Here is a 70,833-nt window from a genome sequence, read left to right as displayed (position 1 = left end):
TGAGCACCTGAATTGCAGCTAGGCCCATGCTTAGAGCAAATGTAAATAAAAATGAAAATTGAAAACAAAAGAGTCTTTACATTTATAAAACGAACTAAGGTGCATAATACTGGAGTTGAGTTTAACTTTTTCTAGTACTGTAGTTGTACTGTTATAAAAAACTGAATAGTACACTCACATAACACCAGAACCTAGATTTCCTCTCTGATGAAGGAAGAGCCCTTAGCCTTAAGAATATATAGCCCGGCATTTTCCTTCCTCAGAGGGACATTGGGGTCTATTGGCTGACTGTCTTTCCACCATGTGAAGAAGGGGGGGGGGTTCCTTCAACAGGACACTGACTCTTCAAAGTTTCCCCTTCCAGTGATTCAATGACATTTGTACATTGTACATCTGGTAACTAAACAGAAGCAACAAACAGCAACCATTTATTTATTTATCTATTTTACTTTTGTTTAAAAGATGAAAAGCAGCTAAGACAAAAATGTGGCATGAGAGCTTTCAGAAATGTGTGGTCTTATTAGGCTGAAAAACTAGTACTTATAATAGTCAAATGAAAATTAAGGTTAGCAGTTAACAAATATTTTCACCACTGATTAATCTGATAGTTGGTTTTTTAAATTATTCGATTACGCTTTGGGTCAATAAAACATCATAAAACAGTGAAAAATAACTACATTACATACTTACAGTTAACTGTGATGTTAAAATCTTGTGAGACTGCATGAAATTGTGACCCTTCTGGCCCCAGGTCCAGATGTGCCTCGCATCTGAATGTGACTCCGTTGTCTTGTTTAGTAGGTGTAAATCTGTAGACAGATACCCTATCCAATGGTTTTTTACTGGTAGTATTAAAGATGTTTGTAGAAATTAAATTATTTCCTTTGTACCATCTGACATTGAGATGTTGCACAGGTGCTATACGGTGGATGTGACACCTGAAGTCATATATCTCCTTTTCTATCATCACACCGTCTGAGCCAGTGCTGGAGCTGATGCTGATGTTTTCCGGGAACGCTGGAGAAAAAGTAAAAGTTATCAAACACAGTCATGGTATCAGTCTGTTCTGTGCTGAATAAGCAATGACTTACTATAAAGTACAACTTTTGCAGTCTTGGAGCACTGGTCAAATGTCCCATTTGGTGACCCGTTTATGAAGCATGAGGGAGAGATGGTCCAGTCTGTTAAGTTCTCCACAGCCCAGGTCAAATGGTTGACCGGCTCTAGACTTCTGCCGCCTTGTGTAGCCTCCCAGCCAATTCCTTCAAACAGGATCTCTGATGTGCTGCAGTTGACTGAGACTGGGTCTCCATATTTCACCACAACACTGGGGGGGCTCAACTCAATGGGACAGGAGGCATGCACACCTACAGCATGGGAGTGCAGGTATATGTGTTATATTTTGCATACTGGCCACGAGAGAAACATTGCAGAATTGGACTTTTCTTTGCTGTCAGTAAGGTCATTAAAAGGGGGGGGGGGTTGAGACAACAACTGCATCTCAAGGGTTTTGAAAGCATGTTTAATGGTAGCTGTAGTTATTTAATAAAAAGGGTGAGAAATTCTGTCTTAGTCAAAAATCTGGACAAACAATTTTATCCGTCTTTATTTTCACAGTTAACTATAACTGTACATTGTAACCCCCCCCACTACAATACTGGTTTTTCCTAATGTGCTGATGAATTGAGAGTATTTTGTTTATCATAGTATACATATAATATACAATATTTTCAATTCCTAGCAAATATTTATAGCATTAAAGAGGGGAACTTTTATCCCCGTGTCAGAGATAACGCAACAACGAAACCTAACGTTCCAATTATAATTCAGTCAAAAACCATCAGTATAAATGAAAGCGGGCCATAGTCACACACAGTTAGCAACCTGACAACTTTCACTTTTTATTATGTGCCACTCGGGTGCACAGGGAGCCAAAGCTGGCCGGCTGTGACCGAGCAATGACTGCTGAGAAAACATCGCCGGCGCCAAAACAAATCCCCTCACTTTTACTTTGAGGGGACGAAGTCAGTGGTATTGAGTTATACTGTAAAAAATTGTAAAGGTGGCTTGACTCATATTCAAACACGTTATTTTTAGCCATGGTTATGGGAAACTTCTTCTTCTTTTTTTTTTAATGTGACCACTTTGGATACGAATGATCTGGGTCTCTCTCTTATCATATGATACCGCTCCCTCTTGGTTATACCGGAGTTCTGCGCCTATGGCATGGGACAGTTTTACCTATCCCGAAGTTGATGCCGATGGCCATACTCAAGAGGAGGCTAATACAGCGATGTTATTTCCCCGTGCGTTTCAGAGAGCCCAGTTTATCATTAGCACATGTCCTCGGCGGAAAAAAAAACCACACACGGAAAGAGAAAAAAATGATACATTAGGGGAATGTGCGTTACGGCGCCCGTAGACCATCATCTCAACAAAGTGAAGAGAGAACATGCAGCCTACCCGTCGCAGTGAGAATGAGCCCCACGAAAAGTCGAACAAATGATGCACTTTTACTCATTTGATCGGAACAATGTCCCCTCTGTCGTTTGTTCCAGCTCGGCTCAGCTTCTCCTCTCGGGCAGCGCTCTCCTGGACCTTAGTAAACCAATGAGATGCATTTAGAGGAGGGGGACGGAGAGAGAAATGACACACACACAACTGGTGACCATGCCCTGTCTCGGTTTCTCTTTCTCTCTCTCTCTCTCTCTCTCTCTCACACACACACACACACACACACACACACACTCCGTACAATGCCTGTGTGTGTGGGACAATACCTATTCATGAACCAGGCGACGTTGCACAGCCCGGCCGTTCTACAGTTATGAGGTTTGTTTTTTTTTAAGCACGTTTGAACAGATTCTTGTTCATATTCAATATAATATATCTTGTCAAAGTGTAAGACTAACATACAGTAGTAAGAGTATGTTTGTTATGGGGGATTACCCATAGATTACAACATACACTCTAGACGGCAGAAGTTGCTTTTATACAGTACATACTTCATGTTGGGCTACTTCATATTTCCTCAATAATAGCTCAGCAAATCAGTTTTTTTAAACGGGTCTTTTTGTAATGAACACATAAATATGACCCAGATTTGCATAGTGGTAAGTTTGCCTCTCAGTCATTTTTATTGTTTTCAGCTGATTGTATAGGGAAATGTCTTTTTTTTTTTTTAATTCCAATGTTTAAACATATTACTGTGGAATTGTTGCTCATTAACAAACCCAGTATTCAAAGTATCGTTTTTTTCTGTTTTGTTTTTTTTCTACAGAGAAAAAAAAATGATAATACAGAAATCACATTGGCAAATTGGACCAATATATCTGAAACATATTTCACCATATGGAAAGGTTCTGAAATATGAGAAAACAGCACAAATGAAAAAATATGAAAAAAGACAAGAAAATAGAGTACTTATCACACTCCAATGCATTTTTTTTCATTATTATACTATACTTTCTTTTTAAATTGCAGAATGGGGTTTTCACTGCAAAATACATCTCGAGTTCATAAAGTTTAATGCACTGCTACAGTTTAAACTTGTCAGTAGTAGATAAGGCAGCTACAACATTAAAATGCCTCCTCTACGTAGGCTTTGAAGCAGTCTTCTCTTGCTTAAATGCAAGTGTTTGTGTGACATAGGTCAGCTGATGCAGAAAGTGTAACTTAACCATCAGTAACTTCATTCTAACTATTATTTAATACTACGTACATTTACCGCAAATACACATAAGGTAAAATATACACGTACACATCTTTATTCCATCATGTACCAGCACTGTGTTTGTATATTTTAGACAGATTGTTGTTAAAACAAAAATAGACAACATTTTAATCACTTCTGGATCATTTTTGATTCAGAAATGAGATGTGGCTCATATGTTCTTATTAGGATACATTATAATCACAGTATTGACAAATAGGGCTTTGTTAAGTATTGTAGGCATGGTGGGATGGGGAGGGTGTAGTCTTATTTATTGTAAAACAACATGTTGGTCCATTTCCCAAGAATGTTCCCGTGTCTACTAAGTAGCTTTGATTTTTCAGGAAAGAGGTTTGAACCCTGGAAATTTCCACACTACGCAGCATGCAGTCACATCCTGCTTTTAGTTTTTCAGATTTCCTTATTATTGGGATAAATTTACCCTCACAGGCTGAGACACTGCCTTAAGGCATAGTGTAATCACATTCTCCCTGTTATATCGTGACCCACATAAATGCTTAATAGAAAGCAGAACAAGGTTTGTGTAGTTGAAATAGGGAAAGGGAAACTGCTGAGAGTAAACGGCTGCACGCAGCAAGTTGTCTTTAATCCAGCCAGGGTCAAAGGTTATTTGAACAGTCCAACAGATGGGAGCAGAAGGGGAAGATAGAAGAAGATATGCAACACGGGAGGCCCTGAAAGACAAACAGGGGGCTTTGGTTAAGAAAACAAGCATTGAGATTCCAGTCATGTTGCTGAAACACTCCCTATTTACAAAAAATAAAAACGGGCATTACATGCACTATTCTCCACTCTCCACTCTCAAGCCAGGAGGTGTTTACAGAATGGCATATCAGTGAGGTCAGCATTTCACAGCAACATATTAAATTTGATCCAAGTGCTGTTCAACAGAACTGAACTGTCTCACTCTCCTCAATGTCGTAATAACATTCCACAAGTACTTCTTGTTCATGTCGAAAGACATCCAGGGAACGACCTCACAGACCCCGGTCGGCCGCCTCTGAAGCATTTCCCGATGGTTTGGGCTAAGTGCTTGGATGTCTACACAAGCGAGTTGCCAAATAATTAACAGTGTGAAAAGTGGTAGCTTTGGTGCAGGGGTTTGTTCCTCACACATGAAGGGTTTCTTGTACTTTGTGATAATGTGACGATGTCGACCCTTTTCTAGCATTATGGTAATTCTGAGTTTGAGTTACCAACAAAGAGAAATCTCTGTTCACTTTTTATAAACATTTCTCCATCTTCTAGAGCAATGACTCATTCGTTTTGCCACAGCAGGTAGTTATCATTGTTTGTGCATTGTCTGAAGTCTGTCCTCCTACTATAAAACTAAGCAGAGAAGTTGCATAAGAATGGAACTCCCCTGCCAAAGTAATAACATGTTTGAAATTGCTGGACAAGCAAGAGATAAGTTAGAGACAGGAAATAAACCACACAATTCTCAGGAAAACCACCAGATTTTAGTTGTACTCATTCTTGGTTAACAGTCCAAGTTGCTCTGAGGAATTGTGTTGCTACAAGAACACTGAGTAGGGGGGTGAGAGAAGGGTATGAGCCGTCTGGACAAATAAACTAGAAAGAGAAAGGAAGAGGAAGAAACAGAAAGAACCTCAGGGACTCCAGTGGGACACATTGCCTCTTTAGAAATTTTCCTGTCACAAAGAGGAGATGGCTGTGAAAATATAATAACCTAAAACAACAGAAAAAAACACTTGGCTACAAGCAAACGAATGAATGCAGACCCAGTAACATCCAGTGACTAATGACTTGTTGGGACACTGATAGGGTGACCTTGAACTTTTCGTGAAAAACGCACATCAGCTTCAGTGACCAGATGCTATTTCTCACCCTGTCTGTATCCGTGTTATGAAACAGAGTGGGCGTTTAATGTTCAACCAATAGATCTGTGAAAACAGTGAATAACATGACAGACATTCACTTTGAAACAATATGAGTGTTATTCATTTACTTTAATGTGATCATGGAAAATGCACGAGTCTAACAGAGATCCTTCTGTGTCCACAGATTCCTTGAGTCTCTGCTGGCATTTTCTTTATTTTCTGCGAGAGAAACAATCCCAATGTCATGGTGGCTGGACAGACTCTGTAACCAGGGTTTCCTGAGGTGGCTTTTTACACATGATAAATCCGAGATATTGCTCTGTCCTGATTTTATGCTCTCTGCTTGGAAAGCTGCGCGATAAGTCAAACAGCTCAGGTTTAGCATATGCTGAAGCGTTACACTCGGAATAAACAGCTAGAGCGCTTGTTACAAGGAACAAAAGACAAACTGGTACAGAAGGAAGGGAGCACGGAGACTAAATACACTGGGAGAGGGGAGACAATGAGACAGGTTCGACACATTAGGATGGGGCAGACAATCACAGCAGAGGGAGAACATGAGAATAGGAAGTAGAACATTGGAAATACAAAATATGACAAACAAGGAAAACATGACCTAGGTGACAGGATGAGATGTGACATATAGTTTCCCTTTTGAAACTCTCTTACTCATCAGCTTGAAATAATTCACCCCCCAACTTTGGCAGAAGCTCATATGAATTTCAGAGTAAAGCTACAACTTTTGTTCCAGACCCGCCATGCTGTTACGCAAAAGAGTCCAATTTTTCTTTATGTTCAAATATAGTTGGAATTCCGTCATTTCTATGCGGACCTCACACTGCGCAAACGCCCGACTGAGAGTTAACACTCTGCATACCACAGTGTTGTGAAAGAGGAATTCCCTTTCCAAGGACTACATTATTCCCTTGAAGAGCTGAGCAAAAACTTGACCTGATGGTAGTGGTACGTAGAAAGTCGGGGGATCAGAAAAGTCATTGCAATTCATCCCAAAATGTCTGTATCAAGATTTATGGCAATCCCTCCAGTAGTTATCGAGACATTTGAATGTCATAGTCGTAGATGTTGATGTTTTTCACAGGATAAGAAGTGAAGTGAGACCTGCTGGTGGTGCTACAGGAAAAGTCAGGGCATGTCATGAAGGATTTGGTCCCCTGGGCACCATGAGTGTCTGTGCCAGATTTTGTGGTAATCCATCCAATGACTGTTGAAATATTTCAGTCTGAACCAAAGGGTTGGACCGACAGACTGATAATGCCTTCCTTAAAAATAAGTAGTTTCTCAGGGGCCTTTGTTATCAATAGTATTGACTATATTTTGCTGAGTGTTTAGGCATGTCCTCACTAAGTTGATGATTTAACAGTTAGGGATATCCTGTGGCACGCTCAGTTTTAGCAGGGCAAGTGTAACATATGCAGGAACCAGATAAAAAACAGGAAGTGTCCAATTTAATTCGGACAATTGCAAGGAGCTGATAACTGACAGGAAGAGCATTTGAATTTGGTGTGAGAGATGGAGTAATGCCAAAGATAGCCACAGATCGGAGGACTCCTTTCCATGATCTTACCAGAGGCCCTCCTGTTATGCTTACGGGAAGTCACATGCAGTGGATCGCCCTCCTCATTAAAATCCCTCTGTCTGTCAGTTTCTGATATCACGGTACTTGAAATTATCACACGGGGAACCTCTCCCACTAATTTAAACTCTCATTCACCTCTAATAACTAAGCACAATACATCGTGTGCTTTGATTGTGCAGTGAGTAGATTTCAATCTCTGCTTGCGATTGTGAAGTTAGCAGACATTTGCTGGCCTAAATCCTTCTGTTGTCTTAAGTTTTTATATCATTCCACACCACGTTTTTTCCTTTCCACTGTTACACTCCGGCTCCGCTTTACTTTCCAACTTCTTTCAAATGCAGCTTAAAAACAGCTCTCTTCGGATGGGCATGGTGGTTATTGAGAGTCTCAGCTGGGACTAAAGGCTTCCTTTCACAGTAATCACATTGTTTAGTCATATTGCTTTGCTAAGGGAGGCTCACTCCTGTAGAGCTGAGTCATTGGAGAAAGCCTCTCCAAGAACAATCTGCCCCGTCCAGGCTGCCCCTTTGCTCGCCAGTCTACAGACAACAATTAGATTCAGCAAGAAACTCCCAGTTGGCGGGGGAGGGTGAGTCGGTGGATCTTCCAAATAGGCCCCTGATTAAAAAGTCTGACTCATTTTACACTCAAGAGAAAATGATGAATCACTTGACTTTTATTTTTTTGTCAGGAAGTCTGAATTTTCTTCCCTTTCCATTGCAGCAATTTCAGAGTAGCTAAAAAAGCGGCCCCAGCAGGACAGATACTTTCTGACTGTTGGATTCAGGTCCTCTAGTGAAGGAGTGTCTAACTTGCATTCCCGAGCCCTGATGGTTCCAAGAGACGATCATTGCACTGCAACGTAAAGCTTGACATCATAGCCATATGGGAATGTTTAGGGGCTACATGATGGGGGAGCTCAGACAGCAGCTCGTAAAGTTTCTTTTAACCAGTCATCTCATTTTCAAAGAATACTACAACAGAAAATATATGTATAACCAATAAGTGATCGTTTGAATTTGCAATAGCCTCAATTATATTTGTTTTGTCTAAAGAGAAAACTGGGATTAGGAGGTGCATGTGCCGATTGAAGAGGAAAGTGAAAGAGGATGTCGTGCATTTTGGGAGTCATAAACTAAATATTTTTCCAGTGAATGCGGACACCCCTCTACATCACATGGGTCGAGATTGCTGTGAGCAGAAGTCCCCCCAAAAAACTCCCCTGGCGTGAAATCTTTCAAACCTACCGACGACATCTGGCCATGAAGTTAAATGCATCTGCAGGGAGATGGAGACACATATGCGAACCGTTTATCTTTTGGATCTCTGTCGAGGGTATGTCCGGGGACTTAGATCAGTGCCTTCAGCTGCAGGAGCCACGGCATGGAAGTCTCTGACCTCTGGCTCCCCCACATGGTCATCTCAACAAAGTGATCCTGAGTAAATCACGGTCCACCATTTTAAGTGTGTTCTCTCTGAAATACACGTTTAAGATTTAACGCCGGCATCACAAAATTATTCCCAGAATCATTTCATATAACAACATTTGTCTTTTCTTCTGCGGTATTTTTTTTCAACGAATCGACACCAAAGATGCACCTGATTACTGCCAGCCACCACTAGATGGCAGAACCAAATCACACACCACAACTCTAACACACACACACACACACGCTCTTCCAACCACCTCGCAAAATTCGATCTCCTCGGGCTGCGCAGAGATTTGTGGGGCAGACAAGGCATTTGGTAAAGGTGGAGGAGGGGACAGCAAAACAGTTGGATATCGTATGAATTATGGGAAACCTCAGCAGTGGCAACCACAGTGACCACATACACTCAATATGAAGCCATAACAAAGCTTCTGGGAAAACCCAATTAGCAAGGTCAAAGTCAGCTGGTTAGGAACGTGGGATTCCTGCTACTCAGATTTAAATTGAATTATTTGTGGTGGGTAAGAGAGAACCTCACATGGGGCTCACGGGCCTCATCGTTCTTTTTACGTTAATCATACGGAGAAGGTACATTATTCTTAGTCGTTACAAAGCGACTGAAATATAAACTGAAAATCTTGGCAAAGGAAACCTCTAACGTACATTTGGCAGGAAATGTGATTCAAAGGCTTATTTCCTGACACATTACATACTGTAGCCCTGCAAACGGGGGTTACAGATTAAACATCTGGCAAACTTTGGTTTAACTTATTATGGTCTTGTTTTATGTCCGAGAAGAAGACATACGGTTTGTTTACAGCATCTCAAAGTGTGTCATTCCAATTTGAACACATCACCTTTTAAAATACAGTAGAGGGTGAATGTCACATTTAAAATGGACATCATATCTGCGTGTTTCAAAAGTGGTTGTATAATTTCACTGAAAATGTTATGCATATCATTACATTTTCTAAAGTCTGGGCAAAAGTAATGTTACTGTTTTTAGAAAAATGAATGCGACAGATGAGAGTTCTTTAACACCCTACACATGACCCGCACAACTCTCCTGATGACGCACCTGCAAGAATTGCAGAACATTTTCTTTCAACCTTTTACGTACTATCTTCAGTATGTGGCAGCCAGCTGTGCCTCAGCCAGCTGTGTAGCTGTTACAGAGATTATTGGTTGTATTGTTGAGGGATAAACCACAAAACTGACAGTTTCTCAGACCTTTGAAATGGTAACGCGGCAATCCTCTGTTTTTAAGAACTTTAAACACGGAGATTGGCTGTCTTTCTGTGGTTTAATTTTAACTTGTTTGTTTTGGGCTGTCTCCAGTATATGCTGCAGATGGACACTTTCTCACAGTGCTCCTCAGCTCTCTCTCTTCTTTGGGTTTGAGTCTGGGGCTCACTCGAGGCCTCAGATCCACTGGCCAGCCAAAATGATGTTGTTGTATCGTCTCGCTTCATGTCCCTTTGCCCCAGCAATGCTAGTGTATGTCAGATGGTCTGTCCATGCTATGCTGCAAGTTGCCAAAATAAGAGAAACACCCCAAAACCAACTTTGGAAGCAGTCCTGTGTCACTGATGGTTGCATTTCATCATCTAACCAACACAAAACTCCGTAGTAAATAAGTGTAAATAACTAAAGAACAGCTTCTACAGCAGCCAGATGAGCTCCAGCACTGTTTTTAAAGGGGAGATTAGCATTTTAAAAAACAAGGCCCAAGGGACTGTGGCTGTCTACGATGTCCCAGGGCGTTTTAGTGTCCACACTGAGAAACAGATAGGGCCCTAATGATTGACCTTTTTACAGATTAATATAGCACAGCTTGGAACACTGTATGGAGCATAAATCTAAGACTGTGACACAAGATCATTTAGTGAGGGTCACGGGGAGGGAAAGGAGGAGAGATGGTAACACTAGCGAGCTCTTGAGAGTAGCCATTGATTTTCTTTTATGATAGAAAGTCACAGAACTAGAAGGAAAGAAAGAGAAATACTGGCAGGATCGTAACAAGTAGATGAGGAGCAACTGACACAAGATACCCAAAGGCCCAACCCTAGGATGCAGACAAATGAAACCCAATAGTACTTACCACCATTGCCCATCTGGATAGAGAACAGCTGCAGGACTTTGTTATCCTGTTTGAAAGCACACCTACTTTTCTCAAATGTTACCAGGATGTCTTTTTAAACCACACCCATGTTTCTCATGCAGTTTTTCATTTGAAACCCCGCTGATTAGTGCAAAGAGAGGACAGATCAGCGATTACCCTGTGAAAGGGAAAGGATGCAAAGACACTTTTTGTAGGCTCAGTACGAGCTTGAAAGGTCTTGTGACCCCCTCAGCCCCCACCCCAACCCAGAGGCCTCCTGATCACCATTAACACCATGAGAGAGGGGCACTGACTTCCAAGGTTTGTTGGAGCTGGAGAGTACAGCATCTCAGCATCTGGAAGGAATTATGCTGTTGCTGCCTGAGGGACAAACACGGGGAGACGATGATGGGGGAGTGAGTGAGTGAGTGAGTGTGTGTGTGTGTGTGTGTGTGTGTGTGTGTGTGTGTGTGTGTGTGTGTGTGTGTGTGTGTGTGTGTGTGTGTGTGTGTGTGTGTGTGTGTGTGTGTGTGTGTGTGTGTGTGTGTGTGTGTGTGTTTTGACCAAGCTGTGTGTGTTTTACAGAGAATGACTTAATTGCATTGTTGTGTGAGAGTTAGGGTATGAAAGCATGACCTCTTCAGAAATACTTTGAGTTGAATGAGGGTGGCATTGGGAAGTCAAATCTGAGATGAAGGGAGATATTGAAAAACAGTGTACTCTTTCTATGTGTGTTGGAGTGGTTGTTTCTGGGTGCTCATGCACACAGCTGTATAGCTCTTTGTTCATGCAACTCGTTTGAAGACTGGGTCTTTGACCGGGCGGCAGGATGTAAAGCTCTGGACCCCTTGGCAACAGAGCAGCTCCATCTGAGCCTGGCCTAAAACAAGATGGCTTTGTATGTGCCATCCCCATCCTGCCCCTCCCTTCCTTCCCCTAACCCCTACCTACAATATGGGGCGGCAGCCTCAGGCACTGTGCACCAGGTGCTCCCCCTCGCTGGCCTCACAGCCGCTCAGGTCCTGCTGCTTATAGGGACCAGAAGTTACCTCAGAGCAACCTGACCTTCACTGGGACCAAAGGCAGCCTGCTCTTTAATCAAGAGTGCTCAGACATCAGCCAGGAGCCAGAGAGAGGCAGGCCAGCTGACAGGGAGCAGCATGTGATACCAAAAGTTAGACGTTTCTGATACCATATATGAGACTCTTCCCTTTTGTGCAAAAGTACTTTATTGTGACAGCATGACAGTTGTAAAAGTTCAACAGACAATGATCTGGCTTGTTGTAGGCCTCATTTTGTTGGCCATAAATGAGGCTAGCCTCAAGGCAAAGCAGAGCGTTTTGAAATATGGAGTCCTGATCCTTATCTGAGCCCACACATTAATAGATAAAAGTGAGATTTTAGCTCTATGCACTGGCTTGGATAGCGTTTACGAACGGACACATATGTCATTAATGAAAAACAGAAAGTTTTGCCAGACAGGAACATTCTCAGCCATTTTGCGAGGTTTTCCTGGCTGTGTAGCTTTCGCACCCCCACCCCCCATGAAATTTTTTTTTAAGAGAGAGCTGACTCCTCTCCATAACATGAACACATGCTATGCTCCGCCAACTGCCTCAGGCTCACAAGAGACAGGCACTGGACCCCCCCCCCCCCCCCCCATTACACCTCCTCCACCCCCACACAACCAGTCATGTCCACTCTTCCTCTCTGTCCCTCTTGCCTCTCCTGGCGTGCTCGGCTGTCAGTCGACTGTTATTGAGCAGGGATTTCACAGACACTCCCACTGAGACTAGTGACCTCATCAGTGGGCAGGAAGTCAGAGGGTTCAAGTTCCTCCTCTGAGAGTAATCCCACACATCTCTGCGTATTTGATTCAGGAGAGGGGAGAGCGTTGAGGGGCCACGGGGGTGTGGAGTCCCCACGCTCACTAGTTTCTCACTAATCAGCCAATGCCACATCATCATTGTCATCACAGGACCATAGACTTTGGCCCAAGCTGCCCTGGAAGGAGAACAATCTCTGGAAAACTAGCTAGATCCAGGTGTCTCTACTTCCCCAGCTCTAACGGTTGCAACATCGCAATGGAACAATGTGGAGGAAGAGATCACGCTAGAAAAGAAGGAAAGAAGAGGAAGGAGCTTTTAACAAATGACGAAAGACATTATATATATTTAACCATTAATGGACAAAGATGTGGTGTGAATATGACTGATAATAGACAAAGACACTCTGTTCCCCTGCCTGTAGTCCTACATCAGGGAATAATCATTAATTTGAAACATGCAGGGACGCACAAAGTGATTGGTGGCTTTATCCCTGAAGTGGGTCAATGACCTTGACTGTTTGTCAGTCCCTTCCTGCCAAAGTTCTGTTGCCTCAACAGATGACATCAGTGGGAATATAAACCAACGCTGATTCAACTCCTGGCTGGACACACCCACCTGGTGTGGATAGCGTACTATGTGCTATTTCTTTGTGGTTATGTCAAAGACAGGCAAAGTCATCTCTCTCATCAAACTATGGAATGTTTTTTGTGCGGGAGTATTGATCCATTTCCATCTAGTCCATCAAACTGTGGCATGTGAGTAGATGTTTACAGTTGATCAATGGAGCACCAATTACATGTGTCCTGGAGCTACATCATGCAAACACAAATGCACGCTACCAAACACACATGCAGATTATATTAACATTAAGCCAAACTCTCAAACCAAGAACTAAAAGTTGTAAGGAACCTTTCAAACGAATTTATTTTACATCCCACTCCAAACCTCTTTCAGGGAGCCAAAAGTGAGTAAGTTGCAACACGTTTGTTACTGGCAGGTCTTGCCTTGCGCTGACTCTGCAAAAAAATGGTTCAGTTCCAGAGAGTTGCATTTGGGCTTGGCCACTCCTGGCTTGCACGGCACAAAGACAGAGACAGAAATACAGAGAGCCCTAGAGGAGCTCACAAGATCAGGCAATAAGCAAATGGAGGGTGTGTGTTTATGTGTGTGTGTGGGGGGTGTTGAATATAAAATGACTATGAGCTGGGCAGCTCATCACAGCTCAGCTCATCACATGTCTAGGCCTACGGGAACACTGACGGGCTTGTGCCCAGATGTGTGGGAGGGAGGCAGAGCTGAACAGTCATATCGAGTGTTTGGGAGTTTGTTCCGACTCTTCAGACATGGTCCAATTCTCCTGAATTAATCTGCTGTACTTCCAGGCACTTGGCGTCAGTGACGCTGTCACTGACTCTAGCACGAAAAAAATAATGAGCTTCTCTGGCCTTGAAAACAGTATTGCGAAGTACATGCACAAGGCTTTGCAGTAAAAAGGAAAGTAAAATAAGGAAGCGCTTGCATGTATTTCTTATCTCAGACTTATTGTTCAGGAAAAACAAAATACAGTGGTGAAGTGATGCAATTTAAACAGCAGCACAGTCCTTGAGGCGCCCCTGTCACCAGGCCATATCACAATCAGCCCTCTCTGCATTGGACGTGCAGTCAATGTGGAGGCCCAGTGTGTTTTAAAAGCCTTTTTCTCCCCTCCGTCTGACTCTGAGCCAATATTCATACTTTAGTGAAACAGAACATTCAGATAGAGATGGCAGTGAGACTGGGAGGACATTCACTGATAAACTCTGAACTCTCACAATGAGAACATTCAGACTTTGTAGCCAGGGATGAACTGCTCTCACTCAGCACCCAGCAGGTCACCATGGTGCCTTGAATCACAGATAAGGGATGGTTTCGTCATTGGGTGGGGATCTAATTACGCAGTTACATGTACAGAAAATGTACTTTACTGTCATATTAAACTGGGTTAAAAATAATACTTCTAAGCTGAGCATTTCGAAGAGATCGAGGAATATGGTTCAGAGTGGAGAAGAGAAGGTCGTCACCATTGACATGAGTCATTGGAAGGCTTTGTGTGTAGATGTGTGATAAACGTATAGAAGGAAAAAGAGTGCGAGAGAGGAGGAGTGACAGAGGAAGCATGTGAAAGTGAGAGAAAGTGTGTCTGTGGAGATAAGGGCGGGTCACTGGAGTCTGGCTGCTTGTGGGTTGAAAAGGTCAGCGCTGATGCCGAAACATGGGACGTCATGAACCGTTGCTGTGTGGGAAAACTGGAGAAGGGAACAGGGAATATTTTCAGGTCTGTTTGGGATAATTGAAGTGCGTCCTTCAGCTGGAGTGTGCGTCGGCAGAGCGTTGGTCATACAGAGACGGGGGGAGAGAGAAGAAGTGGAGGGAAGGAGAAAGAAGGGATTTGGTCCTTGAGCAGGTCTGGTTCCCATTAGACCAGAGGTTCGGCGACGGTTTGTTTGTACAGGCAGAACGTCCCAAAGGAGAACAGAGGCAGCCTGATGTTGCTCCTCCCAAATGGGTCGCCATAGAGGGAATATCAGCTGCAGTGCTTCACTCTCTCACCCCTCCTGTCCACGTGCCCTTTCTGCATCCCTCCTTCCCACCCACCCTTCTGGAACAAAGTCCAAACGGGTCTTCTAAACTGTTTACGGATGTTCTCTGTTTATGTGTTATTCATGAGAGCTGTGCCGAGAGTTCCTGTCAGAGCCCTTGGACCTACTGTCCCAGAAACCAAGCCATGTGATGGATATGTCATTCATACTGTATGTGAACCTAACCCTGCGTATTAATCAGCTCGCCCGTGTCTAATGGGCGTGCAGAGACAGGTCTATCACTCACATGGGTTGGGCTACAGCACTGCAGTCACACACTCCTTTCAGGCCTAAACACAGGCCAATCAATAAAAACCTTTCCACTTGTACTGTAAAACTATGCTTGTGTAACTTACTTTTTACCCATTAGACTGTGTTGTGTCATGGAACATTTTCCCAACATAAATTTTGCTGCTCTGTCCTTTTCAGTTATTTGTGTAAGTAAGTTTTGCAACATGAGCCCCCCCGCAAGAGTGTTTAGTCAGGTTTTTTGTCGTTTGCTGCTGTGCTCACTATAGAGACAGTGCTAGGAGATAGCAGTCAGATTTGACTAGCACAGTTGTTGTGGACTGTGGGCAATAAAGGCTTAACGACGCCACGACCACATGCAGAAACACTATAAGGTTAAAAAAAAAAAAAAAAAAGTGGGGAGACTGATTAAAGCCGCTTGACTTTGACACCACTGTGCTGTGACAGACAGGGTTGTAAAGATCTTAGTGCACAGTGAATGACGCGTAGTGGAACAGAGAGCTGTTGAGGTTGTGCTAATATGGTGAGGAAGTTCTCATTTGCTACTCAAGAGTGGTCCGAGGCCAGGAAAAAAGCAATATTTCACAGAGGGCGTTAAATCAATTCACCTCCAGAAGGAGCCAGGCCAGATAGCTCTTGAACATTGCAAGTTTCTTTGACCTAAATCCTGTCCACGTCCCCAGAGGTTAAAGGACTGTTTCTCTTAGACGGAGACCTACAGTTTAGCTGTGTTATTGGAACTGGTCGAGGTCAGCAGTGCAAATCATTAGGTGGCTAGAATTCACCTGAATTACAAAGCTGAAGAAGAAAGCTGGAATTGAAGGAGTTCATCAAAACAGTAATAAAAGTCCAAAACTTAGCGCAAGGGACCCGCCTGCTCTTTTCCAATGGGAGCAGTGTGAATTTTTTGGAGCAGAGTCAGTGAAAAATGAGACAGTCGTCATTTCAAAAGTGACACCTTGACTGGGTAAATATTATGTAGCACAAAATGTAAACATATTATAGTATTTTTAAAGGATTATAAATAACTGAAAGTCTTTGTTTACAAAATTGTAAGCTCATGGATTGAATGAATTCAAATTTAGTTAAAAAAACAACTTTGGTCCTGTTGCTTCTTAACCATGTGGAAAAATGTCTAATTCAAGCTGTTTTAGGTTAGTGAGATTACTGCCAGTCATGGAAGAATTCCTGTGAACTGTTAATTAAAGCCACATTTCTTTTTTGTTATCCAGCAGTGATATTTGTCAGTTTTATGGAGCGCTCTCTGTGGCAGCTGCAAATATGTTGCCAAATTCTGCATTTTAGGGTCGAATGCTTGAACACGTTCACCCAGTCACACACACACATGCCCATATACATGCCCACCTCTGACTTTGAATTTCCCATCATCTCCACCAACTCCCCGGAGGGGTGACTGTTTATAAGTTTTTCACAGCGGACGCTACCTCTATCAAACCTGCAGGCTGATTAGATAATGATGCAGCCGTGACTTTATTCCACCGTGCAGACTTTAAGCTCTCATGGCATGACTCAAAAAAATATCTCTGAGCAGAACCAGCCCATCTGGCAAGCAGCCGCATGAGCTAACAGTCGTCATCATGTGAAAACATCCCTCACAGATGTGTGCATCCAGGGCCGACAGATCCAATGACGTTGGGGCTCCTCGAAATTTTATTCAGTGAGAAATTGAAGAGAGGGTGGCGTGCTTTAGTCATCATGGGCAGGGGAAAAGTGAGAGCTAGGAGTCTTTAGCAAGCATAGTGAACATTCAGTGATGTGATATTGTATGTGTGATGGGTTGCCAGTTCATGAGTCTGTGGAATCTGGAGTTGCAGTTAATTATCTTTTAAAGTATTGTTTATATTGTGCTTCTAAAGTGGTGCTTTTAATATGTGTCAAAAATAATTTGCAATTTTGTCCTTCCTCTGTGGTATCTGGTAACTCTCCTTTAATTGCCAAGGTTATTGCACATTTGGCTGTGGGTGGTAAGTAATTTTGAACTTGACTTGATGTGGCCAGTGAGATCGTCATGCAATTAGATCACAGCTGTAACACTATCACCAATCGCTTTGCCTGCAATGTCGTTTTCCTCCTCCATCTTCTACCCTGAACCTGCCTACTCAATGTGGTGACACAAGCTACTGTACTTTTGAAACTAATTCATGTCTTTTCTTTGTTACTCGCTCTAAGAAGTGTTTTCACATCACCCGCATACCCAGTTTAAACAACTGTTGTTCAAAAGCAACGAGACTTATCGACACATTTAACAAATTAAAGCCAGGAAACGAAAGAAATAATAAGATAAACTTCCGTTTGGAGCTATCTATTTGAAGCTTTATAGCAATGTTCAAACCTTGACTGTATGCAGGGCTTTTAATTCGACAGCGCATTTCTGTAACAAAAAGGATGGCCAGTAGCTTAAAAGAAAAGCCCCGGAAATAAAACATGGAAGAGATGTGAGATGATTCACACAAAGTGACGAGGCAGAAGCACCTCCCTGTCAACAATTACATGCATTGGAAGATCTGTTTTGTAGCGTGATCAAAGTGACTAGTTTTGTTTCCACAAAGAACACTGAATGGTTCAAGGACTGCAGTTCCTCCTTTGTTTGGCTGTTTCTTTCTTTTTTTATTTTTGCACCAATCGATAAATGATTAACATCATGGCTATTTATAAACTAAAGTAATGTAACATGCTTGATTAGTCATTCTAACAGAGAAGTAATGCTGTTCACGTTCACACTGGAGCCTTGCCACTGTCATCTACTACACGCAGGGGTCAGAGTTCATGGAAAATGGAACAGAGTGGCTGCACCAGCAGACGCTCAAGACAACAGCTTCACGAAATGTTATTTAACAGAGGAAAAAAAAAAAGGGAAAGAAATCCCGTCCTTGTAGGGGCGAGATGGTTACGGGAAGAATGTGTGCAAAGTGCTGATCAGAGCACCACTCCTTGGGTAGCGTGTGGAGCTTGATCAGGTTTCTCTCTGGTTCAAAGGTGACTTAGAATGATACAATAAAAATAAAAAAAAACACTATAAGGCACAATTAAATATTCTTCCAAATGAGTTTTCTTCATTCTTATTTATGACTTCCACGAGTAACCTACCTTATCTACCTGCTAGTAGGAAAATAATCTCATAAAGCATTACTGTGATCATAAGCTGCCAAGGTGAGTTGTTTTGTAGGACCTGTGGAAAATAGAAGTACATTTTTTTCCACTTCCTTTTTTGCACCTTCTGTGTTATTCATCCCGGCAACAAATAACACGGCAAATCGGCAAATTTGTCATGGTCCCTGCTGAACCTTTGGTCCCCCATGTGATTGTCTGGGCCATATCCAGGCAGGGTCTGGGTCATGCTCAGTGTGTGTGTGTGTGTGTGTGATCAGCTTTGAAGACAGAAGTGCTTCAGGCTGTATCAGGAGAGTGTGAGATTCAGACGACTGCTTCCCTCCTGCCCTCCTCTCCTCGAACTCTTTGTCTTTTTTTTTTATTATTATTATACATTTTACCACTCTGACAACATAAATTGGTTCTGTGAATGGTCACCCCTAACTGAGGGCGCGGAGAGGAGTACAGGTCATGAGAGAGGCTGATACAAACTGCTGGATTAGAGTAATGGCCTGACCCTGATCGTTCTTATCTGATGACCCCCAACATTGACCCCGGCAGCCAAGTGCCAGCTTCCCCCTAGGGAAGCAGAAGATAAGTTCTGCTCGAGGAGAGAAATGTGCACCTTTTGACGCATGTGTTAGCACAAACACTCTTTTGTAAACACACTTTTACAAACAAATACTGACGCTCTGCCTCAAGCAGAAATGCACACAGAGATCAACTCACTGAGTCCGGCCTCTCTGTTTCAGCGGTGCAACATTCAAGCTCCTCCAGGCAGGATTCCAATTGGTGCACGCTTGACCTGGTTACTGAAAGCTTATTTTACCCTCTATTGACCAACTTCACTTCACTTCCTTCCCTCCTCTGCCTAAAAACATCAATCCCATTTCTATTTCCTTTTTCGACCCCTTTACCGTCATGCTACATCTGTTCTTTCTTTTGCCTTTACCCTTAAATTCTTCAAAAATTTTCGACACGAGTGGACAAAAAAGAGCAGGTCTGTTTTTTTTTCTGTTGCGCTAAGTTATTGCTGAGCAACATCTGTGCACTAATTCTCTCTCTTACCTCCAAAAGTCAACAGCATTGAGGTCAAAGACTAAGAGCAGATGCAATATAGCTATTACAGATGTGGCAGAATAGCAAACAGTATCTCATGACAATCTGAGAATAGAACTGCAACAGCTGTTCTCTGTGCATTGATCCAGGTAAACAGTAATGTAAACTGAAAAACATGACTGATTCTTTGCAATAAATTACAGTTTCACCAATACGCAGATGCACACACGCTCACACACACACACACACACACACACACACACACACACACACGCTCACACACACACAAGCTCATGCACACCTACGACTAACCTTTTGAACTTATTTTCTGGTCAATGAATTAGCAAGAAATGTCAGGGTTGGGTTTCTTTACTGATGCAAGAGGAGCCACTGATGGCTGCCATATGGTTTCAGGTCAAAACAACAGATTTTTAGCTGTGCACTTTGGGATGCCGCTGAAGATTAAATGACAGGGATCCTATCTGTGGCTCTTCTCAGCGCTAAACTGAGGCTCTTTGTGCTGTTTCTCCGCCTCAGAAAAGACACATCTCAGGCCCACAAATGAAACTCCTGACACGAGTTCCATCACTTCTCTTATTACTGCTCCTGCTATAGTGTGAATACACACACTTTGAGTCATAATGCTGGAATGGAAAAGATGGTTGGATGGATGTGTGGATTTGAAGGTGTTTTGCTAAGGGTACTTCAGCAAGGCTCTATAAACACTACCCTAATCTGCAGGAAGCCACAAAAGTCATGACTCCCCCCCAACCATGTAGGCCCCTTCACTTTACTATCCACTAACACTCTTCCCCTCAGTGCACCAGAGGACAGTGAACACAACAGACACCCAATACTAATACTCAAGCATGGTAACCAGTACACAGACTGGTACAGAAGTGGACCATGGGAATAGTCTTTTCAGCCTGACTGTAAAAATAAGGTAACTCTATACTCCTGTGAGAGACATCTCAGTAGAGGGGTGGAGCGATGAAATATTGTGAAAGCACCACAAAGACAGTTCTGTGAGTAAAAGTATATAAATAGGTATTTTTGCAAACTCCACGGGTAAAATACCAAACAGAAAGATACGAGCAATGGAAGTTAAGTCACAAATCGCAATGTTTTTTAAATTCTCAGATGATCCTACGCTTACTGGCTATCATCGGTGACACACGAGCCCCATATTTCCTTTGTGCGTGAGTAGATGAAGCGAGCTGAAAATAGATGGTGATGCAGACTTTACCCTTGCACAGAGTCCTTTTGAGCTAGGGTAAAAAAAAAAACTAAAAAAAAAAACGTGCTAGATGGTGTACAGATAAGCAGTAAGATAACACTGCAGGTCTTGGGAGAGTGATTGCAGGATGGACGGATTTCTTCTAAACCCGTGAACAGCAGAGACATGTGGCACAGCCAGCACTTAAGCCCACTGTTTTGAGTGCAGAGAGAGATAAGCTGGCCTGTCTCCAGGCAGCGCTCGTGCTGTTTGGTGTTGAGAGAGGAAACCAAATCTCTGGAACCGCAAGCACTGTCTGTACCAATTAACTGCATGTGCAGATTACCTTTTAATGATTTTAACGAAGCATCAGAGATTTTGTTTGTCAAGATTTCTCCTAGCAGGTCCTGTTTATGAACTAATTATGCTTTTCCATCGTGTGTCATCCTCCTATTAAGCAACTGAAGTGCTGATTTAAGTGGAGATGCAGCAAAGTCATTACGGCTGGTGCCAAGAGTGTTTGGTGTAAATCATTCTAAGCGTAAAGAGGATGTTGCGCGCACACATTTGGTCATGTTGCACAGAGAAATGGTGACAATATTTTCGCAAAAAAGACAACAGTTTCCACAGAGACATCTGAATGTCCTGGGGGGTTATTCGGAGGAGGAAGTGATGGGAGATATTTCCTTAAAACTTGCTGTCTATGTGTACTTTGTTTGAAATCGTAACAGTTTGTTGTCGTCAGACATGTTTTTTTCTGGATAAATTAGTGTACATAAAAGCCGCACCAACTACCCTTTACATTTTAAAACATTTAATTGCAAAGAGTGATGTCTCCCTTATTTCACGCTGACATTACTGTACATTACTGAAAGCTGCATCTGTGCTTCAACTTTATACACTATAGAAATGTGAATAAACAAGGGATGGGAAGTCCCTGTATCTCACAGAAAACAGAGCCTGAGAACAGTTAAAGTTTACTGTTAATGACTTCCCCAGTGTAATCCTGTGTCTAAAAGTAGGAACGTAGAATATTTAGCCAGTCTTCTAAGACCACTTTGCCTTTTTTGGATCTTGATATCTTTGAAGAAGGATCTTCAGAGATGAGTATCATGAAGAATGAGGGAATGACCCTCTTTGTAGGTCTGAAAACACTACCCACAGTTCTTCCTTTTGCTGCTCTCATCTCAATCTCTGACTTAAAACGTTTTCGATTTCCCACCTCTGGTACACTCAAGCCTAGGCCAGGTGACCGCAGCCTGCCTGAATGCTTCTTGTAAATGTGTCAGTTTTGCAGTCTGTCTAGTGTAAAGGTAACAATAATGTCGACATTTTGCTAAATATGCGAAATATATTCAAAGAAAATGTAACAACTTCTTTAGCAAGCTTCAGAGGTCCTGGTAGTTAGCTTCTGTTACCTTTGGACAGCTCCAGGTGGGCTGTTTCCCCCTGTTTTCAGTCTCCGTGCTAACCTAAGCTAACCGTCTCCTCTCCTATAGCTTCATACAGAACTGTGCAAAAGTTTTAGGCAATCAATGTAGAGTGAGGGTGTTGTCAAAAATAATGGCATGAATAGTATTTATTCATCTGTTAACTTAATGCAAAGTGCAGTTAACAGAAACATCTTGAGTGCGTATAACTTTTGCACAGTATTGTATTTAACAGACAGACATGAAAGTTGTATCGATCATCTCTCCACAAGAAAGCGAATAAGATTATTTCCCAAAATATCTGATTACTGCTTTAACATTGCTCCTTGTTACCATGGAGACAAATTTCTCAAATGTAATGGAAGTACTGTCCAGACGGGAAGATGAAAAGCAAACCACTGAATACAATAATACAAGCAAAATTCATTCTATTCAAGTTGTGGCAACACAGCAGTGGCTCATGAAACAATACCACCGAAGAGAGTTTATTTTGAGGTGTGTTTTGTGGCGCACATCCACCAGCACATGTAGTAATCTTCCCCGGAGTCGGGGGGGGGGGGGGGCAGGAGGTTGCTAATAACAGCTGCCAGATGTGCAGAGTCCCCTGAGTCCATACACATTCTCACAGACAATGGAATGCTTGTGAGGAGCCCCAACAGGAAGTGAGGTCAGGGCTCTTGACCCCTCCCCTAAAAGCTAAAGAGAAACAGCATAGGGGCAAGCTGATCAGAAAGTGAAAAACAGAAGCTTGGAAGATGAACCGTTAAACCGTTAAAAGTTGTCTCCATCTCCTGAGATTGCAGGTTGCAATGTTTCGGCAACTCCTATTGCAAAGTTGATGTGTTTTTTTTTCACAAGTTTTTCTTCTTTTTCTTGACAATGAGCAATTTCCACATGGCAGCAGTCGCTGCAGAGGTGCCAGAGGTGGCAGGGGTGAATACCGTGAGAGTGGATTGCACAATCTCAACCCCCCCCCCCCCAACAAACTCTCAGCAGACACTCCATGAATCAACGTTAGACCGTGTGATCAGCAGTGAGGTGCTCTGCTTGTGTAAATGCTCTGATGTCTTTCAGCCAGACAGGAGTCAGAACAAAAAAAACTTCATATGTGAGTCTGATGTAACTTCTGCTTTCTAGCCTTTAGATTGTGACCGTTTTCATTTCTCTCAACCCAGTTCTCTAATTTTCAATTTCGTTTTGCATCATTTGTCTTGATGTTTGGGACTTTTGAGATTTTGAGATAATTTTTACCCCCACAATTTCTCGATTCAACTCCAAATGTCTTTAACAGAAGCCGGGGAGGCCCCTACACGTTCGGTACGATTACTAATAGATTATCATAGAACACATGACATCACGGCCACTTGGGATGACTTTTCTTTTCGGTGGGATGACTGTGGAGAGATTATTACCTCCTCTGCGGCTGGACAGAGGCTCTTTTCACTGGAGCCGACACCTGCCCCGATGTATGTCTCGGGAAACGACGGATACAAAAAAAAATAACACATAGCATGTGGCTCGAATGAACGTCGCAAAAGCAGGGGCATGGCGACGCCAACAGTCAGTGTATTCATTTCATTACATTGCCGTGCAGCTATATGCCTTTGCAGCTGGCCGCTGCTCTCAAGGGGGAAACTGAACCGGGATGAGTTGAAAAGTGTGGACTCCGGCTCACGCTGGGATCTGTTGGGAAAGAGGAAGTCGGGAGGTGGAACATCTGGACTTCATTTGCGTGCCCCAGAGTGGGGGAAAGGTCCAGAAATAGGCTTAAGAGCTGTTTGCCATATTAATTACTGTCCACAAATCCGCCTCGTCGTTGTACGTCTACAGTGAGACTCGCGGCTCATTATTGGGCATGTGACGTTTTCATACCGTGCCTCCCGTGTGTGGGTGTGAGTTTGTGTGTCTGTGTGAGCGCGTATTGTGTGCTCGCCTCCCTAACGCTCACACAGCCCCGCGGAGCTGTTGTTCCCAGAGAGCGGGGGGACAATCCAGACGGACTGGTGGATTAGAGGCTGGTGGACAAAGGAGAAAGTGCGATCTCCACTTTCATTCATTCCTCCCCGCAGTTCGGAATCGTTTCGGGCGATCTCTGCACGGTTTTCCGAGATGGCGCACAGATCTGTATGGATTTACCACTGACGAGACGAGACACGCCGCCCAGCCTCCTCCGAAAGTTTTTCGTGTGTCATCGCTGCTTCGCGACCCCAGGGGCAGAGGAGAGCGCCGGACTTTGATGCAGCATTTGTGGACGCTGGTGACCACATGTGAGGACGTTCGGAGACGCGTATTTGCCGGAGCTCTCCACCGTATCTCTCATGGGGTAAGTAACCGTCTCAAAAATATTGTTGCTGCGGCAGCGCAACAAAAGGATCGTGCGTGTCTCCCGCACTACTGTAGGGGGCCACTAAGTTTAACAGTGTGAGATCATTTACCGGGCTTAACAAATAGCGAGACTTTACTCGTAAAAACTCCCCCGAATTTCCCAGCATTGCTTCAAAAGCCAGCCGAGCGCTCCACCAATGACTCGGAAGTCTCCACTGACGTTAGAAAAATCTCCCAAGTGAAGCGTTGACTCGCAAGCACCTTTGACAGCAGCGTGGCCCATAACAAGCAGCGCGCCACCTCTGTAAGTCTTCCTACTACAGGCAGAAAGCCCGCTGCAGCCACGGCGGACATTTGAATCCCGTGTGACATCTGCGTTTGTTAAACAGTGTGCGTGTGTGTGAGTGTGTGTGCGTTTTTAATGAATAACATCGTGTGATGTTAAATATTAACACGCGGGCCGACATCTGTCGATCACACAGGGGGATGGATGCAGTCTGCGGCGTCGTATTTAGTCTGTAGAGCTGTTGTTGGGGGCCCAGATGAGCTGGGGCCTACACACACACGCACACACACACTTTCACACACACACACACACACACACACACACACACACACACACACACACACAGTTCCTTGGAGCCGTTGCGCAGCCTGCTGTGCCCCCCCACCGCTCTGACCCCTCCGATGTTGTTGAGGCTTGTTCATCCGTCACTCTAAAGATGGCATTGTATTGAAAGGATGTATTAATAAGACAAAAGCCCCCATTATCCCCATGTACGGAGTTAATCTCATGGGGTTGGAGATGTGCTTCTCATAGGGAGGCGGCACAGAGCCCTTAACAAGCAACGATTTCCCAGAATACAGTATAATGTTATCAGAGATTTAAAATGAGTTAAAGATAAGAATATGACCTTTAAACAAACTGTCACTGTAACTTTTGTAAGCCTAGTAGCTTCATTTCCTTATCATCACTCTAAGGCCATACTAACTAAACAGCACATTGACTGTGACCGGAAGAGTAAACCCTGCCGAGGAGGATACTTAGGTGTCAGCAGCGCAGGCATGGGGCATCCTGTTGTGGGAGAATCTTCAAATCGCAGTGAGATAAGGTGATAAGGTGGAGGAACTAATGTTTATTGCCCAGATAAAAGCTTCCGTCCATCATCCTCTGTCGTGTGGTTGGTCTGGTTCAGTCTGCGCAGTGTCCTGCTCGCTAGCAGGCTGCCGGAAATGGCTATTGCTTGTGGTAAGATTACCTGTAGCGCCAGGCGAGGAGACCGCAGTGCGAGAAAAACCAAAGTCGCAAATGCACACGGACGCTACAAAAGCCTGTTGAATCAAGGCTAGCAGACATCTCACTGGGATAACATCAGGGGTGGAAGTTGCAGAGGAAGCGCGGTCAGCAGTGTTAGGTGAGGACTATCAAGTGTCGAAGGCCCTGTCAGCAGGTTCGTCGATGCTTGGTTTTGTGTGAGAGCAGCTTGGTTTGCCCGGGGCGTGCACGGCCACCTACAGACCCAGGTACCTCTCCTAGCATGCTTTGGACCGGCTGGAGACAGGGACTGACATGGCCTGCCGGCTGCCTGCGTTTGGCACATGTGACCACATGGCTCATTACAACAGAACAACACACACGCAACCTCGTCGGGCCTGAGCACTGCCTTCCTCGCACGAGCCTTCGCAAATCCAACACCCTTGGCCTTGGCAAGAGCAACCGCAGGGTTATGCGCGTCAGCTTCTTGGCCAGACACTCGACAGCTCAAGGCACACAGAGCCTTTCACAGCCATGGAGCACACATGATATAGGTCTTACCATTCTATGTAGAGGAACTTCCAAATCTTTTATGCTAGCGCGCAGGGAGTCTGGCTCGCTCCGACAGCCCATGACATCATGAGTTGAGGATCTGTGTGTTGCTGACCCAGCTCACTGTGCACAGTGGCCCTGTTTTCCTCCGCAAGATGACTGCTGTAACCGGACCCTTCTCAATGGGGACTGCCAGGGGTAGCGTGAGAAATGAAGACAAATAGATGAGTTGAATAAATAAATAAATGTATAAGTGCATGGACGGATAAATAAATTAATGGTAATTCAGCGGTGGGAACTGGATTTGTGGGGCTTTTTTTTTATTTTTATTTTTTTTTTAATGGAACAGGTCACGAGGGGGTTGAAGGCGGAGATGGGGAGGGTGGGTGGTGTCGATCCCTGAAGGATGCTCGGGTTTCAGCCCAGGCCCGGGAGCGATCTGCTAATAGGAAGCAGCGAGAAGGCTTTTCCTTGGGGAGACTGACTAATCTTTTGTTGTCTATGCTCACCACTTTATTCAGCCACAGTGGAAGGGTAACAACACAGAAAGATCAGAGGAGCGACCTGCCAGAGGCACCCTGGCTTGTACCTGGCTAAATGAAACCAGTTGGAGGTCAATGAATAACTTTCAGAACTTTGGGGCTTTTGTCTGTGATATTAATAGTGTTCTGTGGACAACCATCTGGGTTCTGCAGGCTCAGAGTTCTAGCTGGTACTCCCCCTTTGCTTGAAAAACACTCTCCTTGGGTGTGGCAGCTGGAGCAAAATAAACGCCTTCTGTTCGCAAGCTGCCAAAGCGCAAGTCACAACACACAGCTGACAGCATGTATCTTTCTGATTCATAGCCAAGAGCTGGGAGTGTCTCAGATCAGAGAAATTAATATGGTATCCTCTGCTTTTTGCCCGTTTTGCAAACCCATTTGAGAACAGGATGTCACTAGTGACTGTGTTCACTCTTTGTTGGCAGGTAGAGAAATACACACGCACACTTACTTGCACTATCTGCCCCTACTTTGCAAAACAACATCCCTGAGTTGCAAGCAGATGCTGTCAGTGCTGTTCTGATTATTATATAAACATTTACATAAGCTGGTATTTAGTGGAGAAAAAAGGGGGTTTTACTATTTAAGGAAGCTGTTTCACCCAATGAAAGAATCCATTAGCTTTAGAGTCTCCTTTTACATTCCTTTTCCACTCAAGGGACAAACTGTAAGACCCCCCATGACCAGGTGCTGTTGCTTGTAGCAGCATGCCAGGATTTCCTGATGCTTTCTAGAGTGGGGATAAGGCCTTTCTTCTGTCACATTTCAAGCTTGGACCAGCCCTTGTTCCAAAATGCTGACAGTTGGAAGTAACGCAGAAAAAAAAAAAGGTTTTTCAGAGCTCTGACTGGCATTTTTCATTATGCAGTGTTGCTCCACAGACAGGAACATTATACATTGTTCAGAGACAATGACAAGTAGATCGACTACAAGGTTTCTGGTTACTGCGTGGTTTTGGATGGGATTGGCAGCACTTTGCAACCTCTCTTTAAGTTATACAGTGTGATTTACAAACTGGATGGGGACAACCTCATACTATCTGTCCATATGGCAGCCTTAATTAGTGTGGTCATGTTGTGGTTTGCTGATTTCTGGTCCCTCTCAGCACTCACTCTGGAGCGATCTTGCAGCAGGTACACATGAAGATGCTGTGGTTTCGGAGACCTCCTCTTCCTCCTCTTTCTTCTTCCCTCTTGGAAGCCTTTGTTATCCAGTCACCTTTGTTTGTGCAGCTGGAAAACTCAGCAGGATTACTTCTACACCCCGCTATCCCCAGATCCAGAAGTAAGCTAGGGACAGATTTCTTGGATTTTGAATTGCCCCACGCAGCCAACGAGAGCCTGTTTAAGTCATTCATTTTTTTTGGAACTGCAAGTTAACTTGGTGTCTCCTCCTGATAAGCTCTTTCAGATTTTCTAATGAGTGAAAAACTTTAAAAACTGGGATGACCTCTTTTGTCAGAAAGAGCGTTTGAGATTGTTTATCCTGTAAAGGCCTCAGCTTCAGTTTTTTCCAGGCCTAAGGACATGATGGAATTAACCTCCAGCCAAACACAAGCCGGGTCACGGTGGAGGCCAGACTGCTCCATTGCAACAGACAGATTGAGTGGAAGTGGATGCTGTTTACTTTAAACTCATATGATGGCTGTTCTAACATGTCCATTTCAGACGGGCCTTGTCAAAATCAAGTAGATGTTGTCTCGTACCGTCCGAAAAGTCACACCAGAGCAATATTCACTTGCCGACCTGTTTGATATTTTTTTTGCGAAATATCCACTCTACCCAAACCTTGCATAAGGCTTGGTAAAACTGCATGAAAAAGCCAAGTTGTTTAAATTTGGGGCCTTTTCTTTTTAGAAAAAAATACTTGTAATGTAGTGTAATGTTGCCAGGAAAATAAATCTGACATAGTATCCCTCCAAAACTATGTAACTTTAAATACCCTCGAGTCTCTTTCTATCCACACATTCACTGGTCTTTAAATGCAGGTTGTAACTGTATTGGCTCTGCACAAATATTTTTATTTTACAGGTTAAGATAGAATATCCTTATGTCAGAGAGGCTAATTGATGTAGACATCACAAGAGCTTTCCAAGAAATAAATTTGCTCTTCAAAGCAAGAAATTCTTAAATTGTATGAAATACTGAGGAACCACTGAGGGCTGTGTGGACACAACAATGTCCTCTCTCCAGGCAACCGTGTTTTTCTCCAACAACAGAGCTGTGTTTAATGGATCTGTGTTTGCCAGAGGAGCCTGCCGTTGTTTTCCTATGTTGGACCATGAGGAGAGATGGAAGGCCTCCATCAGTTCATCATCTTATCAGTGGGTGCTAGCTAGAAGCAATCAGGGTGGCTTTGTGCCTCTGTGTGTTAGCCTGTGTAGATGGTATCGTTTTTCCTTGTGCAGTGCTTTGCTTTGTTGCCAGCACCTTCTCCTTCGCTTTTTCCTTGATTTTGACATGCTGTTCCCCGACTGTCTGTGGCGATGTTCAGTGCACTGAAAAAAACACTGCAGCATCAGCGGAACAAACACAAGTGTCACCGTCGTAGAATTGATATGTGTTGTCATGTCTCTCGTGTTCATCGGCACGCCACGCAACAAATAACAAACTGTCTCACGGCAACCACGGAGTTTCCCAACGAGGCAATAGAACATGAGAAGAGGTGGAGATCAAGGTCTAGCAACAGAGTAGAATAGAAGCAGGGATCCGGGACAAAAGAGACCCAAAAGAGGGTTCAAAGCCATTCATTAGGGGAGACCTTATTGTAAAGACAAGAACACGGGAAGGTGTGAGAAGGGCCACAGTAGCTGAAACTCGAATCAAGCACACCGCAGCCTTCAGACGTGAGGTTTCTAATGCAGAGCAGCCAGGCCCGACCTAACTTATTTCACTGTGTCACCACAGCCAGTGTGCAAATGTCATGCACTAAGTGCACCACGTGGTTAACACTTGCCTACCTTTGTACATCAGATAAATTCACCGCTGAGTATTTGTATGCGGTATTTACCACTGTTCCATGTCAAGCTCGAATCTGAGAATAGTTTTGACTTTTACATGTTGAAAAAATCTCAGTTTGCACATCAGATACACTTCTGGCGTGTTGTAGAAACAGAAATTTGTCTTTGGGAGTTAATGTTAAGGATGATAATGGTATTGTTTTGTGATTTGTTTATGAGTAAAGGTACATGAAACACTACACACATTTTTTCAGTGACAAGAGGATTTAGGACACATAGTTACTTTATAAGAGAGTAGTTTCTCAGTGCAGAGCTCCAGAGTTTCTTGGATTGAGAGCTGATTGCACGGTACTCACTGTAATGAAGTCTTTAATAGGGGGCTATAAGAACATGTCTGCTCCAGATGTGTGCTAAATAAATACTTCTTGATGTGCATTTAATCAGCTCTTTATGGCCTTTTGATCTCTGTGGTGAAGTTTAAATATATGAGGGGTGGGAGTGGGGGTTGGGGTGGTTTCAGAGTGAGGACGATGTGAATCTCTACATCAGGGAGCAGTATGAAAAGGATATATGCAAAATAGAGTGGTATAAAAACATGAATAATTTGGAAGTCAGTGACTTAATTTGACAGGAACGGTAAGAGGGTGAAGGTATTACAGTAATTGCCTCTCAGGCGCCACCCTTGGAGATTCCCCACCCCCCAATGAGGCAGACTGGGGGGTTGGGGGGGTCTGCTGGTCATGCGGGTTATGGCTCCTGAGGCTGTATGATGGCCTTCTTTACGCGGCTCTTTGTCTCCAGCTCGACTCACTGCTACTCTGAGAGCGCCACAGCACATGAACAACTGCCATAAATAAAGCTTTGCAAAGTCGCCGTGATGAACTGACTGAGGAGAGGAACACAGACCAGGACAAGCCACCATGAAACACACAGTAAAAAAAACACTCTTTTTGTGCCTGAATGAAGTGTGTTGACAGACTGAACCCCTCAGAAGCTGCTGTACCCAAACTGTCAAACTGTTTGACGAGTGGAAGGGTAATCCCTAATTATATGACGAAAGCCCGCGTATTGAGGACACCCCACTTCACTAATATCTAGCAGCTTATGAAGCATAACTGTTTTAGCATAATAAAGAGGGTGGAAGGTCTGCTCTTGGAGCTAAAATTAAACTTTGAACACAGAGTGAAAACACCAGAAGGAACAGTTTAATCTCTCATCTAAAGCCATGATGCAAGCTATCATGACACTGTATTTAACTTTTAATAAATGCTTCTGTATTTTTTCAGTTACAGAAAAGGGATGTGTTATGTGTATGTCTAAGACACGGTTTAGTAAGTTACAGACATTCCTCTGCATTCGTTTTCTGTCCAAAATTTGTTCCTTTCCAAGCAAGAAATGTGAGATACTGCAGGCACCCATTTCATATCTGCCTGTTCTGCCTCTCCCAACTGTGCAAGTTACGGTGCAACACTGAAACAGGCTCTCTTCTCTCTTGTTTGTGCTTCGCCTTAAAACCTCTATTCTTCAGTCGTCCGGTGATTTCATGTGTTTCAACACAACAGATCCAACCACCGTATTTGCCAATATTTCACTCCGCTATCCTCAGCCCATGCTTTAGTCCCTTAAGTGGAGAGTAAGGCTCCAGTGTGTGAAATCACTACAAGAATGTGTCAGCCTGCCTGTCTCTCTGGACCTTATAGCTTTCACTTCTGTTGTTTAAGAAATAGTAAAAAACATCTGTAGATATATAGTTAGTAGATAAGAGAGAAGGAAAAGTGACTGCATGTTTAGCACTCTTAGCTTCAATATTGACCGTCAATTGCAAAAGCAAACTTGCAGTGGCAACTAGTCTTTTTGAATGTCTAGTAGGTTGAGTCCTGAGGACATGAAGTGAATTCATTTTCTCTTTGGGTAATAGAACTATTACTTTGTACCACAGTATTAAGTTGAGGTTGCTGATGCGTTGGTGCTTAGTTTGACCTCAAACGTGTATGTTTTTGAACCTTGCCTTCATGTCAGCCCTGCTTCTTTATCGGCATTGTTTTTGCATCAGTTTTATCAGCGTGCTTGTCGGCAGTGTAGCGTGGAACAGAGATGAGAGCAGCGGCCTAAGATAAACTCAGGTTATTATGACTGAGGACGCAAGAACTGTTCTGGTTTTGTTTTCACCTTATAGAAGAGGCACTGCTAAATGAGAGAGTAAACTATGCGTGGCTGTTTAGTCTATGCCGTGACCAAGGTCATCTGAAGCACCAGGACAGAGCTTAGTTGTGTCACAGAAGCAACACGAATCATCCTCATCCCAGTTACAGTGATACCGGAAACATGAATGCTTTTCCCTGGAAATAGAGGGCAGACAATCAGTAGTGCTATTGTGGTAATGTGAAACGATTTCACACACAGAGCCCCAGGGCTCAGTGATGGATAGAGCGACAGAGAGAGACTGCAGCCACCTGCCAGCAGACACGGCCCATTCCTGTGTTTTCTGTGGTTACACGGTGCGATTGCACAGAGCTGCTCGATGCAGAAAAGGCCGGCCTTAATGGTCCCACGTCTGCAGTGGCTTGTGACAGCTTAGAGGAGCACTGAGCTATCACAGCAAATACAAGCATGTATAATATGTCACTGCTGATAAAGTTTAAGAAACAGAACACAGTAGACTGTGACGAGCATGGGTGTTCTGTGAACATGCCTCTTTCTGTTTAATAAGTTCCATAGGACTGAATCCCCTGCGGTAGCAGTGGTGAAACTTTGTGGTATTAGAAGTTGTTTCCTTCTGTGTCTTGCATGTCAACACTTGACTGGGGGAACTCTCTGAGTACATTGCTGTACTTTTCATGTTGAATTTTCCTCCCAGAGCTTCCTCTCTATGTAGTCGTATTCACACCTTTTGGTTTATTTAATTTCAAATACAAAAAAAAAGCACCTTGGTTCAGATAATATCCTGTTTGAGTGTAAAGACTCAGAGGTTTTTACCCTTAAAACATGATTTTTTTCTGTTTAGAAGGAAATCTCTGTCACTCCACTCCACAGGCACAGTAATTCCTTCCCTGAAAGGCTTGTATTTCTTTCTAAAACGAGTACTGATGATCATTATGGTTGCAGCACCCACAGACTATCGTTTGGTGGTCAGATGCTGGACACTGCGAAGACAAGAAAGGTGTAGACTGATCCCGCTAACAGTTAAGGCAAAGCACTCTCCGAGATAAGTTAAACACTGATACCACCATTAATGGCTGTGAAACTGTGCAGGAAAGAACAAATCACGGCAGCGGTTGCTTTCTGTGTATCCATGATGAATTACCTTGTGACTGTTCTTAAAGCTGAGGAGAGATTAAGTCTTTATTACAGAAGAAAAGCCTAGTGTCTTGTAGAGGGAGCAGGAAGTCATTAAATTTCCTTAAAATGGAAAATGTGCATGATTAACAACTTTATATGTGAGTCCAAACAAAGAAGGCCTTTTTGTTATAGTCTCATACTACTCCCTTTTTAGAGCACATTCGGTGAACAAACACTTGGTCATGGTGTGAAAAAAAGATGCTGGATTTTGTGTTATGTTACCATTACTGTGAGTTATGAGAAAGTACCTTGGAAGGGTAGATGAAGAGAAATGTGTTACAGGATGTTTCAGACCGCAAGCAGCTTGACAGAGAGACATGCCATGTGTGCTACGTAAACAAACAGTAAACACCTTTCAATGCAAACAAGATAAGGCACAAATGTAAACTGTCCAAACACAAGGTCAGTCACTGCTCTTATCTAGACCAAAATGTCTGTGGGACATTGTACATGTGAGTGAAAGTGTTTGTGTAGATGAAAATGCATGCATGCTTTCCCACGAGGAAAGTGTGGAGTGAGGTTTGAGCGAAGTGTGGCAGGTAGCAGGTGGTGTAATGGTGCGGCGCTGCCTTGGTTTTTGGTGAGCAGACGGTTTGCTAATTGGGGCTTATCAGGTGTTTCTGAGAAAAACACCCGAGGCTTTTGTGCGGCCATCAGTCCCTTGATGGAGAGGGAAACTCGGTCTTGTTGGGATTAGGACAAAACAAGGGTCAGCTTTCAGCAGTAACCATCAGTCCCTTTTGAATCATCTTCTGGATGTTAAAAAAATCTATGCTCTGTATGCAGCTATTTGTAACTGTGGTCCGGTGATTGATTAAGGCACATTTTCATCTGTGTAGGTGGTTGCAAAAAGTAGTTTTAGGTGTGAATATGTAAACACACTAAATACACTTCGGTAGCATGTCTGCATGTGAACATGCACTACAAGAGCATTCCAAGCATTCCTAAGAGCATTTCTCAAATGATAAGAGAGATGTACATTATAGTGATGATAAAAATCAAATAACCTTTCTTATAGGATATCCTGTCTCTTGTTTGGCTTCCTCTGTCTCTTTGGCCTTTTTTTTTCACCCTCCTGTCGACAGTTGTTTCTTTCATCATCCTGTCAAACCGTGTCTGAGTTTCGTTGGGAAATCCAGACAGGCTATTATCTTATCTGTCTTTCTGTAACGTCGCTGCAGGTTCGCCTACATCATAGTACTCTGACATTTGTGTCTGAAACCGGGGAAACTCAAAATATTCCATTATCTCTGTTTTCATGAAATTAGTTGACTATTAAAAATTATAGTATTTTTCGACATCCACATACTTACGGTTATGTACAACTACAACTACTGTTTAAGTCATAACAGAAAAACTTGAGAAAAAGTTATATATTTTGCCAGTTTAAGTCTTACGTGGTGTCCCAAAGTAACGCTTTTAAAGTATACTAGGTCTACATTCACTAACTACCAATGCAACCTAAATTTAAATACATTATTCTTGAGGTACATCTTAAATGCATACATGCATTAAATGCAAAAGTGCATATAGTTGCATTGATTGAAAGTGTATACAGGCAATTCTAAGACACAATATCTGGTGTACAAGAAATATATTAAAGATATACTTTTGAGCAGTGGTGTAACAACATTTTCAATACATCTGTTCCGTTGATATACTGAGGTGTTGGGTTTTTGGGAGTTTATGCTGCGGTTGCTTTTCCACTGTGGTAGCGAGGAAAGGAGTCATTGGTCGACATGGTGTTGCGACATTTTTGACAAGGTCTTACGTCTATTGTGGAAGTGTGACAGGGATGTTTGGGTCAATAGGGCACAACTTCGTCGATGGAGGTGTTATATAGCAGGAAGCCTTCACTCCTGTCGACCAATCACCATGGAAACATCTGAAAGGCACACAGCAGGTGGAGAGGCATGGCAGGGCTGCGACTAGACAGCGCTGTAGGCAAACCAGTCTGTCAGGTTTCGCACACAGTGAAATCCCCTGATGACAGACACCAAGGAGTCTGCCGTACCAGGAGGACCTCGAGCTGTCTACACAACGCATGGAAAGAGAACTTTCCTGACAAAACCTGGCAGAGCTGAGAGAAAGAAACAAGATGAAACAAGATGAAATTTTAGCAGGCTGGAAGCTGTGGAGATACAGAGCTGGTCTATGTCGGCTGACTTTTCCATTAATAAACTCATTATAGGCTACAATAATGTAATTACGCTGGTGCAGCTGGCGAATGTGCCCAGCCTCAAGCTTCCTATTTGTGTCTATTAATGGAGCTAAAAAAGGATGGGGAAGAGACAAGCTGTCCTGATGCAGCGGTTCTGACAAGGGAGTGCTTAACTGTAAATAAATTTCTGCCATGATACGGTTACAGAAGCCAAATGGAAGTGTGCTCTCCCATTATTAAGGCTGAAGGGCGATGCTCTTCACATTGAAGGAGACTATTGTTCTTTGTTCCTGCTTGAGGAAACAGTGTGCTGGTTATTACTGGCAACCAATAGCAGCTGTGTGCTGAAAATGCCTGTATGCAGGGGAACGATTTTCTACACTGCTCTGTGTCTGTTAGCCATGTGTGTGAAGAAAGTGTTCTGTGCATGCGTGGAGTAAAGTTCTGTGGTGCAACACTTCACATTTATTAATCTGTATGTCTATGTGCTCATCACAGTGACGTCTCAGATTCCTGCCTTTGTGTCCAGATGCCGTTCCACATGCATGCACTCTGTCTGGCTTTGTCTCATTCCCTCTCCATCTTTCAGCCTCTCAGGTTTTGAGATAAAGCCCAGCAGAACATAGAAAAGGGTTCAGCCCCAGTTTCCACTGGAGGTTTCCAGTTAAGAGCTTCTGCAGCCATCCAGGCTAGTTGTCAAGACAAGCATCAGTGTTAAATTACCTCTGGAGCTGGCCTGCAGAGGGATCCTGTTTCTTCTGACAGGTTTAAGACACCAGCTCCACCTCTAATTACATTTCCAGAGCCTCCAACTTTCCTTTGTTTTCAGCCCTGTAGCTGCAGCCTATTTTATCTTGTCTTGGTTTGTCTATAGGTCCTTCCTTGAAAAGGTTTTACACTAGTAAGCTTGTTTATGTATTCTGTTGTTGGATACATCAGACAGTAGCAACAGATTCCCATAAAGCCCCATAAGACATAATGTCATTTTACGTGTATACAGTAATTATTCTTACCAGGCCTCAATATAACACACACAACCGTGCAAAATCTCTGGTGTATTGAATGATTAAAATGGCAATATGTAAGTCAAGTCTTACAAAGCTTTTTCTCATAAAGTCAAGGAAGCTCCCACCTTTCCTCTCGGGTATCTATTTGATTTGCTGTCAGCTTGTCTGAACTGGTTGGAAGGGGTGGGTCGGGATGAAGAGGTCTGGCTGATCCACAAGCTATGCTGAAGTTTCAAGAGGTAGCGCACTGGAGTGGAATGGTTCGCTCCCTGCAACAATGCCGTGTGTTGACAGCCGAGCGCTCGGACTGGGTTAGTGGAATGTCCCCTTCAGACTGCGAGTGCAGCCTTTTGTCAAAGTGCCAGCACTCACAGAGCCTCACAGAGCATTTATTCTCCTACCTGAAGATGATCTCTGCCTGCGCAGGTTCACCATCCAAAAAAGGGAAGATCTTTGAATGTTGATATTCCTCAGAGTAAATTTATAGTTCTCCACGGAGTCATTTTTTATGATAACGTACAACTCCCTTATGAACCACTGGATTATTACTTTCCATTTGTTTTAGACTGCAAGAAGCTGCAACAGTTGCTTGCATAAGAGTTCAGTGTGGGATGTAACAAATGGATACAGTGAGTGCAGTGTGTTCACTGTCTGGCCATTCATTTGTGCTTTGTCATGCTAAATGCTAACTCTTCATGTTGAATGTGTATCTGTTAGATCACTTCAAGGATGTGACAGTTATTACTTTGCTTTTCGGTTATTACAATGCAGTGTTCTTCAAGTTTCCACCCTCCAGACTGAGGCACAGGTTGTTGCCTAGATACTTTGTTTTGCTATGCACTTTGACTTTGGCGTCTGCATTGCTTTTCTAAAATGTATGTTTGCTTTGTCACAGTTTATTTCATTAGTGCAACAAAATTTCGCCTGTGAGTAATTCAGGCCTTTTCTTTCTTTCTGTGTGTCTGCAGGTGACCCACATAGAGCTCCTGAGACGTGACTGTGGGACAGGCAGTCTACCTCCAAGCCTGGGCCCTCTTCCTTTGCCCTAAAGGCAATGATTATCAGCATAGACACTGGGCACAACTCCGCTGTGTGAATGAATCTTTGCCGTAAAGCCGCTGTGCTCTGCCACCCCGTCACCATGAAGAGCAAGTATTCCCAGTACTACAATCAGAGTCTGATCCACTCATACTATGCATTTGCAAAGAACATGACCGCCCAGGAGCTGGAAAAGCACACTCAGAATAAAAAACATCTCACCACCCTCAACATTGTCATCGTGGTCCTCTGCACCATCATCATCCTGGAGAATCTGCTGGTCCTCATTGCTGTCTGCCGCAACAAGAAGTTCCACTCCGCCATGTTTTTCTTCATTGGAAACCTGGCGTTCTCTGACCTGCTGGCAGGCTCGGCCTACATAGCCAACATTTTTCTGTCAGGGTCAAGGACTTTTGGGCTGGTGCCTGTGCAGTGGTTCATCCGCGAGGGCACAGCGTTTATCGCTCTGGCAGCTTCAGTTTTTAGTTTGCTGGCGATAGCTATAGAGCGCTATATAGCTATCACAAAGGTCAAGGTGTACGGCTCCACCAAAACGTGCCGCATGTTCCTCCTAATAGGAGCTTGTTGGGTCACCTCCATCCTGCTCGGAGGACTTCCCATCATTGGCTGGAACTGCATTAACAACCTCCCTGAATGCTCAGCCGTATTGCCACTCTATTCTAAGAAATACATCGTCTTTGTTGTCACCATTTTCAGCATCATACTACTCTCTATTGTCATCCTCTATGTGAAGATCTATTTGATTGTACGCTCCAGCCACCAGGAAGCAACCAACTCACAGGCCTACGCCCTTTTGAAAACAGTCACTATAGTGCTGGGTGTCTTCATCATGTGCTGGCTGCCGGCTTTTATCATCCTCCTCCTAGACTCAGCCTGCGGCATACAATTCTGCAGTATCCTCTCCAAAGCAGAAATCTTTTTTGGCTTTGCCACTCTGAACTCAGCTCTCAACCCAGTGATCTACACGCTGCGCAGCAAGGACATGAGAAAGGAGTTCCTGCGAGTGTTGTGCTGCTGGGGGGTGCTGCAAAGCGGGCGGCCCGCTGACCGTTGTCTGGTCCCTCTAAAGAGCTCCAGCTCTCTGGAACACTGCACGAACAAACACGAACACCAGACCACTCCCATCATGCAAGATTGTACCACCTGTGTCTAATATGGTGCAAACACATCAGACTGCTCATGTGTGTGTATGTGTGCGTGTGTGAGTGTGAGCGTTAGTGAGAGAGAGAGCATGTGTGAGTATGAGATCAAGTAGAGAGGCTGTGATGAGACAGAGAGATGTTGGACTGAGATGCCTGGCGAGGCTGGGACACAGCGGTCTGTAGAAACATATTCTACAATGCAGACTTTTTCCTTACGGTCAAACTTGTGTGAATTCACAAGCAGCTGTCAATCAATTCACCCATGTAGTGGGTGTCAAATCACAATGCTTCAAGAGGGAACTAACCTAAAAAGTGAGAACTTTCAGAAATGTGAAAAAAGCTTTTTCATGGGTACTCCCATTAGTTAATATGGGGTGGCAAACCATTTTAATGTATAAGCCTGTCATCTTGTTTTTATTTTTTCTTTCTAAACATGTAAACCCCTATTAAAAGCCAAAAATGGAAACATAGCATGCATGATATCGTAGATATGGTGAGTTGTTTTAGGACGCTCAAGAACTGCATCAATGCAAAGCTTGCATAGTTGCACTTTGTAGATTATTCCAGTGATTGTTGTCCTTTGGGGTTTAACCACATTTCTGTCCTTCATTGATATATGTATACATTAGGCCTACAGATTCATTCTTTACAGAACCGACAGCAGTGATGAGCTTCACTCAGCGCTGCACTCCACAGAAGCCATACTACCAACAAAACCAGGGCTATATATTCCCTATATAACCTTGCTTAAACCATCTGATAAACTACAACAAATTTACATAATCTGCTTACATTTACTGCATGAAATTCTAACTCGTTTGTAAGCACTAATGTGTATGATATATTCCAGCTCCAGCTTCCATCACTAACACCCCTTCCCTCATTTGTCCTCATAATCTGTCCCTCATGCTTTTACTGTTGTCTTTTGTATCTTAACAGTTTCCGTCGAGGAAGGCCGAATCAGAAAGCACATTTCCTGAAGTGAGTTGGCACTGATACATTTTACTCATTGACAGCTGTCCAGCAGCTTTGACTAATGGGACCAATGTCCTGACAGTGTTGTAGCAACGTAGCAGCAATGTGCTGTCTCTGTTTGTGCCTTCCTCTTGGGGAATTAGGCTGAATGTATGTATGAAGTGTTTGGGGCAGGCGCTCCATTATTGACAGTATTATTGATCATTATTTTGAATTACCGAGTCACTGACGATCAGAGAGTGGGATGAACAGGGTAGGTCACTCTCACTGTGAAGTCTTAAATAGCACCATGAACAAGAATTTGTTGTGAACAACTTGGTTTAATTTCCTACCCATATGCCGCGTGCAACTTAAGATATAAACACATCTCATCTTTCCAAAGACCCCTTCGCCTCCCCTAAAAAATAAAAGACGTTCTTGTTTACAAACACAAAGGGGGGGGGATCTGCCTCCTTGGGAGGTCAGCTTCATCTTCATTCTCTGACATCCTACAACACGCAACTTCCTTCAGCTATAGGAAGTCCTGTTTTTGATTGTCCGGTTCCTGTTGTTCAGGGTTACGCTAACCTTTTTCCTGTAGACACACATTTTAAATTCTTCTCTTCCCCAGTGTTTTTTATATTGACTTTTACATTTAGATGGCCAAGTAGAAATGGTGAAAAGCACTTTGGCAGCTTCAGTGATGTTTGCTTTCCCCCAGTTTTTTTCAGATGGAGAGGTGTTTTAATCTATGTACCTATTACTTCATTGTGTTGTCTGATTCCATTATTTTTTATGATAAATATATGAAAAACTATGTGTGTTTGTAAGAATGTATGTATGTATGTATGAATGTATGTATCTTTGTACAGTAAGTATGATTTGTGTTGTATGAAACGTCTCGTGTGCAATAGCCTTGTGTGTCCAGTAGCACGCTGCCTATGTTAAACCGGTACAATCTGAAACACTAATGTTGGTACATAAAAATTGTGTAATTGCATTCCCTTTTTATAAAATAAATGAAATACTGAAAGAATCCATTTTGTGTTCTGGAGTTCAATTCTAAGCTGTAAACAAATTTAATTGCAGGTCCTGAGATGTCTCCCTATTGTGCTTACAAGATGTTTTCAAACTGCAGCATTTAATCCAAACATGCTCTGACAAGGTCAGCAAAACACTAGCGTCATCATGAAAGCACAAAACTGTACATGCAAATGCTGCTTGGCCATTAATCATTGCTCTCTTACCTAATGAAATTATTCAATTGCTTAAAGGCTAATGCAAGACCGGCCTATGATGGGAAGCTGGGCAGAGGGCAGGGAGGGTGAAAATAGGGTTTTGTGAAGAAGAAAGTCTATTTGTAAGATAGTTTGTCTAAGAGAAGTATAAGGATTGGCCCTGGGAGAGGTTTTCGGGTGAGGGGGAGACTTGGGGTGAGGGGAGAGGCTGACTTATAGTGGCCTTGGGAGAGCTGGGCCTGTTTCCTGTCAGATGTCCAGGATTCCTGGGTGGGAACATTGGCTGAATCAGCCCCAGGAGGCTGCGCTGCTGGGAAGTCTGCCAAGTCTTTCCAGTGCCCTGCAGGATATGACATCAGACTCAGAAACCTGAAGGTGAAGTTGTATACACAAAAACATTTATGTCAGCACACAAGACCGATGTGCCTTTATCCCTGCAAAATAGGGCAGTTTGTAATACTTTACAAATAAAAAACAAAACATGGACAAAGAAAACAAAACACTTATGAAACCCTAAAATCAAGTCTTAACTCAGTCTTAACAGCTACTTAAACTTGTGGGGTCCCAGTTTTTGGACCCCACAACTATAGTAAAGTAAGCCCGCACACACCCACAGACACAACTTCCTCAGTACTGAAAACCGATCACTGCTCAATTAAAATAGACCTATTGATTGAAGGTAACTGACAGTTAATGTGGTCAAATTGGTACATGTACAATGCAACAGGGAAAAGATCCACAACAAACATTTGCCAACGTGAAAAAGCCTCAAATGCCTATTTACAAATTATAAATGAGATAGTGCCACCTTGTGGTAAAATAGGCATGTAGCTAGCCATATATGAAGGATGTCTTCTCCATATACTTTTTTAACTACATAGAAGTTATTCAAATGAATACACACACACACACACACACACACACACACACACACACACACACACACACATATATATACATATATGTATATGTGTATGTATATATATATACATATATGTATATATATATATATACATATATGTATATATATATATATATACATATACATACATATATACATACATACATACATATACATACATACATATATATATACATACATATATATACATACATATACATACATATATATACATATAAATATATACATACATATATATACATATATACATATATATACATACAAATACATATACATATATACACAAATACATATACATATATACACAAATACATATACATCAATACATATACACATATATACATATACATATACACACACACACACTACAACTATTTATTTTCATTATTGAATAATCTGCCTACCAGTCTATCAATTAGTCGATTCATTATTTTGTCTCTAAAGTGACAGAAAATAGAGAGAATTGCCTGTTATGATTCTCAGAACCCAAGGTGACTTCCACCAAATGTCTTGTTTTTTCCAACCAACCGTCCAAAACGCAAAAATATTAAATTTACTGTGATTTAAATCAGAGAAAAACTGAAAAAATTTTAAGCTGGAAACTGATGAAGCTGGAACTCTTATTCACTGAAAAGCACATCTACTTAATACTTTCATTCAAAAGTACAGATTACATACGATCTCAAATGTGGAAACGTATTGCTAATATTGCTGATTAGTAAACAACATTCATAACGCTTCCGCCTGGTCCGTTGTCTACAACATCTGGGAAACGGTAGGGGTAGGTCAAGTGAGTTGTTCATTTAGAGAAATTTATATGTTGAAAAAAACAACCACGTGACATTCTCGGTTGTGTTTTATACATAAATAGTTATACTAAAATGTGTTTCGTATTACAAACGACACATTCAGCAGGGACATATCACGTCCCACATTGAAAGCATTTTACCCATACATAACTGCAGTGGTACAGTCCACAACACCCGGGTTTCCGCGCGAAAAGACGGCCCGCGCGCCCGAATTGCTTATAGCTTCCATTGCAAGGTCCTGCACGCGCAAGGCAGTCACGGTGGAGCCACGCTGTGGTTATCACCTGCGGGTTTAAACAAGGTTTTAACGGGTTTTTTATTTTTATTTTTATAAACGCAGTTTTATCTTTCCTGTCTTGCACGTTTAGCTAGCTGTTTACCATGCCAGCCAGGACCTCCCCGTCTCTGCCAGATGATGTCAGGAAAAGGTAACGTTAGTAACCCCAATGCTAGTAACAGTTCATGTCCCGGTGATGTAGCATGTCTGGAGCTTGTTGTCTGAGTTCAGAAGCAGCAGTAAGAGCAACAGCAGTGAAACCCGAATAACGCTGCTCTGGACTTGCCCTGGTCGTCATGACCGGGGCCACCACTTTACATTTCGCCTGTGCTAGCAGTTGCTACTAGCGTTAGCTTGTTGCCACTGGAAATTCAGGGCAAATGCAGCATACAGTGTTAGCCCCTTAATAACGGTAGCCAGTTAGCATCTTAGCCTGTCAATGGATGGAGCAGCGTGAGAGATTTGGCGCCACTCAGGAAGTTTTGTTACCTGTGTTTCTCCTAGCTCGCGGTCGCACTGGTTTTATCGCAACATCCTTGGCAGGGATGCTCCTGGATGATTTGTCCTCTGTTGCACATTAGTTAACTAACTGCAGCGTTGTTTTGACATGTTCTTTGTTCACAGGCTGCAGGTGCTGGACGAGGATGGATTTTCAGACGAGGTGGGTTCTGTGTGTCCTTACTGCACCGGAAAACCTGCATGCCATCTCTATCAGTGTTTCTCCAGCTGCTTACTAATTGTAGTTAGTTTGGGGTTTCAGAGACAATTGAAGCAAGATTGTAGATTCACGGTATACTGTCACCTTAAAGGGAAACTCCACCCTCAATGGATTTAACTTAGCTTATCTGAACTCTGTTACATTGTCTAGTTGAATTATAATGTGTAACTTTGAATGAGTCTGTCAGTACACTTAATAGCAAACAGGGGAACTGTTATATACTGCCATATAGCAACAAGCCTCGGGTTTGCTCCATGGATTCCTTGCATGTTTTAAAACCAATTTGGTTTTAATATCTCGAACGCTATCACTTCCCAAAGTGTTGGGGAAAAATTCAAGCCGTATATTGTATCATAAATTTACTGTTTTTTTTTTTTTTTTGTTTTGTTTTTTTTTTTAATTCTCAGCTGCTTAAGTTAAGTTAAGTTAAGTTACTTTTAAGAAGTTTACAGTGTGTTTTCAAGTTAAGCGTTTTCTTAAAATGCCATTCTAGGATCGTGTCAAAGAGAAACTCCGGTTGGTGACAGACTTCCTGCATGTTGACGCTCAGGACCAGCTGACCAGCCTTGAGGAAAAGATGAAAAGCTCAGAGATCTCAAAGGTTAATGACTCTTTCAGACATCTGAATCGTTATTAATCCCAGAAATTCACTGCTCATTATTTCACCTGTGATCTGATGTATGCCATTTACCTTCCTCAGGAGGTCTACATCTCTAAAGTAAAGGCCTTGCTGGGTAAAGAGCTTAATCTTGAAAACGGCTCACATGTTGATGGCATGGAGCAGAATGGAAAGACAAATGGCTTCACAAACGGTTCCCACAAAGATGAGGAAGGTGAAGATGCAACCATGGATGTACAGGAGGAAGAGGATGCTGTCAAGTCACCAGCTGCTCCTAAGGGGAAGGGTGGACGCAGGAGCAAGGCAAACTCTGACACGAAAAGTAAGTTTGAGATTTCTAGTTAATATTTATTATCTAACGGCAGCATTCAAAGATGATAAAACAGTGTTGTAGGAATACTTAAACTTGTTTTTTCTTCTTTGGTAGAGTCTCCAGCCAGTACCAGGGTTACAAGAAACAGTGGGAAACAGCCAACCATCTTGTCAATGTTCTCTAAAGTGTGCGTATGTTTTGTCTTGCACCTTTTTATACTTTTTCTCATTCACATTTTTAGCAATTAAGAAAAAACTTATTTTTAATATATAAGTGTCTGTATTCTGTTTTTTAAAAGTAAATCTGTTTTGCAGTCAAAAGCGCAAGTCTGAAGACTTGAATGAAGAAGCTACCAATGGACAAAATGATCTTAAGAAGGAGGAAGATGGCGTTGAGGAGGTGAAGCCTTTTTATGTACTATTGAGGTTTAAACATCATGAGCTGGTGCTTTTTTCAGGTGGTGTATAACAATGCACATACTTTCAAATCTGTTGTAGTCTCGGGAGGAGAAGCGTCTCAAAGTGGACTCCAGTGAAAGGTAAGTCTTTGCCCTCTGAACATTAATGATGATGACGGAGCTCATACAAATGAAGGTACTAATACTTTATTTTATGCAGTGCTGCTCCAGAGGAATCGAAGAGTGATATTATTAAGACGGTTTCTACTGCAAAGGTAAGGAATCGGTTCATTCAGCTCAGTGTCACGGCTGTAAGCATTTTTGTAAGCATGACACGGCCTGTATAATGTTAGGGGTTTTTTTTTTTGGTTTTTTTTTTAGACACCACCACCCAAATGTCCAGACTGCAGACAATACTTGGATGATTCGGATTTAAAATTTTTCCAAGGGGATCCTGATAATTCGGTGAGAATTGGCAAATTTACAGTCATTCAAGAAGAAAGTGTTTTGAAAATGTCCTTACTTGTACTGACCAGATGCAAGTGAAACCTGAAACAATTCTTCTTTGTCTTCAGCTGGATGAACCAGAAATGTTAACAGATGAGCGCCTCTCCTTGTTTGACTCAAATGAGGATGGATTTGAAAGCTATGAGGATCTGCCACAGCACAAGATTACGAACTTCAGGTAAATGATTGTTGGCTTGTTGGCATACTTTAGAGGAACAAACATCCTTTCTAATAGCATTGTGTTACATGCCTTTCTATTGCAGAACCTGATGTTTTTCTCAGTTATAGTATTAACTATTATGTCTTCCAGTGTGTATGACAAGCATGGCCACCTTTGTCCATTTGACTCTGGACTGATTGAGAAGAATGTAGAGCTCTACTTCAGCTGTGTTGTCAAACCCATCTATGATGACAACCCTTGCTTGGATGGTATGAAAACCCACATTTGAAGAGTCGAAACTTATAGTTTGTTGCTTGTACATTATTTTCTTTTAGCCTCTACAACCACACAGACATTTACGTGTGTTTTTTGTTTTTTGTTTTCTTTTTTCTTTTTCCCCCAGGTGGTGTTCCTGCAAAGAAGCTTGGACCCATCAATGCCTGGTGGATCACTGGTTTTGATGGTGGAGAAAAAGCTTTAATTGGTTTCACTACAGGTAGCAAAGTTTTTAAGCTTTCTACTCTAAATTTAACTTAATCTTCCCCTCTTTATTCACAATTTACTAATGGTTGCTATTGATATCTTTATTATCCAGCTTTCGCTGATTACATCTTAATGCAGCCGAGTGAGGAATATGCGCACATCTTTGCACTGATGCAAGAGAAAATCTATATGAGCAAGATAGTGGTTGAATTCCTCCAGAAGAATCCTGATGCTACTTATGAGGACCTTCTCAACAAAATTGAGGTGTGGACTTGTGTGAATGGAACAAACCCAACATCTTGCATCTTGCTCATTGCTATGATGCCTTTAATCTGGGTCCTCCAGAGTTGCTCATACCATTTATTGAGTAATTGGATTGGGCTACACTTTTTCTTTAAAAGACAATTTTGTAGAAATTTCATTTTGGACATCTCACATTAGGGATGACCATAATGAGACAGTCATTTTTAGAATATAGACAAGTTATGGTAGTACTGAAACCATTAGTCAATTAATCAATTTAGTGATTAATAAAATCATTCATAAAATGGTAAATTTTTGTCAAGTACAAATGTCAAATGCTTGCTGGTTACAGGTTCACGCATATAAACGCAGACAAAATATATATGCAGATTTCACAAACCGAGAACAAAGGGAGTAATATTTTATGATTGGTATTTCGTTACTTTTCACTTTGCAACATAACTGCAACCCAATACCAGAACACTGACCAACTTTTGTTCCTCCTGCCCTAAGACAACCGTGCCTCCTGCAGGGCTAAACTTCAACTGCTTCACTGAAGACACACTGCTGCGCCATGCCCAGTTTGTGGTGGAACAGGTGGAGAGCTATGATGAGGCCGGCGACTCTGATGAGCAGCCCATCATTGTAACACCCTGCATGAGAGACCTGATCAAGCTTGCTGGAGTCACTCTAGGGAAGAGGTACAGCTAAAACATGCTTAGATTATGCTTTGGTTTCCTTTTTACCATGCAACAATGTCAGCTGGAAGTAGTCAAAGATTTTAAACTGCCTTTTGATTCATGAAGCTTTTAAGGGAATGGTACACAGGTTTACACTCTATTTAACATGATGTCAGCTGACTTCAATTCTGAACAACTTTGGTTGGAATTGGAAATTTAATATTTGCTAACTACTTGAAGTTTTTAATTTATTGTACCATTCATACAACATACAAGCTTTCCATAGCTACTGTAGGTCAAAATGAAAACAAACTCAAGCAGTGTCCATGCTGTATATTTAACTTGAGTGAAAACTCGTCATTCTCAGCTTCAACCAGATTTCTAGCCGCAGCTCGTTTGCAACACACATGCTTCAGAATTTTGAAGTTACCCATTTTTATTTTTATTTAATTTTATTTTTTTTTAATTTTATTTATTTATTTGCTTATATTCCTGTATTTCTGCTCCTCGCTCCTTGCTCTTCCTGATGTCTAACATTCCTTTGACATTTCCTAATGCAGCATGCTGCTGTACTGGTAGGTAGGCCTTGTTGTGAATGCATCCTTAGCTTGAATGTTGGTGTGTTAGTGTGAAGCATTTAAAAGCTGTATGGACAAAGAGCATTATACCAGAGTTCACGCTAGAATTTTATTTCCAATTTAATTTATTTTGTATTTTATATTTTGGCTTTACATTGTTGTTCATCTTAGTTTATATGGCACATTTGAATTTTGGCCATATAACACCTGGGTGTATGGACTTGGGCCAAAAGTTATCCTGTCTCAGTCACAAGTGCTTGATCTACAGAAATTAAAAAATCTCTGGTAGGATTTTTTTATTTTATTTTTATTTTATTTATTTTTTGTAAACGGAAAACTTGTAAACTTAAAAGTTCTCATTTTTGAAGTATCTATGTATATTGTCATGTGAAAAACCTGACTAACACCAATGTGAGGAACTTGATTTAATAGTCTAGAAATTTCTAACTATTGAAATATACAAAACTGCTTTCCTTTTTTTGCGCTAAATTTCAGTAATGCAGACTCTCTTCCAGTACTTGTGACATGTATGCATTTAAAAACAGTGCATACAAAGTCTGATTGATTGGATGGAGGGAGCCCAAAAGGTAAATAACAGACAAGGAAGTCGTTTTTTCAGTTTAAAACTGTTTGCAGAAGTGTCCCCTCAAAGAAAAAATCAGTTGAAGGCTTGATCTTTAACAGTGTCTTTTTAAGGGGTTTCCTCACCGTGCTTAATCATGCTACAATAAGCCCTGGGCTCCCAGGTCTTAAGGTTTGATATCCCCACTGCGATAATCACTTGTGTGAACCATCAGGGTTAGAACAAAAACTATGCATTATTTACATAGTTTAAACTCAAATACTCGTGACAACAGTGCTGTGAAGATGTTAATGCTATGTGATGATCCTCTGATTTGTACATTCATCTTCAGTATTTAGAACACTGAGGTCAGAGTTTAGCTCTTGTTTAAATAGACTGAGAATCATCTGAAAGGAAGTTTAACGTCAAAGCTTATCTATAACTTAGAGGATGGGGGGGGACAACTGGTTTGCAGTTAGAAGCGATAAAAGCAAATTCACTAAAACCTTTTAGTTGGTGGTTTTGTTTTCTCTGCAGGCCTGAATGTTTGGAAAGAACTTCATTTGACAGTTGCATCTAACGGGAACTCTGCACATTGTACATCTTGTCTGTTTTGTTTTGTTTGCTTGTTTCTTATGTTGCATGGCCTGATGCTGTGGTGTGTTGAAGGCCAGGGGCTTCATAATGCCATCGCTCCACATACCATCAGGTATTTGTGCCAAACCAAGTGGACCTCTCCTCTAAACACAAACTTTATTCCAATGACAGGAGAGCGGCCAGAAGACAGGCTATTCGTCACCCAACAAAGATAGAGAAGGACAGCAAGGGACCTACTAAAGCGACCACTACCAAGCTGGTCTACCAGATCTTTGATACCTTCTTCTCTGATCAGATAGAACAAAATGATAAAGAGAGCGGAGTCAAAAGACAGCGCTGTGGTGTCTGTGAGGTGAGTGACTCTGATTGAGGTCCTGCTGTTAAAACGGGGCTCTACTTCAACATTATATTCAAGTGTCTTGATGTGCATTCTATTCGATTTCTCTTTATTTCTTAGCAGTCAAAATCCACACGGTTTTCTTTATCTATCTTTAGGTTTGCCAATCTCCTGACTGTGGCAAGTGTACAGCTTGCAAGGACATGATCAAATTTGGAGGAAGTGGCAAAAGCAAGCAAGCTTGTAAGCAGAGAAGGTGAGCATGCCTCTTAGCAGGTGGCCAGTCTTTAATCTATGGCCCATAAATGCCTCTCTGAATGTCTGTTCCCAAAGGATTTGTGGTATGAGGTCTCTGTTTAGTTGCTTGATGAGTTATTAGCACCTGACTAATTCAAACAAGAACAAATATTTAACACTTAATACACTTAACATGTGTATACTGTTGCATTGACATGGTACATTTACATCTATAGTCCTTAATTTCTCTTTTGGCAATATACATTTGTCTGTGTAGATGCCCAAACCTTGCAGTAAAAGAGGCTGAAGATGATGAGAACATTGAAGAGGAAGATGTTCCAGTGGAGAAGGCCAAAAAGGTTTCTCATGCTAAGAGGAAGAAGCAGACCCAGTGCAAACTGACATGGATCGGAGAGCCTGTTCAGGTATTTGTTTTCCTCCTCCTTTGTTGTTAGAATAAATTTTTTCTGTCAAGCATGGGAATCCAGCAGCAGGTTTATATAAATATGCTGTACAGTGCATTTTTAGTAGTATTCAGACCTCTTCACTTTTTTCACATTTTATGTTGCAGCACATTTTATTTTCCCCTCATCAATCTACACTAAATACCCCATAATGACAAAGTGAAAACAGAATTTTAGGCCTTTTTTTTTTTTTTTTTTTTTTTTTTTCCCCATTTATTAAAAAAGAAAAACTGAAATATCACATTGACATAAGTATTTAGACCCTCTGCTATGAGCTCAGGTACCTCCCATTTCTCTTGATCATCTTTGAGATGTTCCTACACCTTGAATGGAGTCCACCTGTGATAAATTTCAATTGATTAGACACAATTTGGAAAGGCACACATCTGCCTATATAAGGTCTCACATCTGACAATACATATCGGAGCAAAAACCAAGCTATGAGGTCGAAGGAACTGCCTGCAGAGCTCAGAGACGGGACGGTTCTGAGGCACAGATCTGGGTAAGGCTACCAAAAAAAAAAAAATGATGCTGCCTTTAAGGTTCCCCAAGAGTACAGTGGCCTCCGTAATTCTGTTATGGAAGAAGTTTGGAACAACCAGGACTCTTCCTAGAGCTGGCTCCACAGTGAAAGACACATGAGTTTGCAAAAAAGCACCTAAAGGACGTTCAGACTGTGAGAAACAATATTCTGATATAATGAAACCAAGACTGAACTATTTGACCTCAATTCTAAGCATCATGTCATGGAAACAGGGTACCACCCATTACCTGCCCAATACCATCCCAATGGTGAAGCACGGTGGTGGCAGTATTATGCTGTGGTGGTGATTTTCAGCGGCAGGGAAAGGGAGACTGCTCAGGGATGAGGAAAAGCTAAACAGAACAACGTACAGAGATATCATTAATGAAGACCTGTCCACAGCGCTCAGGACATCAGACTGGGCCGAAGGTTCACCTTCCAACAGGACAATGAAGCACACAGTCGAGACCATTCAGGAGTGGCATAGGGACACCTCTGTAAAGAACCCTGGCTTGAAAACAATCAAACATCTCTAGAAAGACCTGACAATGGCCATCCACCGACGGTTCCCATTCAACCTGACAGAGCTTGAGAGTATCTGCAGAGAAGAATGGCAGAAAATACCCAAATCTAGGTATGCACATTTTAAGTCAAACCCAAAAAGACCGGAGGTTGTAATCGCTGCCAAAGCTGCTTCAAGTAAGCATTGAGTAAAGGGTCTGAATACCTACGTCAATGTGACATTTCAGTTTTTCCCTTTTTAAGAAACTTGGAAAAAATTGTTTTCACTTTGTCATTATGGGGTATTGAGTGTAAATTGATTGAGAAAAAATAAATTTAAACGATTTTAGCATAAGGCTGCAACATGAAGAAAAATGTGAAAAAAAGTGAAGGGGTCTGAATACTTTCTGAATGCACTGTATACTTTCTGAATTAATGTATCTGTCTCCTACCCTCTTCAGACTGAGGGAAAGAAGCAGTACTACAGGAAAGTCTCTGTGAATGATGAAGTGCTGGAGGTGGGAGACTGTGTCTCCGTTTCATCAGAGGATCCCACCATTCCTCTCTATCTGGCAAGGTGTGAATTTTTTTATTTTTTATTTTTTTTAGAAAAACACTCCTTGATAACATTTTGTTAGAGCGGCTTTGTATAAACCTAATGACGTACTCCTTCTCAGGATCACATCACTGTGGGAGGATGGCAATGAAAAGATGTTCCATGCCCATTGGTTCCTTCGTGGGATTCACACGGTGCTGGGAGAGTCTTCTGATCCGCTGGAACTCGTCATTGTGGATGAGTGTGAAGACATGCTGCTCAATTACGTTCAAGGCAAAGTGAACGTCATGTATAAACCTCCATCTAACAATTGGTTTATGGAGGTAAGTTAACTTGATTTGAATTAATTAAGAATTAATTTAAAAAAAAATGTTGATCCTTTGATTACTTTTGTATTTTAGGGTGGCATGGATGTTGACCTCAAGGTGATTGATGATGATGGGAAGAGTTTCTTCTATCAGTTCTGGTACGACGCAGAGTTTGCCCGCTTTGAGACGCCACCAAAGACCGCTCCATCAGAAGACTGCAAGTTCAAGTAAGCCCCATCCACGCATGTATTTGTATTGTGTGTATGATTTTTTTTTTCTCTGTTATCTTACCCTTGTGGATATGCTCCCTTTTGCCAGGTTCTGTGGCAGCTGTGATAGGACTAAAGAAAGAGAGGAACAGGAAATTCCTCATGCATTTGAGCCCCTGGAGAATGACGACGAGTCCAAGGCTCTGTATGCTCTGGCCTGTTTTAAAGGGGAGCAGTTCAGGGTGGGAGACGGTGTCTACTTGCCTCCAGAGGCTTTTAATTTCAGGTGAGTGAAGTAATTCAGAAATTGTAATTTACTCAAACTTGTACAATGACGAAAATGTAAATGAGACTCATTGCCTCTGTTCCCGGCTATCAGTGTGAAGCCAGCTAGTCCAGTGAAGCGCTCCCATAGGAAAGAGGATGTGAATGAGGAGTTGTATCCAGAGTATTACAGGAAGTCCTCGGACTACATTAAGGGTTCAAACTTGGACGCTCCAGAGCCCTTCCGTATTGGGCGCATCAAGGAGATCTTCTGTCACAGGCGAAGCAACGGGAAGGCTGACACGTCGGAAGTCAAACTGCGTCTCTACAAGTTCTACAGGTAAAAGGAATTGTAATTAAATTAGTTGTCTCTCAGGATTTTGTCTGAAAATGACTTCATAATTTACTGGCTTTTGTTTAATCTCCCAGGCCTGAGAACACTCACAAAGGCGTCAAAGCTAGTTATCATGCAGATATCAATCAGCTGTACTGGAGTGATGAAGAAAAGACTGTCGTCATGTCTGAGGTGCTTGGCCGCTGTCAAGTAGAATATGGAGAAGACCTGAATGAGTCAATCCAGGACTATTCCAGTGGTGGACCTGACCGCTTCTATTTCCTGGAGGTACAGTTCAATACTTCCTCTGCAGTAATGTCAGGAACAGCTATTGTTCATTTGATCAGCAAAATAGCATATCTTTTAGCAGCTACCCCACTGCTAGACTGTTGGTATTCTGTAAAACGTTTGCAAACAGTCGTGAAACTGCATAGGGAGGAAAAAGGCACTGTATATCTGTACAAAATGTCTCCAGTTGTCTAATATGAAAACTTGGTGAAAATCCTATGGTGGTAATGTGCAAAACAAGAGTATCAAAAGATCAAATGTTGAGCTGACTTGGAAAGACTTGTGAAAATTTGGAAATAACAATGCCCATACTTGAACATTTCTTCAATGCAGTGTACATAATTGTTCTTATATTCCTCTCTCACAGGCCTATAATGCAAAATCAAAAAGCTTTGAAGACCCTCCAAATCATGCTCGCTCAGTTGTCCATAAAGGCAAAGGAAAGGGCAAAGGGAAAGGTAATAACTCAGACATAAATTTTTTTTTTTTTTTTAATCTAAAATTGGTTTTAGGTGTCACTGAAATCTTAATCCAACGATCCTATTATTCTCTACAAGGTAAAGGCAAAGGAAAGGCCTCAGCTGCACAGGAGCCACAGGAATCTCAGAATGAACCCCAGACACCTAAAGTGCCTAAATATCGCACACTGGATGTGTTCTCTGGCTGCGGTGGACTTTCTGAAGGCTTCCACCAGGCTGGTAAATGCTTGCTCAGTGCCACTCATGAAATATGTTCTCAGATCAACAAATGTTGACATGCAAAGAAGTATGGGCAGCTAAAGTCTTATTTTTCAGTGCAGTGGTGAAAACATGCCTGCTTGGTTACCTTTTTAGGTATCTCTGAGACTCTGTGGGCCATTGAGATGTGGGAGCCTGCAGCACAGGCCTTTCGGCTCAACAACCCCGGCACCACAGTGTTCACAGAGGACTGCAACATCTTGCTGAAGTTGGTCATGTCTGGAGAGAAGACCAATTCTCTTGGCCAGAAACTGCCTCAGAAGGGTGATGTGGAGATGCTGTGTGGGGGACCTCCTTGCCAAGGGTTCAGTGGGATGAACCGCTTCAACTCTCGCACTTATTCCAAATTCAAGAACTCACTTGTGGTCTCCTATCTCAGGTCAGTGTATGTCAGAGCAGATTCTCATCTTGACTCTTAGACTACATGATGTTCCAAGTTTTCCTCCTTTATAGACCATAAAGTCCTTAAATGCACATTTTGAAATAAATTTTCCTTTTGTTGCAGTTACTGTGATTACTACAGACCCAAGTTTTTCCTGCTTGAGAATGTGAGAAACTTTGTGTCATTCAAAAACTCGATGGTCCTAAAGCTGACTCTACGCTGTCTTGTGCGCATGGGCTACCAGTGTACTTTTGGTGTCCTTCAGGTGGGTAGAACTATACTGACTGTTGTATTTGTAGTCGGGGCAATATTTATTCCAAATTGTGCCGATCTTGAGTAGGATCTGGGAAATGTCAAAATACAAAATATTGCAAAACCTGACCTTTTTTATTTATTTATTTTTTAAATTATTTTTTTAATTTAATATTACAAAATTATTAAATAACAATTCCAACCCTGAATTTCTTAAAAATGTGAGGATTTCAGTCTTCTCATTGCCATGTGATGCAGATGACATAATAAAGTAATACATGCCAGTAATTTTTACAATGACTGAAGTCCGCTTCACTAGACTAACACGCTGGTTGCTCCCCTCAACAGGCTGGTCAGTACGGTGTCGCCCAGACCCGTCGCAGAGCAATCATCCTGGCTGCGGCTCCTGGAGAGAAGCTGCCTCGCTATCCTGAGCCTCTGCATGTGTTTGCTCCCAGAGCTTGTTCTCTGAGCGTGGTGGTGGACGACAGGAAATACGTCAGTAATGTCACACGGTAATGTAAACTGCTTCTATTGTCCTATTTATTGATTTTTTTTTTTTGTGGTAAATATACATCACGAACCTGTACAGCTCCTCAAATAGATCATAACAATGCCCCAATGTGACTCAGACTAAATGTTCTGCCTTACAACAGAGGTAATGGAGGAATCTACAGGACCATCACTGTCAGAGACACAATGTCTGACCTGCCAGAGATTCGCAATGGTGCAGCTGCGCTGGAGATTTCCTACAACGGGGAGCCCCAGTCTTGGTTCCAGAGCCAGATCAGAGGCACACAGTATCAGCCTATACTCAGAGATCATATCTGCAAGGTGAGCTGTCTCACACTTTTGTACTTTTTGTCTTGCCACTAACATTAACACGATGTAGCTCTGCTGTATTAATGTAGTATCAATTCTCTTCAAAAAACAAACACAAAAAAACAAACCAGCTTTATAACAAAACATGCATTATCTTCGTGCTCTCAGGACATGAGTGCTCTGGTCGAGGGTCGGATGCGTCACATCCCCTTGGCTCCAGGCTCTGACTGGAGGGATCTGCCCAACATCGAGGTTCGGCTGAAAGATGGCACCATGACCAAGAAACTGCGTTACACACACTCTGATAAAAAGAATGGACGCAGCAGCATTGGTGCACTCAGAGGTGTTTGCACCTGTGCAGGAGGTATGCAGCTCTAGTTTTTATACTTGAATAATGGAAATTACAAATCTTAATTTCTAGCGTGGAGGCACCTCTAATGGTTATGTTAATGCATTGTTTAGGGAAGCCATGCGACCCTGCAGACAGGCAGTTTAACACCCTGATCCCCTGGTGTCTGCCCCACACTGGTAACCGTCACAATCACTGGGCTGGACTCTACGGCAGATTGGAGTGGGACGGCTTCTTCAGCACGACTGTCACCAACCCTGAACCCATGGGCAAGCAGGTACGTCAGCTTTTTCATATAAGAAGTTAGAATAAAACCATTTTCAGCCAAAATGTTTCAAAACTGGCACAAAACTGCTTAGAGCACATTCTTGGTACCATACTGTGAAACATACGTCCTTATCTCATTCATTCATTATAAGGAGACATGGGGATTCGCACTGTTTAATAAAAAATCATTGGTTAAAAATCTTCAGCTAACCCAGATTTCAGGAGATGCTGGAAATTTTCTATCAGCTCAAATCAACTGACTTGTGGTTCAGCTGGAAAAATATATACTAACAGGACAGTAATTGAATTACCTGTAACAGATTTCCTAACTTTGGATCTTACTTGCATTTTAATTCTAGGGCCGTGTTCTGCATCCTGAGCAGCACAGAGTGGTTAGTGTGAGGGAGTGTTCACGCTCTCAGGGATTCCCTGACACCTACCGCTTCTTTGGAAACATCCTGGACAAACATAGACAGGTAAAGCCGTGACTTCGTTTAAGGCCAGCTTGAAAAGCAAGTAGTCGAGTGTATTTTTATTTTTTTATTTTTTTTTCCTATTATCCTTTTGTTCCAAAATGCATTGGATCATGTATTCCAAAACCTATAATCTTAGTGTCACTGTTTTGTTGGCTGGTTAAAGGATCACCAAATAGGTTCTGACATTGAGAAGGTGTTGGCATCTGTCCTATTTTTCTCTGTCACTCAGATGAACCCATAAACAATTATCACCCAACTCTGCATTTCCTGCTATTTCTGTGGAGCTTTAGAGCATCTTTGAGCTTATTGTTTTGGTTTTGTAGCTGCAACTTTACTGTTTTGGGTCACTCGCATAGCTCTCGTAGAATTGTTTTTGGCTGCAGTGGTTTTTCAGCAGAACAGCCACTGTCGTTACCAACAGGCAAAGGTAGAAACTAGCTGATAAATGTAGTGGAGGATATAGCAGCCAAAGATATTTCCCTCAGGAGTTGGAGACCAAAAACTGACTTTAAAAAGAGTGAATATTGGACTTGGATTAATCAAGTGTCCCGAAACATGATTCCATGAATGCTGATGTTTGTCAGATGTGTAAATAGGCAACTGTTTGCCAACAAGTTTGGTATATCAAAAGGTTTTACGATAGTGCTGTGTTTTATAGCTTATTTCTGTGCCCTCAAGTGGCCAGAAAAATATTGAAGGATTAAACACACGATACTGAAAATACAAGCAATTCCAAAATGGTTTCTCTATAAAATTTCAAAAAGTTTTGTGCTGTCATAAGTCAAGTAATTGCTTCTCTCTGTTGCTGCCTCCCAGGTTGGAAATGCTGTGCCCCCTCCACTCTCGAGGGCCATAGGCCTGGAGATTAAGAAGTGTGTCATGGAGCGAATGAAGGAAGAACAAGCATCAGGTAACTCATTGGTCTCAAGTATATTTGTTATTCTGATGGACATTCACTCATGATGGATTTTGAATATGCAGAAATCCTTGTACAAATGTGTATTTATTTCTCTCCACAGAGATCAAACAAGAAAAGATGGAGGTCTCTGATTAGTCCCGCGTTACCTTCCCAGCAAGAATCGGTTCCACAAATCCTGATGCTGATGTGTCGGGCAATCATTTCTTTTAAATAAGATGGCTTTCAACTGTGTCACTAAGTGGCCACCATGGACATTCTGTGCAGTGCCGTTCCATGTTGTTTTTAAATGTGCTTTTAATCATGTTGTTGTTGGGAAATGTTCGCCTAATGTGGGATAAATTGTATGTAGTTTTTTATATGTAATATTTCAAATAAAGCTCTTATGAAATCGATGACTTTTGAATTTAATTATTGTAAAACTAGGCAGTCAAGACAGTGATGTTAACGTGGTACTAAGGCTTGAGTAGTATTCTCGGCAATGTTCAGACCTGGTTTCTTATATCCTTACTAAATTGATCTGGAGATGAAGTGATCACTTGTGGTCGCATTTCATTAACCACACTTTGATAAGCTTAAGCTGCAGTTTTTCCACAAACTAGACTCTACGCTCAGACAAGTAAGACCTATAAACCAAAAGATCTTATTCTCTACCAAAAGCAGCTTTAATGGCTCATGTATTTGGCCACTGATGGCAAATCAATAAGCAGGACTACTTAAGCTCAATACTGGAGTTGGAAGAATTTGCATCAATGTAAACTACCTTGACTTGAGTATTTAAAGCTTAATGGACAGATATTGCTATTATGAAATATACTGATGAGTAGGTGAGAGCATAAATGTTCGACATGGTTTTGATTCAGAACAAGATTGTAGCACATCTACGTGGTTTGAGTCATCAGAATTAAATGCTCTTCTTGCACTTACATCTGTATATGTAGCTCACTGCTTTTGATCTGATCTTAGACTTCGTAAGTCTTGCTTAAAGACTGACTATAAAACCATCAGTTCTTAAATTTTATCTAAGTCAAAAGCCACCGGGAAATTAGTAGAAAATAGTAACAAGGAAGTCGTGATCACAATTACTCTCTTTATTTAGGTAACAGCCATATCTTACGATAATAAAATCTGGCATCATTTGGGTATATTGTGATGGATTCCTCAGTTGTTTGACGGTCTGCAAAAGAGAGTTAAATAAGGTTGGCAGCGAGAATAAATAACGTGATTTAACACTTATTTGACAAAACTGAGAACTAACTTACTTGGCCCATTCAACATTGAGAATAAGGTGATCATATCCAAATCCTGACACTCCTGCGATAGCTCTGGCTGCATCTTCCCGACGATGGAAACTGATAAAGGCAAAGCCCTGCAGGAAATAAAGTAAGTAGTTGATTGATGAGACAGCTGGAACATGATGCGTTTTTCATTGTCTATTGCAGGAAAAAAAACAAAACAAAAAAAAAACACTACACTACACTTCATATATTATTGAAATTTAGTTGCACTTCTGTTAGAATTATAAATGATGCTGAAGCACTTGCCTTAATAAATCCTCCCCTCTTGGCTTCCTTCTTTCCCTTTGATTTATTTATTTTTTAAATGCCTTTAAAATTAAATGTGCAGCTGTTTGTATTCTTAAGACGAGCACTGACCTTTGACTGCCCAGTGTTCTTGTCCTTGGCCAGATAGATCCTCGAGATGGAGCCAAATGGTCTGAAGAGCTCCTGCAAGTCTGTCTCACGGGTGTCCTCAGACAGGTTGGTCACACGGATGGTGGCATTGTCATCAGCTGTCAGGTGATACACAGTTCTTTATACTGAGCAATACCCTTGCTGCTGTGCAGTCAAGTACAGAATGGATGCATGGAGCCAGCAGGTACGCGGACATTCACCCACCTCTGCGGTTAGGCTGCATGGACTCCCCTCTTCGCGTGCCTCCATCCCTCAGGCTTGGGGGCACATACTTCCCAGTCTTGCTCTGTGCAGGCTGTGCTGGCTCTGGTTCCGCTGGTTAATGAGAGGAAAAGCAGGCATGGTCATTACAACTTTAGGAACAGCCACCAAGTCTAACAGCTGACCATGAAAACAAATCAAAATTTGATGATGTGAATGGTGAGCTGATGGTACCAGAGCCAGCAGGCTTGTCCTTGTCTCCAGTTGAAAGCCCAAGCTGTTCAGCCAACTCCTTCTGCATGGGGCCCAGTGTGTCCTTGTATGGACAGCGGGTGGTCCAATGGTCACCTTTGCAAATACGGCAGGACACAATCTTCTGTCCTTTCAGTTTGTTCATGGGATCCTCATCCTGGTCTTGGGCGTTCAAGTCCTGCAAGAGGTGAGATAAGGTACTCAGTCACTAGCTAAACCGAGTAAATTACATATTAGTACCGCAGTTAAAGTGTGTTTGCCGATATTATGTGGACTGCTACACATCACCGAGCAGCAACACAAGGTCACAATGGATCCTCACCTCTTTGCTGGAAATGAAAGTCATGAAGACATCATCACTGACTGTGGTGGTGGCAACATTAGGACCTGGTGCATCAAACTCAGAGTTACCAAATTTCTTCCAGTTCTGAAATGAGAGAACCAAATAATACATGACAGCTGACTTTAGCTAGAGTATTGTTAATTTGCAAGTGAACGCAGGTTCAAATACATTCAGTCTGAAAACAGACCTTTCTCCTGGCCACAGCTTTTGAGGCTTTTCTTGTTTCGATCTTGAAGGTCCGCACAATCTAGAAGATATAAAGGCAGAAAATTCTTAATTCAGTTTTATTTCACAAAAGCAAAAAACTTTTGCTTACTGTAGTAAAAATCGTCAAACTTTTATGGCACTTGAAAACCACTGTGGCACCGAGTCTATTCAAAACTCTAGTGGGTGCAAGTGTTGCGACCATTTTAGTACCTGAGTCTAACAAACAAAATTAACTTCAAGAGTGGCAGAGACCAATCATATACATATCATATACAGACCAATGAATGACTAAATCTGCTTCTCTTGCAGTTTTACAAACCTAATTGTATTTGTGGTTTCTTAAAAATATATATCTGAACTTAAATCAACAAAAAACTGCATGATATTCAATGAGGTTTACTGCTAGAGTACTGATGTCCAGAGGATAAGCCTCTTTACCATAATGTTGGACTCATAGCACAGGTGTATGTACCCTAAAACGTGAGATCATTTCGTTTGTAAGCGCTGCCACAGGATCCACCATAAAATGTAGTCATATACAACCAAGCACCCTGAACACCGTTAACAGATTTAACACATAGCATAATAGGTCAAATTACCTTGAACTTCTTTCCGTCATCATCTATTTTATATTCCGTGACAGTTTTTATATTTCCTTTGATGGTCTCCTTGGGGGATGGTAGTGTGCCTGTTAGAAGGACATCAGTTTGATCAGTCAACTTAGACCTATAGTAAGATGTCACAGGGGCAAAGGCAATGAAATTATTTTTCCTGCTTCCTTCCTGAAGGCTTTTGTGTGTTGCTTTGATATACAATTAGCATAACATCTATAACAGAATTATAGATCAAAGATGATAATGGTGACACAGGACAGTTTTCAGGCTAACTACTAATAACTTTAGTGTGTTTATATATATATATATATATATATATATATATATATATATATATATATATAAATATATATATATATATATATATATATCCCCAATAGTCATTTGGCCATCACTCCTTAACTATTTTATGCTGTTCAGACTGCTTCACTTCTCTTGAACTCATCTCCAGTACTGAAACGTACCCAAATGACATTGTGCACATGTCAGAAATAGTTAAATTTCCGATTGCAAACTTTGCCATTTATCACGTTTAAGTCTAACTAAAGCCAGTAACCTAGATAGCCTAACTTGCTAGCGCTAGTCTTGCTAACTGCTGTCTTAACGTCTCTATCGATCGACTGCCTACGTCACTGTTCACAGAGCGATCACACATTGCGTCAATAAATCATCAATTAATGTCAATCACTCAAACGTTTTTAAAAGACTCAATATCCAAAGCAGGATATCCAGGGTGTAAGTAAATTTTATACATTTTAGCTCGACTTTTACGCCCGGCAACCACGTGGAAGTGGATGCCGCCTAGTCGGCCTCCTCCTCTGGGCTCCAGACTACGAGAGCTGTGCTAGCATTCGCTAACTAAGCTAACTAGCTGACTAGCTAGCGATTTACCTTCATCTCCTTCCTCCTCGACTTGGTCTGCCCAGCTGGGCTTGGAGCTGGGGGAGAGAGGTTGATATGCAATATTAGACTGATAAAAGACCTCCAGTATGGGGGAAAAAAATGATTAAGAGTTTCTGATAACACTCACTCGTCGTATTCAATCGACGGCATCCTCTCAGATAGCTTAGCTTCAGGACCGCAAAGAGCGGCGCAGTGCGAGCCTACCGCCACTACACGCTTCCGGGTCTTTAACTTCGCAATAAAAGTAGTTTTAGTTTCACAATAAGAGCCCTGCATTCCGTTGTTACCCTCTTCAAACAATATTTCACTGGTGGGGCTGATAATAATGTGTAAACATAAATAATATATTCGCTTTATATTATGATGAAAATATCGTCATCATCATCATTAGAGAGTTTCAATGTTGGACATAGGAACAACAAACCGGGCGAAGCAGCCCCCACCATTAAAGTACAATATCAACTATAATGGGTCCTCCATCCTCCATCTTTTGATTCTGGTCTTTCAGACTCCGTCTCAAAATCTACTTTTAAGATCTTAATTGTTTTAGTTGTTATTGAGTTCATTTGTCTTAAAGTTGTGTTTTATCAAACTGCTTCATTTTGTGTGTGTGTGCCAAGTAATTCACACACAGAAAACCTCAAATTATTTATCATAAAAGAACTGTAAGGCTACAACCAACAATATTTTTATTATCAATACATCAGACAATTACTTTCTTTAATAATCGAATGATTGTTCAGTGTATAAAATGTCACAAAATAATTTAATATCCCCATCATTATTCCTTGAAGCCCATGTTAACATATTAAAATTTCTTCTTTTGTCTGACCAGCTTACAAAAACAAAGATGTTGAGTTTACTATCATAAAAAACACTGGGGAAAATAGCAGTTATTCATATTTGATAGGCTGAAACAAGCAAAGTTTTGGCATTTTCCCTTTAAAGAAAGACTTCAATGAGTAAGAAAAAAATTACCAGACTTGTTGCCAATTATTCAATCAATCAGCTAGCTAATTAATCAACTAATCATTTAAGCTCTAGCGTACTGGTTGGTTTCTGGGAGCCTGGTGAAATAATGAAGCTGCCATGTACATTGGGGGTCAATCATCTTTTCCTTCGAGCCCCCTAGGAGGTTCCTCTGGCCATTCATAGCATGATAGGAAGGAAAATGACTGACTTGCCTTCTGGTGGATGGTAGAACAAAAAAAACATTTTTTCCTTGTCGACTTGTGAAATACCAGACTGAGATAGATTTTGTGGGCTTCATGCCAAACTTTACTATTCTGGGAGATAAAGAAAAAAATATTTCCACTGCACAAAATTATTTTCTTCCACCTTTCTCTAATTTTGGCTTCTTTGTTTTTAATGTCTGAACACTTTTGCCATTTAGACCTCTTAAAATCTCTCTCAAAAAAAAAAACTGAAAAACCTGTTTGAATCACTTTATCAACTCATTTTGAATCATATTTTTTTTTGGTCTCAGTAAATAAGTATAGAAATATATTCAGGGTCAGACAAGAAGTGGAACAAGATGATGATAATCAAAGGTGTTTAAAACTGAAAACAGGCACATTACAGCAACAAAGAGAATTTTATTACAGATGGTTATGTTTCAAAGTTAACAGTACAAAACAAGAACTTTTGTCAATAACAAAAACAGGTCAAGAATATAAAGCAGGATCTCTTGTGGAAGGAATTGCTGTGTAGAATTGAAAAATCCTCAACATGAAATAAGGATCGGCTTCACAGAAAAGCTTTCAGACAGCAGCTCTGCTTTCTCATCACTACTTTTCTGTTGTCCTTCCCACAACAGGCTACTCTTATACTGTCAAACAAAGCCATGTAAAGGATTGGGTGAATACACATGTTCAGACTTGCCAGTCCCTTGGACACTTGGTACATATTGTAAACCCAACAGTTACTGTTATTGGGATCGTGGATTCTCAGATACAAGTGATAGGTCTGAAAGACATGGTAAGGTACAAAGGAAACAGCATACAGCACAAGCACTGATGTGACCAGCAGAGCTACTTTGCGTTTCTCCAATGTGGTTATACTGACATTTTTACAAACCACCCAAATCACTGCACAGTAAGAAGCGAAAGTGACCAAAAAGGGAACAAGACAGCCGAACACAGCCAGAAACACTTTGTAAGTGAAGTGACGCCATTCATCGCCAGGATTATGCTCACAGTAGGACACACACATAGTCTTATTAGTGCACTCCTTTCGGCAAGCAGTGGCAAATTTCAACACAGGGCCGGAAATTCCTCCCACAACGATCCAGATAATGGCGCTGATGGCCTTAGCGTGGGTTGCCTCCACATATGATCGAGTGAAGAGGGGGCAAACGATGGCCACACATCGGTTCACACTTATCGCCATGATGAAAAAGATGCTCACATACAGGTTGCAGGTGAAGAGAAACCTCTCGATTTTACACGCGGCGTTACCAAACATCCAGTGCTTCCCCTGTGTGTAGTAGACAATCAGCAGAGGCAGGGTCAGGACGTACAGCAGGTCACTGACGGCCAGGTTACAAGACAGGACAACACCGGTGTGCCAGTTCCTTCTCTCTCTGACCACCAGCAGCCATAGGGCAAACAGGTTTCCTGTCAGGGCCACAGTGAACTCAATCCCATACATCGAGGGCAGCAGGGCTATTTGAAACCCCTCACAGGCAGAGAAATTCTGCACCATCTTGCTTTCAGTTGAAGTTTATTTAGTTCTCAAGCCGCGCTAATACAGTTTGCACAGTGCAATATCTGTGAATGGAAGTATGTCAGTTCATTAAACTTCACCATTTGTATGAGGTCACACCCATTATGACAAGAGTTTAAGCTCGGCTCATATTTGAGTTCTATTTCTTACTTATGGGAAGTTAGAAAACCTCTTTAAAAAAAAGGCAGGCAAAACACTGGCTTAATGTTAACTGTTAGAAAATTATCTTAAAAAGAAATTGGTTTAATAATCGGAAATGAAAAGTGTTAACTTCCACTTACTGACAGGCAGATGTTGCAGTGCGCTGTTCCGCGAGGCAGAAAAACCCAAGCGTTACATCTGTAAAAGAAAAGGTGAGAGAAAAAAAAAAACTCCTCAGCGACCACATCAGCCTCAGGCGAGGGACGGGACTGGGACGTGGACATCTGACTGTGAGAGTCCGACAGTTCCTCTTATCCTCTGCAGAAATGTCGCACTTTGAAGAAACCAGGCGACGACACTCTGCGCGACGCGTCCGACCGGCTGTGGTGACAGTCTCGGGGCTCACGTGATTCAGCCACTCATTTAACGTGTGTTCGCGTGCCGCAAGTGTGTTATGTATGCAGCTTGATCTGACACTGGGGAGGGAAGGCACCTCGGACCAGAGTCCTCGTCTCACAGAAACCACAAGGGCGGAAATAGCCGCTGCTGTCGTCTAAACCCCTCAAGCCCACACTTCCTCATAATTAATGCATATAGTTCATGAGCATGACGACCATTAATGTACCAAAAAATAAAATAAAATAAAAGTGCACACGCTCTTATTTTACTTCCGCACTTTAGACCTGGATTCACTTTTTGGGAATATAGTCCCTTTCCTACACATATGTATCAGTTCTTTTTCAGTGATGCTGAATTTTTTCTTTTTGAGTTTAGCAAATCGAGACACTTAAAAGACAAAACAACTAATCTATCCCAGTTTGACTAAAAAAAAAAAAGCCTGTAACCTTGGGAAAATGTATTTGTTGCAGCAAAAATAAATCATTAAGTCACTTATAGCCTTATTGTTGTCACAGCCTTTAATTGTGGTCAAACTGTTCAGACCTGCTATTCTGGATGTTCCTCAGACGACCACTTACTCTGCATCGTTTATAAGAGAAACTTGCTTCAATAATTCACTGTCACCTGTTGTTTCATTTTTTAACATTACTTCCATTGAAATGCTAGCCTACCCTGCACCTTATCAACCATATCCCTACTAACAGCTCAATCCCTCCCTGAAGACATTGGTGGAGAACAGAGCAGGAGCATTGGCAAGAGAAGATCAAATGCCATGGGTGGAGTTAAATTCGCCTTTTTGGGTCGGAGGCGGGTCCCAGGTCAATGGACTCACCCGGAAGGTAAACGATCATACCTACAGGGCACATTCCTAAAATTCCCCAGAAAAAGCGCCAAACAGTCTCACCCTCTCAATGGGTTTCTGCAATTAACTCAAGAGTTGTAGAGCTGAGTTATAAAAGCCTCACGCCTATTTGTGATCCTGTTAAATTACGGATCGATGGTCTTACGGAAAGGGAGGATGTAAAGGAAAGATCAGGCCCTTGAATGGCTGCACTGGCTCCCTGACAACAATACAATCATCCACCGAGTTGGCAGGATATTTTTTCAACAATTTATTGATAAGGTACATTTTCAATATTAATTCATACAGTGTTAAAATATAGCACTTTCTTCTTCACTTCTGTCCCTCTGCTGATTTGCAGCAATAAACAGTCTCACAAACAACCATCACTTGTGGCTGAGGCCTTCAAAGGCTTCACAAGCTGAAGCATTGATGGAAAATGGATACTTGCTGCCATTTGGTGCTTCAGCGTTATAACTCATTCAATGTCCGAGTCCTGAGATACTCCAGGCGAGTTCAACCTTTTCCCTTCCTCTGTTTGAATCCTTGCTTCGCTCCTGCACCTCTCTTCTTGAAGCCCGGCTTGCCTTTCTGACCTTTAGATTTGAATGGTTTGTCCTTATTTTTCTTTCCTCCAAATGTTTTGTTCCCTTCAAATTTCTTCTTCCCACCAAATTTATTTTCTCTATCACCGGCTTTCTTAGCTCCAAACATCTTTCTTCCAGGCTTAATTTTCTTTCCAAATGGTTTGTCCCCGTCCCTGGATTTCTTCCATCCTTTTCCCGTTTTGTCTCTGAGCTGTCCTCCTGGACCATTTCTCTTTGGCGATTTGGCATCTCTGTCTTTTCCTGATGATTTACCAGAGGTCAGCTTTCTCTTCTTGGCAGGTCCATGAAACTTTTCTGAGCCCTGCCTTTTCTTGGCAGAGGGGAACATGTCTGCACCAGAAAAAAAAAAAAAAAAAAGGCTTGGTCAATAAAAACATTCAAAGAATGACCTAAGAGCTAACCTTTTACAGTATACTAGTTTTATTCACCTTCATCTGGCTCCTCTCCTACAGCCTGTCTGTAGTACTCCACCTCATCATCAGATTCAACAGCAGCTGTCTGATCATCCTGCATCCCTGGATCCTCCACCTCACTGTCCTCTTCGGCTTCAGCAAGTTTCCGTTTAATGCCCTCCAGGCTCTTTTTCCTGTTACGAGAGAGAAAAAAAACTGTTTTATACTTCGACCCAGTGAAAAATAAACATGGCTGAAGAATTAAATTATCTTCAAGGCCAGCTTACTTTTGCTCTTCTTGTTTCACTCTTTTCTGAGCAACATTCTGCGCCTGCTTTTTCCGCCGATCCTCCTTCTCCTTTAACTGGGCCTCCTTCCTGTTCAGGATCTCCTGTATTTCCTCCTCTGTCTTGGAGACTGCAAACGTAGTATACGACAAAATTCCCATTGAACAACAATTTGTGCCGGTTGTACATTAAACTAAGTAAGCTCTAGATGTATCAGTAAGCGTTTACTTTTAGAGAGAAATCATAAAATTCATACTTATTTTTTCATCACGTACACCTGAACAGCAAGCAAAAAGATGTGAATGCTATATGACTCACTCATAGCATGATAAAGGACATTCCCTTCTCCCATGCCCTCTTGGATCTTGGTCAGCTGCAGAGTCATGCGGGGACCAATCTGAGGAGAACAAAATGAGAAATTCAGCGTTCATCCAAGTAGCAACAAAATAATATTTTTAAGAACTATACTCTCTGCATTCTTCACCTCGGTCAAACGGACAGCACTCTGTTGTGATGCCATGTTGCCTCTTCCAGAGTAGACCTGCGGCAGTTCAGTTATGTTGTGCTCCCCATCTTGTTCTGCTTCACTTTCTGAAAGGTTCGCCCCTCTGGGGGTGGTTAGAAGAGCACAAAACGGTTGAGATACAGAACCACTTCAACAATTCTGCAGATGTTACGGCAGCTACAGACTGGACGTAATGTCCTTTGGCCTCGGCCCTGCAAGAATTATACCTGCACAAGAACCTTACTTCATCAGCAGCTCACTGATGTCCTCAAACTTGCACATGTTGGGGAACTTCTCCTGCATCAGCTTCTTGACTCCACGGCTCATGCCGACAGGGACGACCTTCAGGCTGCTGCAGGTGGGGAACAAGATCATTTGGGTCACTTTGACATCTAAACAATAGACTGCAGAAACATGGTTAGTGTGTGGAGGCCCATCAGTGCGTTTACTTTGGACATACATCACTGAACAGTCAAGTCATGATTTGTCATCATCTGAGCCCAACCATCATTACATTATCATCCAGCATTACATCTCTGTACCGAGTCATGATAGAGCTGCCACAGCCGAAGTGGAGCTGTGAATCTCTTTGCGTTTACCTTAAACACTGAGAAAAGGACAACTACCGTAATATTCATGACAAAATGTTTTACTTACTAATGTCGAAATTCTATTTCCTGCGACGCTGGGTTGTAATTCAGCAGCACACACCTCTTGATGTTGTTGAGGCTTACCTTAAAAAATAAAAATCCACATTTATCACTAGAATACAGACTGGACTTTCAAAGTGCTGAATCGTTTAAGCCTTAAAATGTCAGAAAGCGTTTACTTTTGACAAATCTTCAGGTGAACTCAGAAGACTATACTTTCATCATGCCAACAAGGCTTCAAGCCCCAGGTCTTGAAAAAAAAATGACAGTAATGCAACAGTTATGTTGGCAAGACATACCTTGTGCACATTAATGGAGGGAAACATGTTTTGGAACATGGTGGCCATGAGTTTTATGTGCATGCCATCAGATCCAAAGTTATTTAGGATGAGTAGTGGATGATGTGTGAACTGCTGCTCGTGCATCCTGTGCTTCTTCAGAGATGAAACCACATCTTTGACAAGAGAGTACTGAAAAAAAACAACCAAGAGCCCTTAAAGAAGTGGAAAAGGGTAAAGAGTCAAAAATGACTAGCAGTTTGGGCATATCAGTGCGTTTACTTTGTAAAACATCACTTAGCAGTCAAAGATTTAAATGTCATCATCTGGGCCCATCGATCTTTTGTACTTGTGTTTTATTCATGAGTTCATACACATTATTCACCTTGAGCACTCTGAAATGAAGCATGGGACCTTTGGGAAGTCGAGCAAGTCTCTGAAAGAGCAAGAAAGGTCTCGTTAGTCGGGTAAAGGTAAGGCTTAACAAGGCAAAAATTCAAAGTCCTCCAAGAACTGTTGGTTTATGGTATATGATCTCACCATGTTGATACTGCTGGGGGTTTTGCTGAAGATCATGAAGTGTGAAACCCCAAGTGGTCCTGCTATGGCAACAAAGTCTTTCAGTACGTTCTTTTTCCTAACCTGGTTTGGGGGGCAAACAAACAAAAAAATAGAACAAAAATAAGAGGTTGAGGCACAGTGAGTATGAAACAACATGATATGGCAAAAGTGCATTCATATTACAAATTCTCAGGCAAACCTTAATGTTATACTTCAAAACTAACAATTAAGCCTACATTGAACAAACTTCTACACTTCTGGCATCATTTAAAGCAACTACAGAAGTTCACAAATCAAACTTTCCTCCAGCAGCTACTTGAGTTTGTGTACTCAGTCATATACTGAAGCAAGCTGGTCCAGCCCTAACAGGCGGACAGACGGACCTTAAGAGACTCTGCAGTGTACGGCTCCAGGACTCTCCGCACATCCAGAATGAGCTGACCCACGTTTTTCCCGATCTGACCCCGGTTAAACACGAAGGAGTGAGGAACAGCTCCGTAGGTCTCCTCGGCCACATGGTTGGCTGTTGCTCGGGATTTCTTCTGGTTCTTGGTCTGAAAGCACCATATCGACATATTTCATGAATTATCAAGACAAAAAAGTTAGTGACATCGTTAGAGTGAACTTGTTTGGGGAAAAAAAGCCGATATACGCTCAGTTAACCTGGCTAGCAAGATATAGCTAATGTTAAAGGATCCAACCAGCTTTACTAACGTTATCTCACCCCCCCCCCCCCAAAAAAAAATACAGCTCGAAAATGGGCTTCTTATTTAACACAAGCTACATATTTCACCTAATATAAATAATTAAATATCCTCCTGAATGTTACAGGTAATGCTAACCTGTTAGCACAGGCCGTTACTTACCTTTGATTTCCCCATAATTCAGCGAGATGTACAGCAGGTGAACAAAAGAACATTAAAAGTTGCTACAGTAAATTCATGCTGCAAAGACAAGTTACGTTCATTCTGACAGCAAAAAAATTAATCTACAACAACTCAACTACGAAGTCAACACGACGCACCGCACATGGCTCTACCACTGCGCGTCGCACTAATACGTCCGTGTTCCTCACATGTCTGGTAATAGTTCCTACCTTATCCGGAATACAGGAAACTATAACACTAATTTCCGTAATTGTATCAATATAATGTAAACCATGTTTCTTCTTAAAACCTACATAATTGGCACATGGTTACAAAGTCTAATTTAGATTACGTTTTCGGTTTCAAGATATATATAGGCTCCCAGGTTGACTGAAGATTGCAGATTGTTTATTTACCTCAAACACATGCGGTAAATAGTGTGTAATGTTAGTACATAAAATAAAGTCACTAAACTGAAATAATCGTGATCATTGCTCTCTAGTCGTCCCAGCTTGGGCCTACAACTATCCTTTCTTCAGTGGGGGTATTGAAGATGAAGGATAATAATGATCATTAATATTCTTTGTAGTCTTGTTTGATCGAACAGTATGAAACCCTGTGACATGTAATGCATTTCAATAAAAAAGTCTTGCTATAAATACTTTCTCTGTGAATGTTTAGCCCAGTTTCCATTCCACCGGTTTGTGGTCTGATGACCAATAAAATGAGGATGACTGAGTGGTAAAGGTCTGAGTCACGAGTCTGCTGCTCCACTTGCTTCAGTAGGAATAATACAGAGTGTTTTGGTTATTCTTTATTTTATTATTATTATTTTTTCTAAAATCATTGAGGCTATTCGCGTTATTACTAATGTTTGGACTATACCCCACCCCCTGCACCATACCATGCAGGTCTGCAGTAAATACTACTTTCCACCAGGCTGTGGGAAAGACCAACAAAATTATAACTGATACAAGAAAAAAATGTGAGTTTATGTAAACTCATGAGTCTTGCCCCATCGGTGGTCACAGTGAGGAACTACAACTCCACATTAAATTAGTCAAACAAGCACAAATACAGACATGACAGCACACTGATAATACTGATACTGCTTATAAATGGAGGTATCAATTAGGGTCTTCATAGTCATGTTAGTACTAATGTTAATGGTGTTTGTATTAAAGAATAGGTTCACAATTTTTCAAATACTTCTTAGAGCAAATGTCAGTCAAAAGTTCATACCGACCATTAAGAGACCTCTCTCTCTTTTTTTTTTTTTAAGTGTAAGGGGGGGAAAAAATACACAGTCCCCTCAAAAATGTGTTCATGTGTTTATCTGATTATCTGATCATAACTATAGACTTTTTTTTTTTAGGACACAGTTCCTTCCTTTGTTTTTCCCTGAAAGTGTCCTGCAGTGTAGAGCAGTATAGCATAGCCTATAGCAAAAGAAAAAAAAAAAAACTTCTTGAAGATGTCCGTGTCATTTGTCCAATTTTCGATTTTTGAAATAATGAAATTTGAAATACATTT

The 70,833-nt window shown here is 42.0% G+C and overlaps 5 protein-coding genes across 5 annotated transcripts in view; 2 read left to right on the top strand and 3 right to left on the bottom strand.

Annotated features, from left to right (window-relative positions):
- Window positions 1–8,547, bottom strand: part of LOC120784078 (hemicentin-1-like) — a 26,043-nt gene extending 17,496 nt beyond the window's left edge. Inside the window, exons 1-4 of the mRNA XM_040117527.1 lie at window positions 8,419–8,547; window positions 2,464–2,598; window positions 1,092–1,367; window positions 691–1,017 (exon numbers count right to left, since the gene is read on the bottom strand). Coding sequence (XP_039973461.1) covers window positions 691–1,017; window positions 1,092–1,367; window positions 2,464–2,598; window positions 8,419–8,449 — 769 coding nt within the window. The 5' untranslated portion in view covers window positions 8,450–8,547. The remainder of the gene's footprint in view (window positions 1–690; window positions 1,018–1,091; window positions 1,368–2,463; window positions 2,599–8,418) is intronic.
- Window positions 8,548–23,738: 15,191 nt separating this feature from the next.
- On the top strand, window positions 23,739–39,850 carry s1pr2 (sphingosine-1-phosphate receptor 2). Its single transcript, XM_040154462.1, has 2 exons — window positions 23,739–24,537; window positions 37,323–39,850. Exon 2 carries the CDS (start codon window positions 37,451–37,453, stop codon window positions 38,564–38,566), a length of 1,116 nt encoding a protein of 371 aa, XP_040010396.1. The 5' UTR covers window positions 23,739–24,537; window positions 37,323–37,450; the 3' UTR covers window positions 38,567–39,850.
- A 2,848-nt stretch (window positions 39,851–42,698) lies between these two features.
- On the top strand, window positions 42,699–57,229 carry dnmt1 (DNA (cytosine-5-)-methyltransferase 1). The gene is made up of 34 exons (XM_040154449.1): window positions 42,699–42,906; window positions 43,380–43,416; window positions 43,967–44,074; window positions 44,174–44,414; window positions 44,520–44,592; window positions 44,720–44,804; window positions 44,903–44,943; window positions 45,023–45,077; window positions 45,184–45,267; window positions 45,378–45,487; window positions 45,620–45,738; window positions 45,873–45,965; window positions 46,065–46,216; window positions 46,709–46,896; window positions 48,784–48,964; window positions 49,108–49,205; window positions 49,464–49,611; window positions 51,136–51,251; window positions 51,352–51,553; window positions 51,632–51,765; window positions 51,857–52,033; window positions 52,127–52,351; window positions 52,441–52,633; window positions 53,001–53,091; window positions 53,191–53,331; window positions 53,467–53,749; window positions 53,876–54,017; window positions 54,353–54,519; window positions 54,661–54,838; window positions 54,995–55,190; window positions 55,289–55,452; window positions 55,802–55,918; window positions 56,735–56,828; window positions 56,938–57,229. The coding sequence occupies exons 1-34, from the start codon at window positions 42,860–42,862 to the stop codon at window positions 56,970–56,972; spliced, it is 4,515 nt and encodes a 1,504-aa protein (XP_040010383.1). The 5' UTR covers window positions 42,699–42,859; the 3' UTR covers window positions 56,973–57,229.
- A 675-nt stretch (window positions 57,230–57,904) lies between these two features.
- Window positions 57,905–61,306, bottom strand: eif3g (eukaryotic translation initiation factor 3, subunit G). The gene is made up of 10 exons (XM_040122115.1): window positions 61,176–61,306; window positions 61,037–61,083; window positions 60,131–60,219; window positions 59,512–59,571; window positions 59,304–59,408; window positions 58,964–59,159; window positions 58,733–58,843; window positions 58,490–58,626; window positions 58,097–58,203; window positions 57,905–58,011 (listed from the first exon to the last, which is right to left on the bottom strand). The coding sequence occupies exons 1-10, from the start codon at window positions 61,196–61,198 to the stop codon at window positions 57,996–57,998; spliced, it is 891 nt and encodes a 296-aa protein (XP_039978049.1). The 5' UTR covers window positions 61,199–61,306; the 3' UTR covers window positions 57,905–57,995.
- Window positions 61,307–62,623: 1,317 nt separating this feature from the next.
- Window positions 62,624–69,538, bottom strand: LOC120784073 (suppressor of SWI4 1 homolog). Its single transcript, XM_040117513.1, has 13 exons — window positions 69,301–69,538; window positions 68,818–68,988; window positions 68,414–68,515; window positions 68,259–68,309; window positions 67,895–68,065; window positions 67,603–67,679; window positions 67,190–67,297; window positions 66,925–67,048; window positions 66,759–66,837; window positions 66,441–66,570; window positions 66,190–66,347; window positions 65,672–66,091; window positions 62,624–63,768 (listed from the first exon to the last, which is right to left on the bottom strand). Exons 1-13 carry the CDS (start codon window positions 69,313–69,315, stop codon window positions 62,795–62,797), a joined length of 2,580 nt encoding a protein of 859 aa, XP_039973447.1. The 5' UTR covers window positions 69,316–69,538; the 3' UTR covers window positions 62,624–62,794.
- Window positions 69,539–70,833: the final 1,295 nt, after the last annotated feature.

Source organism: Xiphias gladius, chromosome 3 (genome assembly GCF_016859285.1).
Source record: "Xiphias gladius isolate SHS-SW01 ecotype Sanya breed wild chromosome 3, ASM1685928v1, whole genome shotgun sequence".
Classification (NCBI taxonomy): Eukaryota; Metazoa; Chordata; class Actinopteri; order Istiophoriformes; family Xiphiidae; genus Xiphias; species Xiphias gladius.
This window is presented reverse-complemented; position numbering and strand designations above follow the sequence as displayed.

Bases quoted from the DNA above. Each gene is read 5' to 3' on its own strand.
- LOC120784073 (XM_040117513.1), bottom strand. The intron at 67,298-67,602 runs GTAAGTAAAACA...CCCCACCTGCAG, and splicing joins GAAATAGAATTTCGACATTA to CAGCCTGAAGGTCGTCCCTG. The intron at 63,769-65,671 runs GAACTCGCCTGG...GAACTAAATAAA, and splicing joins ACAGAGGAAGGGAAAAGGTT to CTTCAACTGAAAGCAAGATG.
- s1pr2 (XM_040154462.1), top strand. From the start codon at position 37,451: ATGAATCTTTGCCGTAAAGCCGCTGTGCTCTGCCACCCCGTCACCATG.
- eif3g (XM_040122115.1), bottom strand. From the start codon at position 61,198: ATGCCGTCGATTGAATACGACGA. The intron at 59,572-60,130 runs GTAATTTGACCT...TATATCTTCTAG, and splicing joins ATGACGGAAAGAAGTTCAAG to ATTGTGCGGACCTTCAAGAT. The intron at 59,160-59,303 runs GTGAGGATCCAT...CACCTCTTGCAG, and splicing joins CTTTCATTTCCAGCAAAGAG to GACTTGAACGCCCAAGACCA.
- dnmt1 (XM_040154449.1), top strand. From the start codon at position 42,860: ATGCCAGCCAGGACCTCCCCGTCTCTGCCAGATGATGTCAGGAAAAG. The intron at 44,415-44,519 runs GTAAGTTTGAGA...CTTCTTTGGTAG, and splicing joins GGCAAACTCTGACACGAAAA to AGTCTCCAGCCAGTACCAGG. The intron at 49,206-49,463 runs GTGAGCATGCCT...TTGTCTGTGTAG, and splicing joins CAAGCTTGTAAGCAGAGAAG to ATGCCCAAACCTTGCAGTAA.